The sequence below is a fragment of the Lampetra fluviatilis genome, chromosome 1 (assembly GCF_964198595.1).
Source record: "Lampetra fluviatilis chromosome 1, kcLamFluv1.1, whole genome shotgun sequence".
Taxonomy (NCBI): Eukaryota; Metazoa; Chordata; class Hyperoartia; order Petromyzontiformes; family Petromyzontidae; genus Lampetra; species Lampetra fluviatilis.
In genome coordinates this window covers 6,249,242-6,321,330 of record NC_136275.1, presented here as the reverse complement: position 1 = coordinate 6,321,330, position 72,089 = coordinate 6,249,242, and the positions used below count along the sequence as shown (strand labels likewise).

At 49.1% G+C, this 72,089-nt stretch overlaps 2 protein-coding genes across 2 annotated transcripts; one reads left to right on the top strand and one right to left on the bottom strand.

Moving 5' to 3' along the window:
- The first annotated feature begins 4,837 nt into the window (after positions 1–4,837).
- Positions 4,838–18,510, top strand: LOC144933178 (solute carrier family 23 member 3-like). The gene is given in 13 exon segments (XM_078857837.1): positions 4,838–4,984; positions 6,864–7,060; positions 8,992–9,104; positions 9,755–9,822; positions 10,920–11,101; positions 11,467–11,584; positions 12,049–12,172; positions 15,350–15,603; positions 16,637–16,742; positions 17,196–17,363; positions 18,023–18,238; positions 18,241–18,396; positions 18,399–18,510. Coding segments are annotated over 13 exon segments (1,878 nt in total). The 3' UTR covers positions 18,428–18,510.
- Positions 18,511–26,270: 7,760 nt separating this feature from the next.
- LOC144933112 (indian hedgehog protein-like) lies at positions 26,271–43,712 on the bottom strand. Its single transcript, XM_078857709.1, has 3 exons — positions 43,064–43,712; positions 30,958–31,219; positions 26,271–27,010 (listed from the first exon to the last, which is right to left on the bottom strand). The coding sequence occupies exons 1-3, from the start codon at positions 43,406–43,408 to the stop codon at positions 26,271–26,273; spliced, it is 1,347 nt and encodes a 448-aa protein (XP_078713835.1). The 5' UTR covers positions 43,409–43,712.
- Between the last annotated feature and the right edge of the window lie 28,377 nt (positions 43,713–72,089).

Genomic DNA, 72,089 nt, shown 5'->3' with positions numbered 1-72,089 from the left:
TTTTAGTTCTTATTCAGTGTTTACTCTGTGCTTCTTGGCTTGTCTCTTGTATTCATTAAACGGAGCATCTCTTGTCACTGTCCAGCAATAGTCTGCAAGCATTGATGGGCTCCATTTGTCCTGATAGCGTTTCTCCATTGTTGCAATGTCCTGGTGAAATCGCTCGCCATGCTCGTCGCTCACTGCTCCGCAGTTCGGTGGGGAAAAAATCGAGATGAGAGTGCAAAAAATGTGTCTTTCGTGACATGTTGTATGCCTTGAGAAGGTTTTCCACAAACTCCCTGTAGTTGTCTGCCTTGTTTCCGAGAAAATGTGTTGCCATGAACTGGAAGGCGTTCCATGCCGTCTTTTCCTTGCCACGCAGTGCACTGTCAAATGCATCATCTTGAAGAAGTTCACGAATCTGAGGATCAACAAAGACACCTTCCTTTATCTTAGCCTCACTTAACCTTGGAAATTTTCCACGGATGTACTTGAAAGCTGCTTGTGTTTTGTCCATGACTTTGACAAAGTTCTTCATCAGACCCAGCTTGATGTGGAAGGGTGGTAACAATCTTCCTTGATTGAACAAGTGGTGGATGCTGAACACTTTTCCTCCCAGGCTCCAATGACTGTTGGAGTGACAAATCTATTTTAATGTAGTGGGAATCTCTCGCACGACTATCCCATTCACAGATAAAACAGCAGTACTTTGTGTATACAGTCTGCAGACCAAGCAAAAGAGCAACAACCTTCAAATCGCCACAAAGCTGCCACTAATGTTGGTCATAGTTTCTGCACCTCACAAGTTGTTTTATGTTGTCATATGTTTCCTTCATGTGGCCTGCATGGCCAACTGGAATTGATGGAAAAATATTGTCATTATGCAGCAAAACAGCTTTAAGACTTCTATTCGATTAATCAATTAACAGTTTCCACTAATTTGGATCATGAACGATGTTGAGGGCTGCCATCACACCATCGATGTTGTTGCAGGCTACAAGATCAACTTCCATGAAGAAGAATGGGACAAGATCCTTTTGATGGTCATGGAACATGGAAACCCTAACATCACCTGCCAGGAGATTCCACTGCTGCAGTCTGGAGCCCAACAGCTCTACCTTAATCTTGGGTAGTTCTAAATCCCTGACAAGGTCTTTCAGTTCACTTGTGTTATGAGGTGTGGTTCAGAGGAGGAGGATGGGAGAACATCTGGGTCATGTGGCCTTGATGGTTCAGGACCAGAAGTTTCATCCTCATCCTCGTCTGACTCAAGTGAGAATGATCCTGGTGCACCAGAAACCAATAGTTCTTCTCCGTGGGGTACTGGGCGTATAGCTGATGGAATGTTTGGATAATTCACAGTCCACCTTTTCTTCTTTGACACGCCTTTTCCAACTGGAGGCGCCATGTAGAAGTAACAATTGCTGATATGATCTGTTGGCTTTTTTCCAAATAATTGGCACTGCAAAAGGCATGTAGTTCCTCTTTCCGTTCAACCACTGGTGAAGATTTGTTGCACAAGTGTTGCAGCATTTGTGTGGGGCCCACATCTTGTCCTGATCTTCAATTTTGCAGCGAAAATAAAGGTGATAGGCTTTCTTAACCATAATGGTTATACTGCACTGTTGCGATGCAAAAGTCACTTCAACACAAACATAGCAGAAGTTATCTGCTTTGTTCACACAAGTACGAGGCATCTCTGCTCACTTTGGCTAAACATAAATGTGACCCTTTGCAACATCAAACACTGACAAATAAGAGAGCACAACACTATGATTTTTCTAGAGCTGATGTAGGGCAATTTGTTCAGCAGATGGATGTCAGCCTAGTTATTGTTGCATCATCAATGATTTCTACGAATAACATGATGCAATTCATATCATGTATGATGCAATGCCAGGTTCAGATTGCATCATTCATTGTTTTGCTCAAAAAGCAAGTACTGTCCAAACCCAGTCATAGATTTATTCATAGATCCAGTCAAATATGTATTTTAGTCATTTCTGGTTTAAATTGTGGTCCCTTCCCTTTATAACTCACTTATCCTCTGCTATTCCCACGTCAATGGTCGTATATACTGACCCAGTAGCATATTTTGAAAACTAGAGCCAATCAACAATTTTAAGCATTATTTTCATTCTCAGTGACACAGCATTAGTAAAGTTGGACTACATTTATTTCGGAAACATTATGGCTGTAGACCAGTGTTATAGGCGTACTTCGTGTACCTTTCATTGATCCTGAAACATGCGGACAAGTGTCATCTATACAGGACCTTACGGCCACCTAATACTGGTAGGAACCTCCTGGTTACACCAGCCGACAGGGGATTATTGGGTCCGCCCGTCCGTCGTGCATCCAAAAATGGGAGGGGTGGGGCTGGGTGGAGAGCGGAGGGTGGGGAGGGGCTGAGTGGGGAGGGGCTGGGTGGGGAGGGTGGGGAGGGGCTGGGTGGGGAGGGTGGGGAGGGTGGGGAGGGGCTGGGTGGGGAGGGGCTGGGTGGGGAGGATGGGGTTGGGTGGGGAGGGGAGGGGCTGGGTGGGGTGGGGAGGGTGGGGTGGGGCTGGGTGGGGAGGGTGGGGCTGGGTGGGGGGTGGGAGGGGTGGGGCTGGGTGGGGAGAGGCTGGTCACCCCGTGGTGCCCTTATAAAACTCAACGTTTAACCTGCTCACGCCGGCTTGTGCCCACCCTCACAGTCGGCCATATTTGCGGAATACACCACGCCGCCGTTGACCCTGGCCATTGACAGAGCAACCCAACATTCCTACCAGCTCCCTCCGCAGGAATGTGTTTATCTCAACGTGTACACTCGCACTTTCTCCTTACAGTCCCCTACACATGTCCTGCAGATGTAGCCTGTGAAGTTTAGAAAAAGCTGCCCGCTTGTACTTTGGCTTAGGCTCCACACACGCACAGCTGCCCTACTGGAGTCCGCTGCCAGTTGGTGGCGCTTTCACGATGCCTCATCATTCAATATAAGCTTTGAAGCTATTTTATCAGGTAAGGCTCACTGAGCTATATAGCTGTTTTTCAGAAGCGACCTGGCCACAAATGATAGCTCGACGAAGTGGCTTATGTGTACATGTATAGCAGCCAAATACTCTTAAATGCAAATTGATTCTAAATGTGAAAGGAAAAACCAGAGGTGGCGGAGAAAAAGCCACGTGACCACGGGAAGAGAACATGCAAACTCCAAAATTTCAACATGCGTCCGAGTCGGGATCGGGATCGAACCCACACCCTCCTGTATACCAGGAACGAGGTATTTAACATCTCGCCACTGTGGCGCCTTTGAGTTCCAGTCAGTTTTCCTACCACAAGCAGGACCCCCGAAATAGAAGCGAAATGATTTACACTTCCAGGGTACAAAAAAAAACACCCCAATGCTGATTAAATGGTCAGGTACAATCTTGATTTGAAGTTTTCGTGACTGCAGGAATCCATAATCTTTGGTTCTTTCGGTAAAGTCACGTAGGTAGAAAAAGCACTAGATCACGACGTTTCGATCGCAACACAAGCAATCGTCATCAGGTGGGACAACCACAGCAAGAAAAAACTGCTGAAGTAGGCGAGAGATCTGCCGTGGTGTTCAGGTCCATCTAATTTTTAACACTTATGTCCAGGGTACATTGAAACATTTGGAAAGATTTCCACTTTTAGTTGTTACCTAAAATGAAATCCATGAGTCTGGTAACAATCTCACTTTCTGATGGCTAGAGCTGAACGTTTATAGTACAAGTATATCGGTGCAAAATTAATTGGCAGGAATATAGAGCACACATCAAGGCTGTAACGGATAAAAAAATCTGCACAATACTAAACACATGTTGCACTAACAATAGAAGAATATCCAGATTAAAAAAGAACATACGACTTAGTGGTTCCTGTTGATTAGGTTTGAACCAGCTGTTGCTCTGAGCCTTCTGATCAAATCAGAGTTTACCAATGTCTTTGTTGGATATGCAACCGTGCCACACACACACAAGACACGGGGCCTGGAGAAGGTCTAAATTAATTATTACCGAGCACGGAAAGGCTGTCAGCGATTATATGCTCCAGAGGATACACCTTTAGCAAAGCTGGGGCAATAGTGCAGGTTAATTATTGAGCTTGCAGATCAATTACCTCTCAAATGAATAACGCAGGCAAACAAAATTAGACAGCGGAGGCATCATCTAGCCATAGCTGTAAAAAAAGAGCTTAACATGTACAGTGCAATGTCTTAGTAACATGATCTAGCTGGTATTACTGACGGTCGTATAGTTTATATAACTAACTGCCTGCCTGGCTGTCATATCTCTGGAGGTTATGTTGGGTACTCTTTGGTTCTTTCGGTAAAGTCACGTAGGTATAAAATACATAAAATTTCCAATTGTTGATTAAATCCAAATTACGCAGGGAGCTTACGCTTAGTGTTCAGGAGTAGTAACACGTTACAAGCCAGCACATTACTGCCACAAGATTAGCCAAGGTAGGTACTGGTAAACTTGTTAGTGTAATTTGGTTACGGTTACTTAGCGCGATTACTTTTTTTATGATTACTTTCTCAAAGTTTGAAGATGATTACAAAAATAATTAAAAGGGGGAAATGATGGTGTCAGCTGCTTTGGTCGACGTGAGGAGAGCAGCACTCGACGCACAGAGATCGCCGTACCAAGCCCACGGTCACAGGAATGTGCTCTTACTTATGACGCGAAAACAATACTCGTTCATTTGAAGAACGCGACCTTTGCGTTTTAAAATACCAAATATTAGGTTACACTGCGTCATTTCTAAAACGCCGAGCAATCATTAATCGGACGGGACCCGATTACTTGCCAAAGAGTAACCTCCCAACGCTTCCCCGATCGCAAAGATGTCACCGTGGTGCTACAAAGGCACGGCCCTGTGCATTGGTGGCACTCGCGACACGAGGGACCGGGGCAGTGCCAGGGTTGCCAAGGGGTGGCGGCAAGGCACGGCCGAGCCCGCCTGGATGGTGGCCATCCTCTACGCCGTGCAGGTGAGTCGTATGTTCTGCTCCGCTCTGCGCGCACTGACATATTTTGCTGTCTTTTCTTGGATTTTCTGTTTGCACATAGTCACTTTAAGATGTTTTCTTGTTCATGTTTTTTTTGTTTGTTGCGGTTGCACCCGATTCAAGAGCCGAATGGCTCACAGGGCTATACCTAATAAATGAAACTTGAAACTTTAAACATTGGCCTGTGCAGGTCGTTTGTCGCGGTGTTAAACGAGCCAGAAGCAACGCAGCTGGAACGCGCCTGCCCTTCGGTGGCCTCAGGGCTGCCACAGGGCGATGCCTCTATCTCGTGGATGGATGTGTGTAGTGGATGTTGAACTCCTTTCGCACCGTACGTAGCCAACCGCGCTAATCGGAGGTGTCGGGGAAGGACGGCGAACTGAACACAAATAGTAGTTCTAAAGAAATGAGTTTTGAATCTAGATTTGCATCGCTCAAGCGGCTGTCTAATATCGTTACATCGCGCGAACCATCTGTGCTCGATGTTGTCTGGTCCCGTCGCTTTCACAGCTTTGGTGGTCAATAAGGTGGCCTCAAATTCAACTCTCGTGTAAGAGGATGAGAGCTGGGATGCGGCTGAGCACTTGGTTGCCTAAATAGGCTTCTCATTGCGACCGTTGGTGTTCTGGAGAGGCCCGTTGTCCACTGCATTGGCCATGCCATTTGAGTGGTCGGTGCCGGGAAGGCTTAGCCATCCCAAGGGTCCACAGCAGATTCCACTCTTCATGGCAGGAACGTGCGAACATGAGATACTCAGCGGTTTCTCGCCGGGCCGAGTCGAGATATCTTTGCATTGCCTTGTCCGCTTTGTGCTGCCCCCAGCAGTGCCTCCGTTTTAGGGAGCCAACACGGCTTATCGGCTTTTCGATGGCCGTGGGGATGTTATATCGGGCAGGGAGTTTGATGATTTGAAAGAAAATCTGTGGGTCAGTTTCGAGGCTCTTGATGCTGTCCTCGATTTTGGCTGTGGATCTCGGACCTCAGTGTGAATCACGGATGGGCGATGCTGGCTGTGCACGTAAATCAGGCAGGAATGTTTTGGGTCACTATTTTAAAACAATGTTTTATTTGACCAGGTAAGGCCCACTGAGCTATGTAGCTCTTTTTCAGAAGCGACCTGGCCACGAATGATAGCTCAAGCAAGTGGCTTATCACGTGGAACTTTATAGCAGCCAAATACTCTAAACGCGTGTTGATTCTTTGGGTCTTTCGGTAAAGTCACGTAGATAGGTTCAAAAAAGAATAAAAATAAACAAAAAACTCACAAGCGATCGTCATCAGGAGGGAAAAGGGAAGCCACTAAACGCAAGCTGTTTATATATTTATTCTAAATGTGGAGGGAAAAAGCGGAGGACCGCGATAAAATCCACGTGACCACGGAGAGAACATGCAAACTCCAAATACACAACATGCGTCAGGGTCGGGATCAAACCCACGACCTCCTGTATACCAGGCAAGGTAGTTAACATCTCGTCACCGTGGGTCGCGTACTCGCGTGCAGAGGTGCTGTCCGTTCCTATCCGCAGGTATGAAACAGAGATCGGAGTTGTAGTCTCTCGGCCACCTGCTGGACTGCAAGGAATAGCTTGTATGTACTGTATGTATGTAAAACTTCTTTTGCACCGTACGTAGACAACCGTGCTAATCGGAGGTGCTTCGGGTAGAACAGGAGGTCGGGCACTGGGTCTGCGGTGGACGGTCCCGATCGGCGAGTTTGTTTGCCTGCCTTGTTGTTTTTTTGGCGTAAGCCCCACACACCGGCTGTGGCGGCTGACCAAAAGTCGGTGTCGAAATTGGGCCCCTCCACAACTGCCCAGAGGGGCCCCTCCGACTCGTCTCGACCCCACTCGTCTCCCGCCAGCACGTGCTGCTGCTCGCCGCCTCCCTGCAGGCGAGCTACCTCCTGCTGCTGCTCTCCCCAGCTGCCGGCGTCGGTGGCCCCGGCTCGCGTCGCTCGGCTCTGCACGCGGACGGCCCGTGGCCCAGTCCCCAGCTGCTGGCCACGGGCTTCTTCTGCTCGGGCCTCTCCACGCTCGTGCAGCTCACGCTGGGCTCCAGGTAACCAGGGCGCCGCCGTGGTGAGATGTTAACTACCTCGCCTGGTATACAAGGAGGTAGTCGTGGGTTAGATCCCGAGCCTGACGCCTATATATTTGGAGTTTGTGGTGTGTCTCTCTCCCCGTGGACGCGCGGATTTTTCTACGGGTCCTCCAGGTTGTTCCTCCAAATTTAGGAACATGCGTTTAGAGTATGTGGCTGCGATTCCACGTGATAAGCCACTTTGATTAGCTATCCTTTGTGGCCAGATCACTTCTGAAACAAATAGCTGTATAGCTTAGTGCGCCTTACCTCGTAAACAAAAATAGTTTAGGTACAGACGCTCACCCTTGCTGAGCAACTAAAGTCTCGACCACATCCGCTCGGTACGAGATCACTGCTTCCTCTCTGCTGCTCACCAAGGCTGAAACTGTTCCCCCACTGGTCGTCTTCACTGCTGAGGTTTTATTTCTCATAAAAAATTTGTCAGGCGCACAGTTTTCGTTCATCCCGAGCGATAATGACCAGAGGCGCGATAAACCACAGACAAGCGGGAACGCAGCCAGAGTTGGCGCCTACAATTTCCAAAGTTACGTCAAGTATATGTATGTATTTTGAACTGTCCCGCGCTAATCGGAGGTACACGAGTACGGTTTGGTTGTCGGTGTTAACGAGTGCCTGTCGCCCTCCAACAACAACGGGAGAGCAAGTGGAGCGACGCTCACAACAACGAGCGGAGCGCCGGGCGACTAAAACGCAGCAAGTTTGCACTGATTATCTTAGTAGCAAAAGTAGCGACATATCCTACGGGCCCCGCACTTTCAAGGGGCCCGCGCTAAATGCTTTCAAGCTATCAATTCCGGTTCAGTGATTCTGCACTTGCTCTATTCCTATAGTACTATACTGCCTTCAACTTTTATGAACGACTGGGTGTTTAAGATTAGCGATTTGTCGTATTATCTGGCTGTATAGCAAATGAAAAAATACAATTACTTTACTATGCTAGTGTCGTGACTGTGATTGTCACTGTGTGGTGTCGGGCTTACGAAGCCACGGCGAATAATATGTTGGCATTATGTGCACCCCGCTTACTGGGCGTAGTACCACCAGCCCTAGTGGTGCTTGGGTGAGCGCTGGTCAGCGCGGAGGCACCACGTACAGTGTGCGGTGCGGGCTCCTGGTGAGGGAGCGAGAGAGAGCGTCAGCCAGACAGGGTTACGTTGGTTGACCTGCTGACATGTGACCGGATGATATTGGAGGGGGGCCACCGGTGGACGGAGGCTGCTGGGCGGTCATGTGGTCTAAAATAGCTCTCAGGAGCCTTCGAGAAAGAGCTCGAGAGATCTGGAAGGTGGGCGGGGTGTAGGGCGGAGCCAGCCCGGGGGCATATAACGGGGGCCCGGTGAGGAGCTCGATGTTCTTCGTGCGCTGGTGTGAAGAAGATCCACGTCGGGGAGAAGAAGCCTTTAGCCACGCGGTCCGAGACCCACCTTGTGGTCTGGGCCGGGATAGCGAACCGTGTCTAGTTCTGCCGTAGCGTGGTTAGATGGGAATTCGAGACGCGAGTGAAGATTGTGTGATGTTGTGTTAAGTTGCGGAATAAATAGTGTTGCTCCCAAGATAACGTCTGCGACTCAGTTGGACTCACTACACAAAAACTAAAATTTAGGGCCCCTTTATAATATATGCTACAGGCCCCGCACTAGCTTAATCCGGCACTACATCTACCAGTCATCCCGGTCAGTCAATCCATGACACCTGGGTCTGTCCCGTGACCCCCTGCGAGCAACGAGCCTTCGACACTTCACGTGAACTCGGAGTGCATCTAGCCTGGCACATGCGCCGTGGCGACGTCACAGCCACTTAGTGGCGAATAGCGGCTGTTGTTGTTGTCCGCCATGTCCCCGAGTTCAACTTCCACTGTCTAAGGGGAAGGGTCGCGCTGTGTGCAGGTTGCCCGTGCTGCAAGGGGCCTCCACAGGGGCCTCGGCTCCGCTGCTGCTGCTGCTGGGCCGCTACTCATCCTGCCCCCCCGGCGACGCGGCGTGTTCCGCGCAAGCCGCGGGTACGTGGCGGCGTGATCGAGGGTGGAAGGACAACGGCGGGGAGCGAGTGGGGGGGGCAGTCTCAGCGTTGACACGTGGGAGACGCACGCGGAGACAGCGAGACGCGGAGAGAGGGAGAAAGACTGGAAGACAGACGTGGTCGCAAAGAGAGACACGGATAGTGGACACGGTTGCAAACAGATGCGCTGACGCGGAGACAAACGCAGAGCTACCAAGAGACAGAGAAAGATACGAAGAGAGGCACAGAGACCGATAGAGGCGCGGATACATGCAGAGACATACTGGGGGACAAAAGACGATACGTCGATATTAATTATTGATGACAGTTTATTGCAATGGGTGGGGGTAAGTGCCCTGTTCCTACATTCGTCAATGTTGAATAACACAAACATTTGTCTGCTCATGTGAGCATGGGGCAATGCTCATCTCAACCACTGTTGACTATCCACTGTGGAAATCATACACCAACATAGAACAGATGATAGGCTTAGGCTACCCCTGGGCTGGGAATTGAATTTCGAACCTTCTGGTTGTGAATCCGGCACCATAAACACGGCACCTACCTTCTGGGATATCATTACCAATAAAAGTTACGCAGCAATTAGTAACGAATCTGTCTCTGTGTGTTACTTGTTCCTAACCACATTAGGTACCAATAACAGCAACTCCAGCATCAATGCCACAGCCAACTACGAGTGGCCAGAGCGTACCGGGGAGGTGAATGAAATGCACTCAATACCATAACCCCACAGCAGAAACTTAAGTAGTCACGTGGAGAACATGCACACCCCAAATATACAGCAGCAGGCGTCAGGGTCGGGATCTAACCCACGACCAGGCGAGGTAGTTAACATCTCACCACCGAGGTGTTATTTCTTTAGTACTGTATATTATTACAGGCAGTGCCGGATTATCCATGTAGCCAAAGTAGCACACAGCTACGGGCCCCGCACTTTCAAGGGCCCCGCGCTAAATTATTTCAAGCTGTCAATTCCGGTTCAGTGATTCTCCACTTTCTCTATTACTATAGTACTATACTGCCTTCAACGTTTATGAACGACTGTGTGTTTAAGGTTAGCGATTTGTCGTATTATCTGGCTGTATAGCAAATGAAAAAAATACAATTTACTATGCATGTAAAAAAAAGTGTCTTAATATGTATTTAGGGCCCCTTTATAACATATGCTACAGGCCCCGCACTAGCTTAATCCGGCACTGATTATAGGGTTAAATCTATCCCGGTTAATCGTTGGGCATAGCTTTCCTGGTGGATCGCAGAGCCCGTTGAGATTCACCAAAGTGGATTGCAGTGCTCGTTGTCAAGCTTACAAATTTGTTCTCAATGGGGTAGCTTATTCAAAAGTGGAAGCAGAATGTAATCATTAGGTGGCGCACAATACAGTGACATACATATGGGGTGGTGTCCAGATTGGCCAATGGAAGACAAGCTTCTTCACTTCTGACCAACTGGTGTTGAGACAATAGTTTAGTTGCGATCAGTGCTTGATTAGGCTTCTAGCCATTCGTCGAAAAGTAAATGTATAAGTCCCTGTCATGAAACCTCTTCATCCTGCAGCCCGTGTTCACTGACATGTCCCCTCTGCGGAAACATCATAGTACTGTAGAGGAATTGGAAATTGTTTTGAGAAGTGCCAGTATGGCATGTAGCAATTGCTCGGAGGGATTGTGGCCGATAGCCAGCACGACTGAGTGGCAGCCAAAGGAGGCGGTTCGTGTCGGAGCACACATCCACCGCGGAGAGATGGAGCAAAGGAGCAGCGATGAGATCCGCTCGTGTGTGCAATGTCGTGCAGCTGGGCGGGGCGCTGCTGCTGTCCGGCCTGGTGCAGGTGCTGCTCGGGGCCCTGGGGGCTCCGGCACGGCTGGCCGTGCTGTGTGGGCCCATGGTGCTGGCGCCCGTACTCTGCCTTCTCGGTTTGGCCGGATACCAGCACACGGGCGAACTTGGCGGCAGCCACTGGGGTCTTACTGCCGGGTAACTACAGCCACATCCCGTTCCGTCCGTCCGTTCGTCCGTCCATCTGTCCACTTGGGTTCAAGCAAATGTCCCGGTGGTCTGTCCGGGTTTCCTAAAGCATTTGTGAAAATCGGGATTATATATTCTGGTCTCGTGCTATGACATCGTGTCTCTGGAGTCGATAAAACGAGCACCGCGTTGTGGCAAGACATCAGTGGTTGATTCCGGTCGAGAGCGACCCCTTAAATGGTAATGTGGAATTTCCAGCGCTTGCTCAGCACCCTCCCGGAGAGGGTGAACGCCGCCGCCGCCCATTGTTCGTTTGCGCGCACGTGTGCTTTTACTCTCTGGACTCGGCGCCTTGACGGTGGTGTCGTCTGCAGGGGGACGCTGCTGCTGGTGCTCCTGTCCCAGCACATGGAGAGGCATCGCCCTGCACAAGGGAAGGCGGGACCTCTCCGTCTGCTGTGGGCAGTGCCGGCTGCTTGTAGGAAACTCTCGGTATGGCACGAAACGCACTGCCACTCCGCGTCCTCGGTCGCCTCGCCTTTCTTCGAGTACGCACAACGGTGCGGCACGGTGCTTGGCACGCTGCAATGTGAACCCGCCAACCTGCTCACGGCTAGCAGCAGCGTTGGCGAGTGAAATCTAAAACTGGTCCTGGGCCTTCATTCACCAACCTGCACGCACCAGCGTGATGAAGCATGGTCAAACAGCCCCCATGGCTGACATGGCATGGGGAGGCCTTCATGCAGCATTTTTAAAAATGTAAATTCTAATAAAATCATATATTAGTGTTACATTTAAGATAATATAATGGAAAATGTGACGTAATTTTCATAGTTCAAGCATTACACACAACCGATCAATGTCCGTGTTGCTGTGTGAATTGTGCTGTCCACTTGTCCAGGTTGTTATGTGTGCATTGTCCTGGTCACTGTGTGGGTCACTGTGCTCGCCGGCAGGTGCTGCTCACTGTTGTTCTGAGCTGGGCTCTCTGCTCTGCTCTGCCCTCACTCTCCTTGCCGCCCGGCCGCTTGCAAGACGACGGAGCGGCCACTGTGGCCTGGCTCAGCCTGCCCTACCCAGGTAAACTCCACTAAACTATTTTTTTTTACCAGGTCAGGCCCAGAAGCGATCTGGCCACAAATAATAGCTCAACAGAGTAGCTAATAACTTTGAAATTAATAGCAGCCAACACTCTAAACGCACATTTCTACACATGGAGGAAGAACCAGAGGACCTGGAGAAAATCCACGTGACCACGGGGAGAACATGCAAACTCCAAATATACAGGAGTCAGGGTCGGGATCAAACCCACGTCCTCCTGCATACCAGTCAAGGTAGTTAACATCTCCTAGTCACTGTGGCACCCCAGTGCACGGCCACCCACTGCCTCCGCCTCTGGAGCATGTGGCCTAGGGTTGCCACGTGCTCCACAGACCAAACTCGGACACGTGTCTCAGTGGGCCGAGGTCTATCAACACGATGCAGTGTATGGTAATTAAGTCGATTCCTGATACCCGGACTCTTCTGGTAGTATACCTGGACCAGTGGCAACACTAACGCAGCTTCATGTTACGTACTTATAATAAATTGAAGTATGATAAAGCAACCCCCATGACGGACACGACATGGCAAAGGAACTTTACATTTTATATGTTTTAATTACGATTCATGACGGGGCCGTATTTTAATCGTAAAACACTACCCCATCCAAGTTGACCCAACTTTGATCATTGTTTCGTTACATTTTTTCATTTAGACACTAAAGGACGTAATGTGTTTATGGGATGTAAAAAAAAAAAACCCTGTTAGAGTCGTATAATAATGATGAAATGGTGGTCACGGTGGTCGTTAAGTATTTCCAGCGTTCATTCACAGTGGGGTGCCGACTGGACTCGCTACTCGTGCTGGGTGAAATGGTCGTGACGATGAATACAGCCACGTCAAACATGGCCCATTACCTGCTGCACTGTTGCGAAGTCAAAAGAACATACCCTCCCCCACTGTGCTTGGTAAATCAGTCACTTCTGCGTGGTCAGAATTGATATCGATGAATAGGACAATCATTACACCACTCTCCTATCTAATTGTAAAAAAAAACTTTACTGTCAAATCTAGATATCTGTAGGCCTATTTAGCATTTCCATCATCGTCATCATCAGAAACGATCTGTCCACTGCTGGATGTAATCACCATTTGCTCGTATACTAGAGCTGATCTAATCTCTCCCTCTCCTTGGTAGTTGCTGACTTTGAACAAGTTCCATCATTTGGCTGACATTCTCTCACCAGCCTCATCCCTCAGCCATTTTCCAAATTCACTTTCTTAACAGTCAACAAGATATCTCTGAATTTGCAGTTGTTCTGTGATCGATGTTTTTCTGCCTTTCGGTGTAATTCCCAGCATGTATCTCCAAGTTTTTCTTGTACACTTTAAATAATCAAACATTTCCATGGCTCAGCGCTGTGAACAGGTGATGAGCATTGCCTCAATGCTTTGTTGAGCAGGGAATGACTTTGGACAGTTTGTATTTTGGTATTTTTTTTATATTGTTTTTACTCCCTACGCCGTTTGGGCTTTCGTTGTTGTGTCAATCATGGAACCATCAATATTCTATTCATAACCCTTGCAGCAAGCACTACATCACCTTTTGTCAGAGGACATACTATTTCTAAAATCGCTGAAATGGACGTTAAATTCAGTGAAAACCTAAGTTTTACGTGATGGGTGTGTTTGTGCAGTCCTTGGTAACTTGGCTGAGACCATCAACTCACTGCACTTGAGAACCTGATTTAATCACAGATGGCTGAAACCCAGAGGGGAATCCAGGATTTAAGTGGTGCTGGCTCAGTGCACTGACTTGGTATTTATTACCTGAGACACCTTGGCCATTTTGACGCGATATTTTAAAGTGCTGTGGTTAGAGCCTGCAGTCTCAAGTTCAAGTTCATTTATTAGGTATAGCCATGTGAGCCATTCGGCGCTTGAATCGGGTGCAACCGCAACAAACAAAAAACAAAAGCATGAACAAGAAAACATCTTAAAGTGAATATGTGACTAAGTGCAAACAGAAAATCCAAGAAAAGACAGAAAAATATTTCAGAAAAAACACCGTACACCAACGCTGTGTGCAAAAATCCCAGTGGGATGCAAGTCAAACAACAACAACAACAACCACAAGCCAACTTAGATTAAGGCCATCAGTCTTACTCCGTACTACAACAAACAAACATGGCTAAACCAATAAACTTTTCGAAATCACCAAAATAAAACCATGAAAGCAATGAAACAGTGATCATAGGAACTGTTACAGAGCCATACAGAGAGAGAGACGGCGGAGCCCCTTTGCACGCGCCCGTGGTGTTGCACGTGACACGGTGGTCATCAACGCGAGGCATCGTGACGCGATCGCCACCTGGTGGCTCTGTCTGCCATTGCTACTGACGATTGCACGGCACTTGCATAGCCATGTTGGAAATTCACTGCTGAATGAAGGCCGCTCCACTCGGATCGTGGGACTATTTGACCATAATTCATCATGAATAGGGGCGGGCGGCTAGGAACGGTTCAGATACCACTAGTCATTGATGTTTTAGCCGTGGCCATAAATTGCACAGAGGTTGTTTGCGCAGTGCACAAACTACGGTGGTGGTCATTACTTAATGGCAGTCATGAGCCAAGTGTAAAATCTCAATTTAGTTGACAGAGATCAGTGGGATTCATAGGACAATCATTGTTGACTTCTAACCAGGTGATAGCACCTCATCAGATGGGTGCTTATTTGACTGAACTCGGAGGAATGATGTTGATAATGTTGACGATAATGCCATTGATGGGGTGAAGTCAACCCTCGCCGGGATTTGAACTTGGGAAACCCCACGATTTGGAGTACGACTGCTTGACCAACTGAGATTTCCCTTACGAAGGTTGGGAATCGAAATCCTGGCCAGGGATTGCCTACGTCTATCATTCCTCTGGGGTAAATAGCATAATCAGCGTTTAGTGAGAAGTCAACAGTTTTGCTCTTGTAAATAAACGTATCTTTATTGTGGTAATGTCGAATTTTCACCGACGTTCCAGGACTGCCAAACAAACTAAACACCACCCAGTGCTCGTTTTGAACGACGCAAGACACTTCGGCTTCGAGATAAACAAGAAAACGATGATAACGGTGACTATGACGACAACGATTATGGGGGCAGCGGGCGTTGCTGACGGTCACGGTGATCACCCGGTCCGCACTGTGCTCATCGCGTGCAGGCCGCATGGGCTGGCCGGTGCTGAGTGCCGACGCAACGCTGGCGGGGCTGGTGCTGGCCGCGGCGAGCACGGCGGAGACGCTGGGCTGCTACGTGCTGGCGACGCGACTGCTCCGCTCACCGGCTCCGGGCGCGAGCGCCGCCTCGCGCGGCCTCGCCGCGCAGGGGCTCGGCTGCGCTGTCTCGGGGCTGCTGGGATCTCCGGCCGCGGCCGCCGCTAGCCTGCCCAACGCCTGTGCCCTGGGGCTCACCGCCGTGAGTGTGTGGACGCCCCTGACGAGGTCAAACGAAACCGCAAAACTATGTTTTTTTTTACTTCGCCAGGTAAGGCTCGCTGAGCTGTGCAGCTGGGTTTTTTTTCCCCAGAAGCGACCTGCCTATCAGAAATGATAGCTTATCGTCACGTGGAATTTTATAGCAGCCAAATACTCTAAAAACACGTGGATTCTAAATGTGGAGGGAAAAACCGGAGGACCCGGAGAGAAATTCACGCTACCACGGGGAGAACACGCGTATTCCAAATGTACAGGCGTCAGGGTCGCGATCGAATCCACGACCTCCTGCATACCAGGCGAGGGAGTTAACATCTCCTAGCCACCGTGACGAGGCCAGCGCCTGTTGCCCAGTTGTCTTTGGACTGGCTGAATGCGTGGGATAGGCCAAAAAGAAATGCCGCATGGGTTTTTATTTATTTATATAAAAAATGTTGTGGGTTTACTCTCCAACACACCAGTGTGCTGAAGCAGTATCTAATTGGGACATTTTGTTTACGTGACAAACCTTACTAATTGGCTGTGTTGGGTGGTGGTGGATTAACGACACATTTATATTCACACGATATAACCTATACAACCTTTATTATTAATGTTGTTTCTGCGCCGATTCGTTATTTTCATATAATTACACCGAATCAACATTTGTCAACCGGCAGAAGTCCTCCAACAAGCCAACCCCAACGCCAGATCAAACGCTCGCCTAAGGACATCCGATGCCCTTGAGGATCACTTTCTAGGAAGCCAGCAGTTGTTATGTTCTGGACAATCTGGCCCCCACCATATGAATGTGGGATCAACACCACTGCATCGGCAACATTGAGATGGGCACCGGACAATGTGTTTGAACCTGGCGACACGTTTACTCTTTTTTCTCGTAATGACCTTATTTATATTCTCTCAACCTCCCCGCCATAACCCTCACACCCCCCACACAACCCTTTCCCCGCACCCCCATCACCGCCGCACTCCAACTCATCCCTCCATTGGACGGGGGGGGGGGGGGTGTTCGGCAGGAGGGCAGCCGTCGGAGCGTTCTGCTGGCAGCCGTGCTCTGTCTGCTGCTGGGAATGAGTCCTCGTTTCTCAGCGTTGCTCGCCTCACTCCCCCTGCCCGTGCTGGGTGCGTGCGCATTGCCTTCAAACGCCCGACACCACTAGGCACAAACCAGCACTCCCGGCATGTAACGCTCGGCTAACAATTCCGACCCCCGGTTCGATGAATTGTCACGAATGACGGTTGGCATTCCATTCAAGAAATACTTTTTTCGTTTTACTCGTTCGTACTGCCTAGTTTATATCGTTTCTCTACAATGCTCGTCGACGTTTTTAAACAATATTGTGGGTTTTTTTTCGCTAATGCCCCATGGTGCAGACAGAGGGAACTTACCGATAACGTCTTGTAAACCCACAGTAGCTGATAACTATCAAGGGGCTGATGCTGCCCAGAAGAGCAACGCCGGTCCAGTTTGTGGATTTCGACAAGTGCCGCCGGATAACATGTCTGCAGTAACAGACTCCGGCAGAACTCGGTGCTCCACACACCGACTCGCGAGCGTGTGTGCGGCACTTGCAGGCGCGGTGCTCGGAGTGACGCACAGCGTGGCGGTCGGCGCTGGGATCTCCTACTTCCAGTACTTGGACATGGACTCGGGACGGTGCATCTTCATCGTGGGCTTCTCCCTCTTCATGGCACTGCTACTGCCCCGCTGGATGCAGGACCACGCGCAGAGCATTGCCAGTGGTACGGCCGCGCCGTCCGGGTTGTGTCCCGGACGGCATCCGCGTTGGCGCTCACCTGTGATCTCGGTCCGAGTGTGGATGTGGTTGGTCAAATAGAAATTGAACGTGATGGGTTGTTGTTTTTTTTCCCGCGTGGTCATTGGTGACCGGACTGAGACCATCAGCTCACTCGGCTTGAGAACTCACTTTAATCACGGGTGAGTGAGGCTCAAATTCAAACCCACGATCTTGGTCGTGTTATCTCAGTGCATTGTTTAAAACTACTTTGATTTATTTTTACCAGTTAAGGTCCACTTAGCTCTGTAGCCCTTTTTCAGAAGCTACCTCACCACAAATGATAGCGCAACCAAGTAGCTTATGTGGAATGTATAGCAGTCAAATACTCTAAACACGTGTTTTTAAATGTGGAGGGAAAGACCGGAGGACCCGGAGAAAAATCCACGTGACCAATGGGAGAACACGCAAACACGTGTTCGTGTTGGCGTGCCTGTCTCAGCGGGCATATGTTCGCGTCTACATTTTCGTGTGTGTGAATACAGTGCGCGTTTGTGCCTGCGTGTCCATGTGTATGTGGGCCCTTGGCTGCACGTGGGATCGCGGTTGTTGCCTCTGTGTGCTCACATCTGCGTGTCTATGCGCGCGTGGTGCACTCCTGCGCAGGGCGCGCGTGGTACAGCCCCCTCCAGTCGCTGCTGCGCACGCCCGTACTCCTGGGAGGCGCCATGTCCCTGTTGCTGGACACCACCGTGTCAGGTACACTGGGATCAATCGACGGGAGGAAAGGATTCGAACCCCAACGTGAAACGATCGACCACGGTTACACGTGCACGATAACTTCCCATGTAGGAAACTCACGCGAAAGGTGCCACCCGACGGAGATACGCGTCGAGTGTGGATGTGCACACACATTGAGGCGTGTGTGTGTGTATGTATGGCGAACTTCTTTCACACCGTACGTAGCCAACCCGTGCTAATCAGAGGTGCGGGAGGCATCGCGGGTGCAGAACGAGAGCAAAGAGCTATGACGAAGGTGTTGAGAAGATCAGGGGGAAGCTACTCAAGTAAAGGGAATAAAAGACAATAATGGTAAAATGCAGAACGGGAGGAAGCATCAGGGGACATGGATGGAGCACTTTCCAAGATTGATATGATCCCTGTAATACCACGGACCTGACGGTGTTCAGCACAATATTGGCTCAACCTGCCGTCAATGACCGCAGCCCAGACTTACTAAGAGAGGATTTGGTCACAGCAGGTGGCAGCGTTATCATGGAGGAAAGCTACTCTGCAGAGCGGGAACACAGTAGACGATCCTTCTCCCTTCACCATGCACAGGAGCTGCTTATAAAGGCACCAGTAGCCAATCCAATGGATCTTGCATAAATAACTTCGCCTTGATATCAGTTTCACATTCAGCGTTGGTAAACCTTGTTTTATGGGTTACCTTCCCCGTCTTTAAACTGAAATCGGGATCTACGTGATTGGCCACCAATGCCTTCAGAGCCCAATACCTGCTACGGCACAAGAACAATTCCACTGACGAAGGCTGCATTGCTGCAGCATGGAGCAGCCCGCGTCGACGCCGCGTCGGGCTAGAAGCTTGCCACACGCACGCATGGACCTGTCGTGGAAGCTGTCCCGCACGTTGTGACCACCAGGCACGCCCGAGGAGCGGGGTCTCTTCGCGATGCGCCTGGCCCAGGATCTTCAGGGCGAACCCGGGAGGCCGGCTACTCGCAGTGCCGCGCGCGGTCACTGGGCGGCGCTGCGCTGTTCGACCCTCCGTGCCTTTGTGACGTCACGAGCCGCCTCCGGGGCTGCCCGAGCCAACGGGCATCGCCCGGCGCCGGGAGACGCGGCCCCCGTTCACGAGATGCAGTCGCTGGCGCGGGGCGCGAACTCCAACTGCTGACCGTTGGAGCCACAGCGCAAGTGCCTGTTGATGACCTTCGTCTTGTTATGTAAGAGTACAGGCGACTATGGTGGATTTTTGTTTTTGGTTCGGAGCTCTGGCTCGAATATGAATGTAATGATTAATCAAATTATAATGAATTCAAACTAGATTCGAAGCTTTCGTGACTGCAGGAATGATTCTTTGGTTCTTTCGGTAAAGTCACGTAGAAAGAAATAAAATAAAATAATAATAGAATGCGACGTTTCGATTGCAACACAAGCAACCATCATCAGGTACAAATGAATGAGAAAACAAACATGGTAAGCTTGGAAATATAATGCAATACAACACAGAGAGTCGGTCAACACAACAGTCAACACCCCACCTGGTTGATTACGTTCCTCGAAAGATTGCTAAATTTGAGAGAGAGACAACACATAGACATACATACAGACAGACACACAAGCAGAGAGAGACTCACACAGAGACAAACAGAGAGAGACTCACACATGGGCAGAGGGGGGGGGGCAGAGGGGGAGTTGTGTGGAATCCCTGTCCATAGCGGCCAGAGGAGAGAATGGACCCATAAACAAGCACGGAACAAGCACGGTAGAAATCAGGAATTCCACACAACGCTCCGTGCTTGTTTATTTAAATGTCCAGTGCCCACCTCGTCCGTCCGCTTTGGGCAGGAATTCCACACAACTCCCCCTCTACCCCACCCCCCCCTCTCTATTGAAGGCCTCGACACAGAGACGTTGTCTTTCTGTGTGCCCATGTGTGTGACTCTCTCTGTTTGTCTCTGTGTGAGTCTCTCTCTGCTTGTGTGTCTGTCTGTGTCTATGTGTTGTCTCTCTCAAATTTAGCAATCTTTGGAGGAACGTAATCAACCGGGTGGGGAGTTGAATCTTGTGTTGGCCGACTCTCTGTGTTGTATTGCATTGTATTTCTAAGTTTACTATGTTTGTTTTCTCATTCATTTGTACCTGATGATGGTTGCTTGTGTTGCAAACGAAACGTCGTATTCTATTATCATTTAATTGTATTTCTTTCTACGTGACTTTACCGAAAGAACCAAATAATTATAATGAATTGTTATGCTTGGGTCAAGTCGCGTGCATACGCATTTGTTATTTATGAGAACTGCAAATTTTACGCAAATGCAACCTTCATGGGGGATGGAGTTGTATCACAGTGGTTAGCGTACTGCGCTGTGAACCCGGTCAGCTAAGTTAAGTTCCCGGCTGCAGGTAATATTACTGCCAAGTGAGATCTGAATCACTTCTGCCCCTGCCCCCACCCCTCCTCTCTTGACCAACAACCCACACTGTCCAGCGTCGTGAGGTATGGTCAATTCATCCCAATGACCAACAATGGTGTATAACACCTTCATCCACCAGTAGACAGATAAAGGGTTGTGACTTTAATGAATTATTATTTTAAATCTTGACTGAAAGCTTTCATGACTGCAGGAATTAATATTCTTGGGTCTTTCGGTAAAGTCACGTAGATAGGTTCAAAGAAAATAACAAAAACAACAAAAAAACTGCGACGTTTCGATCGCAACACAAGCAATCGTCATCAGGAGAAAAAAGAGCGGGAAAGCTGCTGAGGCAATGCTACGAGTGAGACAGAACAAAAGGGAGAGACAAATAACAAAAACTTCGTGATTTTTTAATGACATTTTTGAATGGCGATTTATGAAGAGTGGAGTTTTGGGAGCCTTCCCATACCGAGCATATTATGGGGTTTGAACACATTCCTGCGGAGGGAGCTGGTAGGAACGTTCGGTTGCTCGGTCAATGGCCAGGGTCAACGGCGGCGTGGTGTATTCCGCAAATATGCCCGACTGTGAGGGCGGGCACAAGCCGGTGTGAGTAGGAAAACGTTGAGCTTTATAAGGGCACCACGGGGTGACCAGCCCCTCCCTACCCTCCCCACCAGCCCCTCCCCACCCTCCCCACCCAGCCCCTCCCCACGAAGCCCCACCCCCCACCAGCCCCTCCCCACCCCCCCCACCCAGCCCCACCCCTCCCACCCCCCACCCAGCCCCACCCTCCCCACCCAGCCCCACCCCTCCCACCCCCCACCCAGCCCCACCCTCCCCACCCAGCCCCTCCCCACCCAGCCCCTCCCTCCCCACCCAGCCCCTCCCCACCCTCCCCTCCCCACCCTCCCCACCCTCCCCTCTCCACCCAGCCCCACCCCTCCCATTTTTGGATGCACGACGGACGGACACAATAATCCCCTGTGGGCTGGTGTAACCAGGAGGTTTCTACCAGTAACATACAACGTTGGTGCACTGTTGGGGCAACGTTGTATGTTTACTGGATTGCCAGTCGACATGTTGCTCGCCGACGTTGAATGTCATGACTGTCTACGGTAAATGTATTTATTATGATTTAGAGATCACGGTGATTTTATGGTAAAGCAGTTAGTCACGTGTAGGTTGGTGTGCATGTGTATGGTAATGTTTTCTCAGTATTTTAAAAACCTTTTTAACGTTTCAGGGGATGTAGCGTCAGTCTGACACTCTGCATGACAATAGTAAAATTGTGCATGCTATAGTCAATGATGTAGTAAGTACAGCACCATGAACTACAATTCGGCTGTAGCTTAACGATAAAGCGATGTTTTGCATAAGTGTCATTTGTGGTTATTTCATTAAATATTTTTTTGACATGTCCTGTGTGTATGCGGTCTATGGATAACTCTAAATGTATAATCTGTGTTGGGACATGGAGATGTTGGATGTGTATCACGCTGTGGTCGAATGAAAGCCCAATGGCTGCTGTCCAGGGTGCTGAATAAGCTGCATTGACCATCAATGCGTTCATAACTCGGGTCTTATCCCTCAAGGGCTTGCCTTGCAAATACTGTGTAGCAACCACGTGCTTACGTAATCGCTGTATGATGCTGCTGGTCCTGTATTCGACTAGCACGTTTGGCTACGTACGAAGTTCAACATACATGCGTTCATAACTCACAGTAACGTCTGTAATATCACCAAACAGCTTGTGGTATTGCACACCTGTAATACAATGCTTTGATGGTAATGTTGGTGGGTTATACTTGGATGTGAAACGAGGCTACGAGGTAGCCAGAATGAGGTAACACAGCATGTGGGTTGCAGACCTATCTCTATGGATTATTGAGCGTTCTCGGCTTATGTGTGAGAGCGTTTTCTTCCTACATTCTGGCTTTCGTCCACAAGTGGACCCAATAAAAACAATCAGGTAAAATGTTCCACGCCGACCCCCTCCTCGACATAGGTCTTAGAACGGAGTGAAGCTCTGCCGGATTAATAAATTACGCGATTATTGGACAGGAATTGAAACGTGACATTTCACGGTTCAGAAGCTCCACCGAGACTCCACATGCCTCTTCCTTGCATTCCTTTAACAAACATGTTACGTATTTCAACCCCCCCCCCCACCGGGCCTCCACACACATGACTTCTGAAAAATCCTTGAGCTGATTTTTTTAATTATTTTTCTACCACGTGTCACACTCCCGCGACGAGATTGTGACGTGGCAGTTAAAATGCATTTTTTATTCTCAGAGCAGTACATTTTAGCAACACTTTTAAGTGTTACGTCAAAGGTACTGTGGTGGGGATGTTTTTGTTTCAGGGATGAAACCGTCGTCTCGCTGCACTTGAGATCCAGGTGGCCGAAACCTGGATTCGAAACCGGAACTCTTGAGCCATCTGACTACGTTACTCTACCCGCCCCTTGTAAACGAACATCATCATGACAGTAGCATGGGGTGTTTTTTTCTCTCTCGTCTCGTGGCCCAAACAGACACCCCACTTCATTTCAAATAACCCCATGTCTGCCGAGGAATTCCATCAGATTATTTAAAAGGAGCAAAGTTATCTACCTATATTTGTATAACATCTTGATTAAGATAAACTATACTCTTTGGTTCTTTCGGTAAAGTCACGTAGGTATCAAATAAAATAGATCACGACGTTTCGGGCGCAACGCAGTCACGAAAGCGTCAAATCAAGATAAAATATGTTTTCAGTGTTATGTAACTACCATATCTTGTGTGCATTTCCTTTGGCATCGTATTGATAATGGTAACCTCATTTCAGATTATCAGAGGCAATTATGCAATATATGCATACACGCACACAACGATGTCACATTTAGTGACAGACTGTTGGGGGTTAGTGCTGTTCACAAGCACCTATTAAGGCTGGCAAAGCACAAGAGAGGGGGGGGGGTTGCTCAGAACTATGTGCTAATGCTTACACATTGCACCATAAATACACAAACACGACTGCCATCGCTCTACACTCCCAAGATCTTGTCCAATCTAAAAAGCAAAGCAATGTGGAGCCTGGTTTGCACTTTGACTAGCCACTGGTAGTTTTAGTTATTTCTTGATAAATGTAGACAAACAGTCCACAGTCCACAGCTCCAAGTCCTCCTTTAGCACATCAGCCAATCTATTCTCGAGACCGTGCCATGCCCATTTAGCCTGCTCCCCAGCAAGCATCTTACAGGTGGTCATCCATAGCGATTGTTTTCTGTTTATCGAAACTCTCGGGGAACTGCGAGTGTCATTGGTAATGACCGAGAGGCCGATATTTGAAGTTATTCTATCAGACCAAAGTGTCCAAAAATACTAGAATAGCTTTGCACTTGCTTGTTTAACCAACGACATGAAAATATTATGCTGAAGTCAAATGTAACATGACAATGTCTATATTTTTTTTCTCTCCAACCTTACAGTGCAATTGTGTTTGTTTATTTTGACAGTGATATTTAACTTCATATCGAGCACTTATAGGATTTACTTCTGGCTCCGAGCTCATGACCTGTTGATGTCCTGGGAACACACACCAAAATGTAACAAAAGCTGCAAAGTAAAGTGATAACAGATCAGATGAGCTAGAGGACACGGACGTCTATGGTCCATGCCTCCTGGTCATCCTCTATGGTATAGCTCTTCCTGGAATTTATATGTCACTCAAACCGTAAAAAGGGCCATCCTTCATAGCACATGTTCTATGAATAAGGGCCCGTTGCCTGAAACGTTGCCGATGACATTTGTTTTTTTAAACAGTGTTGTTGATGAATGTGTTGAGTTTTAACTGTGCTTGTGCACCAATGCCAACGCTGCAGCATCACAAAATAATGTATGGAAACGATGCAACACTCTAGTATATAAGGACATGCTAGAAATAGTCTTGTGCGTTTACTGTCCTGGTGATGTTTATAGGTTTACAGCTGGTGTAGGTTATAAAAGACCCATAGTTACAGCTGGGCTGCTATCTGTTTAAAATGTGAAACACTGTGATATTAGAAATTGTATCCAAGTCTAAAATAGGGTTCTTATGTGACTGATGCATTGCGTACCCTTACACACATTAGCTAACCAGGTGACGCTGCAGTTAGAATGCCCAGCTCACATGAATTTTAAAATAAAGTACCAAATGTCAGTCTGGGGTGAATTCAGCTCATCCTCATCATTGTATTTTATTAAAATGAGTACCATTTTCTGGTGGGTCATCAGATATCGTATACTGATGTCGATCTTAGTAATAGGAATGTGGAATTTCCAGCACTGGCCCAGGAAAATCGGTGGAAGTGAGCACCGCCCAATGCTCTCGAGCCACGGAGATGCTGTGACTTGGCTCGATCAGGAATTCGCTGAACATTGTGCACATCCATCCCGATATCACAATGCACTCACTCCGAATACATTGTGTTTGGGAAGTTGGGGTTGTGGTCTGGGATGTGACCTAATGGACTAATTTCCATGCTGTGATAACCTTTTTGTTATTTGTGCTTTTGTTTTGCTGCCATTTCTTAATTTGCTTATTTATTTTGATAGTAGGGTTTTCATTTGCTTGGTAGTAGCTGTATATGGGATTTGGTCCTTACATATAAATAAAGTACAGCGTTATGGGATGCTATTAGATTAGCATGAATGATGCGACATAAAAGGATTACAGCTCTCTGGTCCGTTCCATTTCGGGATGGGGGCCTTCCCATGCCTAGCATGTTATGGGGTTTAATTGACCATACTTCACCACACCGGTCAGTGCTGGTTGGTGAATGTGTGGGGCAACAGCACAACAATGGATTTATGCTGCACTGCCCTCTTCTGCCTGCCACGAAGCCCCACGGCAGCTTATAAAAACTATTTTAACGCATCAGTGTACACCCATTCAAGTACTATCCGGGCTCAGCTTGGCTTAGCTTCGGCGATATGATGAGATCATGCATGCCGGCGAGTGATTTGTTCGCGGGCGAATAGCATAAGCTGTAATACAATTTACTTGGCACACCTCGCAGATTAAATGTCCACTCGTGTTGCAATGTTTATAGGAATTAGTTTATGCGTAATTTCCACATATAAAAATAGACACATCTCCACATGCCATCACAGACCTGCCTGGCTGCTAAAAATGGAGCAGGGGGGATTTTCTGCCCCAGCATCGAATAAATATACCAGCAGACCAGTTCTCGTGATGACGGCAATCCGTGTTAACTTGTAAATACGCTACACAAATAAATACCACCTAGCAAACAAACGGACAAACAAAATCACTCTACGCATCTCCGCACATAAACTCTGGCCCACGTGTGGTGTTGTTATTTATGGAAGTTGTTATGAGAATCCAGTCAAGTGGCTCTTGTGGTTAGAGCACCAAGATGCGCAATTGGACATTTGCGAGTTCAAATCCTGGTTGGGGGGGTCGACTTGGCCCATTATCATCACCATCATCCCTCCGGAGTCGATACAATGGCTACCACTTTGTGGAAATTCAACAGTGGTTGTGCTATGGGAATGCAGAATTTCCACTACCGGCTCAGGGCAGCCAGCAGATTTGAGTGCTGCTCCACACTCGCAGGGAGATGATGCTCTGACTTGACTTTGACTATTATTATTATTATCACGAAGCGAGTCCGTTGCTGCGACGCTCACCGTTCCTTCACAGCTCCCCCCCCACATCTTCTTCCTCCACCCCCAACCCGCCCCCCACCCACCCGAGTCTCAGTCCGGCATTCCCAGTGGATGGAACATGGCTTTGTCCAGTACGAGCGAGCCGACGCGGTACAGCAGACGCGAGAACCAATGGACGCCCTCCTCCTCCGACGAGCGCTCGTCTGCCGGCTCACCGCTGCTGCACGTGCCGTTGGCGGGCCGGCCCGGGCCCAACCCTGCCGCCAGGCCATGCAGGAGACGCACAGGCCCCAGGGCCGCGTGGGCCAGCTCGTGCGAGCTGATGGCGGCGTAGCAGGATGCGAGCACGTCGTCCACGAGCACCGTGCCGCTCGACACGAGCGGCGCGTATGCCCCGAGCGCCTCCTCCGTGTAGACGGCAGCGACGCGCTCCGGCCGCATGCGCCCCGGGTGGCCCCCCGGCATCGCCGCCGTTTCACGCACGAACACAAAGTGGCCCGGGTGCACGCTGCTCGCGAAAATAGCGTCGACTCCGTCGCCGCGGGAAAAGTCCGTGTCGTTGGGTGCGACAAACAAGAGGTGCGCCGGCGTGAGCTTGAGGCGGCGGCGAGGGTTTTCCCCGGTCTCGATGACGTAGTAGAGCTGGCGGACGCGTGGCTGGCGGTCAAGGAAGAGCAGTATGGGGCTGTAGAGCAGCGCGCCCGAGCCATCGGCGCTGAGCACACGCTGGCCTGGCTGCACGTCTCGCAGTGGAGCGGCGACGCCGCCCTCCAGCCAGACGCTCGCCTCGCCCGGGAAGCAGCCGCCTGACTTGGCGGCCACAGAGTTCTCTGAGGGGGGGAGCGGTGGGGAGGGGGGGAGGGAGATGGGGCAGTGAGCGGACGTTAGACGTGCTTTGTACATACGCGTGTTGAACTTCTTTTGCACCGTGCGTAGTCAACCATGCTAATCGTGGGTGCGTCGCACCATGGGTAGTGCGTCGAGTTATGAGCCGGACAAGCGGTTGATTAACAAAGTTTGTGCCATTGTTACTTTTAGACTTCGTAGGGCTGATGTAGATGTGGTACGACAACTAGAATGTCACATTCAGGTGGTCAAGCCAGATAACCGTCTCAGGAGCAGACACCACGAGTCTAACATTTAGACTTGTGGAGAGGAATAGAACTGTGCAAAAAATATAAAATAAAATAAAACTATTTGAAACAATGGCAATGATGCGGTAAGAATTAGACAAAAACTATTTAATCAAGACTCCCTGAATCATGGACAATTTGTCGAATAGTCGAGGGTGAATAGTAATTCGTGTCGTGTCGAACGCCGTTTGTGTCAAGTCTGAGTCAAGATCATTAATAATCACTGCTGTGCCTTTGCAAAACAATAGGAGCATCAACAAAGGTGTAGATTACGATGGCTCTGATCCCAATAAAGCATATCTCTTTAAGAGACAGCTCTTATGACATTGTTTAAAGCAATGTTAATAGTTCAACTGTCTACTCTCTTTCATTGAATCAGATATGCAGATTTGTACGATTGGCATCACAAGAAGATGGAGCATCAAAGTTAGGTCGTGTTCAGGAGCTCGATGGACTCTTGCATTGCGAGACTATGATCTCTCATAGTCTGGGGAAGGTAATGGCTGGGGAAGGTCGTCATCCAGAAGTGTATAGATCGTGGCTGACGATGATGTTAGTGGAATAAAAGAAGGATACATTCTCCCTGCTCCCACAAAGCTTTGGGGTAGCCTCATCTCCACTTGTGCCTCTGATCCAGTGTTGGAAATAACTAATTTACATGCCATTTACAAGTATATCCATAGGATGATCACAGTTGACATTTTCTACAAAGTAGTACTTGGTTTAATTACCCCCAGAAGGACAGTGTACTTTTTGTTGTTGTAAAAGCATCTAAACACAATTATATCCCTAGAAACTGCGTCATTCAGAAGAAAGACAACACAGGATGTAGGTGTAGCAGTGATCAAGCATGAGACATCTCTATCTGAGATGTTACAAATTGATGTAAGCAACGATGTAGTCACTAATTTTACAACGTGGACAAATTAATGGCAATGCACCCAGAGCGTCACAAAACAGTATGGGGCACTAAATATAACAATGCTTTCAGGAAGGCCAGGAAAGTAATTCACACACAGAGGAAAAGAAGAAAATGCTCAGCCTGGACTTGAATTCGTGGAAGGGAGTCAGCAGTGTGGACAGCCATGAGGATGGAGCTCCAGACTGTGGGAGCAGCAGAGGGGAAGGAGTGACCTCCCACTCAGTGGTGGTTGACTCAGGCATTGATTTCTGGAGCAGAGGCCATGTGGATGAGAGAATGGGTAACCGGCACAGATAGAGAGATGAGGGAGGGTAGAGAGATATTGCATTGTTGAGATGAAAAGGCAAACGTGGAGCCACTATGGGCTGCCTGCATTGTGTAATGATTAGAGCCTCCCTCTCCAAGCGATAGTTTCCGCATGTGTCTAGAATCCGGCAGGGCAGCACTGTGGTTAGAACAACACTCGACTCAAGAGTCAAAAACACACGAGTTCTAATGATGTGGAAAGTCTGCAGTTGTCTTGCTATGGAGAGACTGGTCACTGTCATATAAATGTGGAGTTTCCTCCACCGGTGCAGGGTCACCAATTGAGAGAAGCACCTCCTTATACCCCATTGAGCAGGGAGATACTATTTGACTTTTAGATGCACACCTTACCACCATCACTACGATCAATATTATCCACAGCTAAAATTAATTCAGCACCAACTTCTGGAAGACCAGCGCTTCCACCTCTATGGAAATGTTTGGATCAAGTGAAGCATATTTGGACCAATTTGATCGCTGACAATCCGCGTTTTTCCATCACGCGATTCAAACCATGTATCCACGTTCAAACAATTGCTCAGCAATGCTTATCCCGACTGGTGATCCTGAGCCTGACAAAAATTCTACATTATCATGGCAAGGACCAGTCGTTTCATACTTCAACTGCTTTTGACGTTCCCCAAAGTAATGCAGTAATATTCCGGTTTACGTCGGGCATGCGTTCCTGAAAGGTGCGACGACGAATATCAAAACGACGCAAAATCAAAGCAATTTACAGGGCAGGTGGAGGCAGAGGCTGAGAGGCGACAGATACGAAAACGGACGGATTATGTTAGCGCCGTAAGTGGGTTGAGGCAATGCAAATCAGGTATTGGTATTAATAAAGTGACGACGTATTTGCGAAACGACGTCAAAGGGGGTGACGTAAGCAGGGGTATTACTGTACGTATATTGGTATTGTTATTGGCTGCAAAAGCACGAAAGTCAACCCCTTACCAAGCTTTGAACTCTTGAATTTCTCTGATCGTGAATTGAGCATTCTACCCACAGTGCCATGTGTCCTTAATGCAGTCCTTATTACATCCTGACTCCAGCATTTGAATACAAGACAGTTCAACAACTTTCACTCAGTTACGCATTACCAAGGGCACGCCAATGGCTATTGTGCACCCCTTACAAAACAAAGATCGCATCAACTGGATTTACATAAACAAAGCCAAATATTACGATTGTGATTACTATCTCAGCAAGACGCAGTTCTCTCGGCAAGCTTTTGTTTAAAAGAGTGTACAGTACGTCATTTTAATTAACTTTGAGCAGACGTTTAGAAACTTGGTAATAATTAAGTAACTCTGGTTCACTATTCTTAGTGCTACCTATTATTGGCATGTAAGGGAAGTTTTAAAAGGTAAAACATGTTTCCATACTCAAACGACCATTAAAATAGTTATCCTATCCATTGATGGCCACGAGCTCGTGCTGGGAATTCCAAATTCCCATGGTGGGGACTTTCAAATTCGTGCTTTTCAATTTAGAAACCACAGAGGGATGTATGTTGAACTTTTTTTGCACTGTACATCGCCAACCGTGCTTAATAGGAGGTGTGGGGGAAAGGTCAACAAATTAAACACGAAAAGCACTTCGAAAGAAATGAGTTTTCAATCTAGATTTAAAAGTGTGTAGCCCCAGTGCTTCCAAATATGGGAAGGAAGAGCGTTCCAGACGGCCGCAGAAGCACATCTGTTCGATGTCTAGCCAAAAGCCGCTGCGAGGATGACCGGAATTCGCATGATGGTTTATGCTCCTTGACGAGATCAGCAAGGCTGAATCTCTCGATTCGAGTCACTCGCTCTCGCCAGTCAACCTTACTAGTTCGCAAACAGATTGGAAAATTGAGTATCGAGAAGTGTAGAAGGATAAGCAGCTTGGGCGATGGAGGGATGTGAGCGGGCGTGGTGGCACACACCTGCAATCATGGAAGCGAGGGTGAGACTGACAAAGCGCTGTAAACAAATGTTCCCATGTCATTATGATCAGTGGCATAGCACAGTTGGCATGGGCCCTGGTTCAAGGACTTAAATGAGGCCCCCTGTCTAATCCCTCCTCCTAGTCTGGTGCCTGGGTCCCTCCAGCTAGGGTTGCCACCTTTTGTCCTCTGTCGACCAAGCCCACACACGTTTCTCAGTCAGCAATTGGTCACCTCTGGTTTGCACGGTTGGCCACGTACGGTGCGAAAGAAGTTCAACATACACACACATACGTACCATGCAGTAAACTCAAATACACATCAACACAATACCGGTACCAGATCTCGGTGCAAACCAATTCCTCGCTACCCAAAACGCAGTTGGCAAAAACCTATACAGGGGGCAACCCCTAACCCCACGGGGCGCAACGGGGCCCTGGTGCAGTTCAACCACTGGCACACTACTCGATCCCAGTCCAGTATTCGTACCGGCTTTGACGGAGCAGTGCACGTGCGCCTTGGACTCATAGTAGACCCAGTCGAAGCCCGCTTCGGCTGCCAGGCGCGCCAACATGCCGTACTTGGCGCGGTCGCGGTCCGACGTGGTGATGTCGAGCGCGCGCCCCTCGAAGTGCAGCGACTCCTCCGAGTGGTGGCCGTCCTCGTCCCAGCCCTCGGTGACGCGCAGTTTCACACCGGGCCACTGGTTCATCACGGAGATGGCGAGCGCGTTCAGCCGGTCCTTGCAGCGCTGCGGAGCGAAAGGAGGCAAGGGCGGGCAGGTGAGGGGGCAGCATGGTACGTGGATCAGATTGGGCCAGGGGAAGAGAAGCAACTCGTATGACATGGGGGCTGCACCTGTCTCCGCGACTTCGTATGTATGTTGAACTTCTTTCGTACCGTGCGTAGCCAACCGTGCTAATCGAAGGTGCATGTTATGTCCCGTATGTTGAACTTCTTTCACACTGTGCATAGCCAACCGTGCTAATCAAAGGTGCGCCTTCATTCACGTCACACGGCTCGCACAGCCACATTATGGCCTCTCGCTTCAAAACGACCCGCAAACGATGTCCATTCCTTGCTGTGGGTGAGCACAGTAGCCGCACTCACCGGGTACTGTCGGGAACTGTGCTTCACCAGGCAACGTTGTGTTTCTAATTGCAGCACGGTCAGTTACTTGTCACTGGCAACGGCCTCGTGTGATTATATATAATACTTAAATTTGTTGTCCTTCCTGCCCCCCACCTCCGATTAGCACGGTTGGCTACATACGGTGCGAAAGAAGTTCAACATACATATGGTACATACTTGCGGTGACAAGATAATTGAAAGTCCTCTTCGACCTGAGTGCTATAAATAAGGGCTGTTTTGCGAAACGTAGCATATTAAGTGTTTTATTTATCTTTTAAGGCCCCAGTGTTATTGACAAATGTGTTGAAAGAGTTCCCCACCCCTAACCCTGGACTATCGACGCATGTGTAGTGTCAGCAGAGCGGGAGAAAAGGTTTTTTCCAGGAGGCACCTTCTTTATTAACACCTTCACAGGTTCCCCCTCGCACTCTCCCTAGTCGTCTAGCCTAGCCTAAACACAACCCTGGCCGTGTAACACCAATGACGCTGACCGAGACAGCCAACAACTATCCGGTCACGCAATATCTAGTGAAGACAGCAGCGACGAAGGCGGTGAAGATGACAGCGATGACGAGACGAGTCCACTCCCAGAACCGGCAGCCCTGAGCTTCTGCTTTCAGCTGCTTTTATGCTACCTGGCGCGGCCTGGCTCCGCCCTGGTCACGGCTCCCTTTTCGAACCCACTAGCAGGTTCCAGGGGCTTCCAGATGGGGTCTTCCGTGACCCTTGCCCCAGTTCTCCACCCTACCGACACACCCGTGTATATGCTCACCGGCGTGTGTACTGTTTGTCCACCGCAGTTGCCGCTGCTAGACAGCAGTCGGCACTATTACACTACACGTCTATAACACGTATCGTGTTGTGCTCTGTGTGTGTGTGTTTGTGTGAGGAGTGGTGGTGGAGCGGTTAGCACCACCCGGTTACCTTAGTTAAGATTCTTGGTCATGACCAACATCGGTGGCGAATCGTATCCGAACCGGTTCTGGGACTCCTTTCTGAACTGGTTCTGGGACTCCCCGAGGAGGACTCGGCCTTACGTGGTAAGTGCCTGGCACGGTGTGTAAACCTCAGCCCTGGAGAAACAGATGTGGCTGGGCGTGATGCTGACCACACTAGCCCTCTCGTGCGCCACGCCAGCATGAATATGTGCTCGCTAACAACACTTTCCCCAGCACTCTTCGCAAGCCACAAGGGGCATCTATGCTTTTGTTTGTTGTGTGGTAGCAAAAGATGGCGCCACGGGGAGGTGGGTGACAGATTTGGGGGCGAAACTAAACTAGGAGCCAATTGGTTTAACTTAAACAACAAAACAAGAATGCTGGATTTTGCGCACACGTATTATTGTTGAAATAAAGCTATTTATAAAACATTACAAATGTGATGTATACACAGTGCTGTACACTAATTAAGTTGAGATACGTTGTAGCCGAGGAGGCATGTATACTGTCCCCTCCACTGAAACAGGGAGTCGAACCTGCATCCAAGAAGGACGCAAGCTGCCCAGCCACTATCGACGACAACGTAGCTGCCGTTCTTCGATGATAATTGTCGCCTGCACGGCATACGGGCTGCAAAACACGAGCGTCAAGTTCGCATCGCAACCCTAAACCCCGACCGCTCTGTTGTAGTTATTCAGATGCCGATATTGCCCACAATTTGAAGGCAAAAATTGGCGTCGTGTGTGGTGAGTTTCCGAGCGACTGGCTGGAGTGAGCGCTCAGGAGTTGCCGGGAAGGCACGACAACGGGAGGAGTCCACGAAACCTACAAAGACGGCGGCCACCGCATCGCGTGCTTTCAGACGCGCTTCCGCGGCCGTCTGGAATGCTCTTCCTTCCGATATTAGGAAGCCACTGGAGCTATGAAAGTTTGAATCGAGATTGAAACTCATTTCTTTATAACTGCTTTTGTTGCATAATTTGTTGTCTTTTCCGCACACCTTCAATTAGCACGATTGCCTACGTACGGTGCGAAAGAACCTAATGTTCTTGAGGCATAACAATAATGACGCGACGAATATCGGCTCCCTTTAAATAATATATCGTGTAAGTTAACTGAACATTTTACTTGAGAATGTTTTAAAAAATATATTTTATATCAATCTGCTTTGTTGAAGGGCCTTCCCAAGCCATGTCAGTTGTGAAGGTAGTTTAACCATACCTCACCACGCTGGTCAATGCAGGTTTGTGATTAGTGCCTAGGACCGGTTGGTTCAGATCCCACTCGCCACTGATGTTAGCCGTGCCGGATGCATGGCGCAGTGCGATAACCACTGCGTCACCGCTATCCATATTGCACATCCATGTGCGCTTATGTGTATACTTATACTGTATACACACCCATCGATATTCATCACAATTGCTCTATACATGAACGACACACACACGCAACATTCATTTACAGCCTTTCGTCAGTCCACTATTGGATTAATGGAAGTTGGATGAACCCACTGCTGGACTAGGATTCATAGCGCAGTGCGCTAACCACTGCGCCACCGCTACTCCATGAATATTATAAATGTATGTACTGTGTGTTGGACTTCTGTCGCACCGTACGTTGCAAACCGTGCTAATCAGAGGTGCGGGGGAAGGACAACACAAGTAAACCCGTAAAAACAAAGTTTTTCACTATAAATCCTTTATATGCGTGGCGGCTAGAGTCCTCTCGTCCTCTGGCTTGAGATGGCTGCCACCTATGGGTCAGATGATTGTCTGCCACCATTAAGCAATTGGTAATTAAATATTTAATTTGTTTTCCCTAAACAGTGTAAAATGTTGGATTTTTTTTCACGAAAATTAATCGTCACACACAACGAGTCTGTGTGGAAAATGTCAGCTCGATTGGATCACGGGAAGTGGGTTAAAACACGAGCGAAAGATTTGCACGGTCCTAAGCAAGCGAACTTAATATAAAGGATTTAAAAATATATTCGCCTGTGGAGGACGCGGGGATCGATCCCGCGACCTTTGGCATGGGAAGCGAGGGCGCTACCAACTGCGCTACTCCGCCACGGCCTGTGGAGGGGTTACGCTCTGGGCTCTTACACTCTGACGTTCAGCCAAAGCCATGAATAAGTTCTATTTGAATATATGTAAAATCAATTTTTTTTGCTTAAAAAGTGTAAAATTTTGGGAATTTTTTTCACGAACAATAATTGTCTGGCACAACGAGTCTGTGTGGAAAATGTCAGCTCGATTGGATCACGGGAAGTGGGTTAAAAAACGACCGAAAGATTTGCACGGTCCTAAGCAAGCAAGCAAGCACGCAAGCAAGCAAGCAAGCACGCGAACTTAATATAAAGGATTTAAAAATAAACACAAAAATCTGTCCTAAAGAAATGTGCATAGCTCCAGTAGCTTCCTAATATCGGAACGAAGAGCGTTCCAGACGGCCGCAGGAGTGCATCTGAAAGCGCGCGATGCGGTGACCATCGTCTTTGTTCGATGTTTCGCCAAAAGCCGCTGCTGCGAGGATGACCGGAGTTCGCGTGATGGTTTATGCTCCTTGACGATATCATCAAGGTATTGTGATTCGTTCATAAATTAGGAATAGCGTGAATGGTAACATTGCGGTTAAACTGGGCGATGCACTGTGCAGTTCTACGAGTTACTTATCTCGCTCCACTCTGGTGGGGGTGGTGGGGGGGTATGTTTATTTCATCATCAGTTGGAGAAGATAATGCCGTGGTTAATGGATTCGCGGCGGCAGCATCGGCATTGTTTGATTTGGCCGCAGAGCTCATATTGTTTCCGTTTGTGTTTGCGCTCCAGTTAATGGGTAGCGAGGCTGGAGAGAGGAGCCCTCCGATCGAACTCACACCCCCTGCCATTCTCTATCCACAAGTGGATGATGGCCTTCCTCCCCCACGCCATGGAACAACAACGCGTCTCAAGACATTCAGGCAATAAGACTGTGGCCGTCAAATGACTAATATATAAAAGCTGACGTTTCGGGCAATGGCCCTTCTTCATGGCATATAGACAGGCCAGAGAGATAGAGGGGATACTGTGCATTACACACTAAACTTGACACACACCAGTGGGTCTGATCATTACATTTTAAAATTGTTTCCTGATGAACAATTTTTTTTATTAGCCATATGGATATTAGTAGCTATTGAGTAACAGACAAACCCTTCAATAATAAAAATATGCATTGTTAAATAAACTCAGTTGTGTTAAAGGTAGTATGATGATGAAGTGTAGCTGGCGCATTCTGCACCACATTCTGCACGGTAGTTTTTGTGTGTGCCATATTTGACCACGTTTGCAAGTGCAGGTTGGTGAAGCAAGTGTGGGAGGATAGCACCCTGTTCTAATAACGCCACCTGCCATGCCGCTGATGTTGACCGTGAGCGGGAATCGAATTCGGGTCGCCGGGTTCATAGCGCAGCGCGCTAACCACTTCACCCCCAATCATTAACTTAAACCGGTGGCATCCTACCGTGGTCGATAAAGGCAGTTACACTTTGTTGATGCTCTAAAGTTTGAAATAAAGAAATAATCCATTATGTGGAATTGCATTTTAATAAAAATATGGGCCAGTTTCGCTAATCTGGAAGCTCATCAGGAATGTGTCACACTTGTTAAACAATCATTGCTATTCTAAGACCCCCCCCCCCCCCGAAGCGTTAGTTATATTGCAGTTCTGTCCATTTTATATTCTACAAAGACACATATCTCATGTATAGCATTAACAGACTATTGGGGCAAGTGCTGTTGTAGAGCACCTATGACCAGCATGACGCCAGGCCACCTTTGTCTCCCGAGTGGCGATGTTTACACACCGCACCAGATACTCATTTGATACCGAGTCGACCTAAGGGAGGCCCAGGACCGGTTCATACATTCGCCACTGTTATTGGTCGTGTGCGGGAATCGAACTGGGTTGCCGGGTTCGTGGCACACTAACCGCTGCACTACTGCTATGTTGTACGGTATATATGGGTGCTCAGCCAGTCGAGCCATACATAGCAAGGCCACTGTTGTTTTTTAGGGCACTGAACTGACTTTTTACGATGGTGGGCCGAGTCAACGACTGATCGGCTGGGATTTGAACTCTTTAAGGTCGCGAGTCGAGCTCGCGCATGAGGACTCACAAGTCTGTGCAGATTATGACAACCTACTTGCTGTACTGCCATCGATAGCACTGTGTTAAAACGTCGCCTATTTTTACGTCATTCAGTTTATACATTCACTGAAACAGCAACTTAGACGACTCCACTCTTGTAAAACAAAATTAACAATGTTCCGCCCTTTGTCGATCCACTGCTTGATGGGCGTTGATTGACCATACTTCACCACGCTAGTCAGTCGATTTTATGTGGATGTGTATATAGTGCATTGCGTTAACCATTGCACCACCGCTCCACCCCCCTTAAACAAAGTAATCCAACATTGCAACCATGGCCGCTCCCTCATCATTACATATATACATGTACAGCTATATATAAGCTATATATACGCGCAGTGTGTCGACATATGTAGCTCTGTGTTCCATTCGCGCAGTGGGCTATGAGCCGGGTAACCCGACCGCGTTCACGGCTAACGTGACATGGGCCTCTCCTAGGTCGACTCGACTCTAAATGAGTACCTGGCGCTCTGAGAAAATCCCAACACCAGCGGCGACACAAGCTTTGCCAACAACGTCTCCCGTTCAAGCCACAATAGTTGCTCGCTTACAGCATTTGCCCGACAGTCTGTGTGGATGGATGTTCGGGGAATCGTTTATGTTCGTTTGCGCTCTTAAGAATGTGTCGGTGAACGTGGTCTCATTCGTGCTCCAGCCTTATTTGAACTTTTTATAGTCGCAGGGACAACGTAGGCGGTCGCTCGATATTCATATGACAATTCGGATTAATGCACAATTCGCGCGGTTAACCAACATTAAAATTTCCAACTTTGTCAAATGATCGGCCGAGCAGCAAGCACGTGTTCGTCAGCGGTTTGGTTTCGTTCACAGCCAACCACCGCCGCCTTAGTGCAAGTAGAACGTGTCTAGCCTTTAGGCGCAGCTCTGCAATGACTTGCTCACGCCGCTGCTGGCGGATGAAGCGCCGTCCCGCTAGACGAAGTTCAAGAGAGCACCTCCCTGGAGGACATTTCTCCCGCTTTTCCATTGCGACGAGATGGGAGATGACCCACACTTGACACCACCACACGAACCTGCCGATCGGTTCATTAACCGTGGTTGTACCCCATGTGCGTACACTTCTGGGTGGGCAAAGTGGGTGTGTGGGTGGGGGGGTTAAGATAAAATAAAACTTCCGCGTCGGGAGATTGAATGGAACCGACGACCATTGAGCCTTTTTGCCGGTTCGCGAGGCCGTCTCTCTCAAAGGCCCAATTCTCAGAATTAAAATCGCACCTTGGCAAGAGAGTGGCCGAAACGCTGCGGCCATGGTGGTGAGTGAGACATCATCCACCGCTGGCTGCGTTTTTTTATTTTTATATATGTGTTAGGAGAAAGGAAAATAAATCGCCCGAACCAAAAGTAACATTCGCCGACACGTGAGCTCGGGCACAACACAGACCCGTGTACACCGACATTCGCGACATTTAAACCGCGGGGCGCAGGTTGGATTTACAAAGCGCACGCGAATGCAACAACACCTGTACTAACGACAGGTAAACACATACACGGCGGGTGGAGGGCGCGGTGGGGGTTCCGCAACGGCGAAGTTCTCGGAAAAAGGTGAGCAAAGTGCAATCACAGCTTTAAGAACACGTCCCCGCACCCCACCTACCCACCTGCCCACCCATTATATCCACATAGCCACTTATCCACCAATAAAGAAATAAAATATAGCCTTAAGAGACTTTTGGGGCACGTGTTGTGAGCGAGTCACCTATGAAGGCCGGCACGGCACACGACGGGGTAAGGTGGCCGACAACCACGCCCGGCCGCCTTTGTCTCTTTCGTGGCGATGGTTACACACCGAGGTTCTCGTTTTCAGACCGAGTCGACCTAGGGCAGACCCAGGACCACCTATGCCCACTTATCCACCTTGTTACCTGCCCACACCTACACGCCTGTCCACTCCCCCAATTGCCCACCTGGTCCACCTACCGTCCAATTTCAACCTGCCCATCCACACGACCCGGCGACCTCCGGGATCGCCTGCGAGTGAAGGCAGCGGGCGAGTTTCGTAAGACCACCGAGCCGGCCAATACACAGCGAAGCGAGGGTCCTATAAATACCGATGTCGTTAGAGGCACACGCTTTTTGTTTGGTACCATTGACCTCGCATTTACGTTCAAAGTACGGGTATGGTGGACACACTGTGTTTCTCATCCCCCCCCACACACATGCATGCGCATAAAGAAAAAGATCCCCCGTATAGCATTGAACAGACTGTTGGGGCAAGGTGCTGCTCGCGAACACCTATTACAGTACGGCACAGGTGGCCTACGCCACGCCCGAGACCGTCTTTGTCTCCCCAGTAGCGATGTTTACACAGCGCACCGGGTACTCGTTTCGAGGCCGAGTTGAGGTCGGAGGGAGGCCCGGAACCGGTTGAGAAATCACTCGCCACTAGCAAACCTCGGTCCCTCCGCGATCGTGGCACAGTGCGCTAACCGCTCCGCCACATATCCCCACGAATACAAAACAAAAGACGAAATTCTCCCACGGTGTGGGAGCAAGTCAAGTTCGTGAGCACCTCTTGAGGCCGAAACGGCGCTCCACGTACCTACACGCGAGACAATGGCAGAGATCACTCGTCACAAGGCACCGATGGAGTGCGTGCTGTTTGCGAGCACCTATTAAAGTCAGCGCTGTGACCGTGGTATGGCCGTCAACCGCGCCCGAGACCGCCTTTGTTTCCCCACGGGTGATGTTTACACACCGCACCAGGTGCTAGGGGAGATTTGGGACAAGTGTTGAAACCGCTGTCAATAAATATATCCGTGACGAGGTTCGTAGCGTAGTGCGCAAACCACTGCACCACCACTCCCTGCTATACACATATATATACAGCAATATCATCCACCTTCGCCACTGATGGTCGGCGGCGTCGCAACAGCGTTTGTGCCAGGCTAGGTGCACTTAAAAGCCACGCGACGTGTCGACGGTTCTTCGGCAGGTCACAGAATGGACCCACGTGTTTGTGGGTTAACTGGCAGATGCCACCACTTGTGCTCTCCACTGCGCCGCATCACTCGCTCTGCTTGTTGTTGTTTAGCGTCGCTCCTCCGCATTTCGCTGTTGCTTGAGGACAGTCGCCTTGCAATTTCCGAGCACCGGGACAGACCACGACAAGTCCATTCAGCCCCAAGTCCTCCTGTGCCACATCAAACGGTCTCATCGCTAACCTGTGCCGGCGTCCGTTCATCCGCCTCTATCGGGACAAAACAGAAGCTAATTGGGCACGAAGGCGACGTGGTTGGGCATCCGGGCTACATGGCGCGGCCAAACAACACATCATCGCCGACTGGAGGGTACCCGCTGATGGGTTTGTGTCCAGAAGTCTCAAGGATCGATAATCTCCCAACACAAATCAAGTCTGGTTAACCACAAGATGGACCAATCTAGATTTGAAGTTTTCGTGAATGCAGGGATCCATACTCTATAGTTCTTTCGGTAAAGTCACGTAGGTATAAAATAAAATAAATTAAATCACGACGTGTCGGGCGCAACACAAGCGTCCGCCATCAGGTGGGACAACCACAGCCTCTTGTTACAGCATCAGACCCTTTTGCCCACTTCAGCAATTGTTTCTTGCTGTGGTTGTCCCACCTGATGACGGAAGCTTGTGTTGCGCCCGAAACGTCGTGATTTAATTTATTTTATTCTATAACTACGTGACTTTACCGAAAGAACCAAAAAGACGAGCACACGATGGATCGTATTTGCAGGCCAGCGTGAACGTTTCAAGCCGGCGCCGGTGTTCCCATAAACGGTCCAAGTTACGCAAGCATAGATACCAGAGGGCATGCTTGTGACCGAGAAATCCCGCGTTTGCAAGATAGGCATACACGAACATGCACATACAATCTATCGCTGTAATGAAGTGGCCAGTCATGCTTACGTGATTTACTACTAACACTATTTGGTGCCCAATCGTACGAGGTATTTTCTGACCGGATTATTGACGTTACATTACGCGAGATGGCAGCTTAAACATGGCATCACCTGGAGCTGACTCACCCACCGTTGCTTGTCTAACGTTAGTGAACATTTCACACGACCTCGCTGCCCTGCTCTGCCCCTTATCATTACATTACCATTTAAGGACTGTACTTATCTAAACTAAACGATTTTTTTTTATTTTACCAGGTAAGGCCCACTGACTCATACAGCTCTTTTTCAGAAGCGACCTGGCCACAAATGATAGCTCAACGAAGTGATTTGCCAGATGGAAATGTAAAACAGCCAAATCCTCGAAACGAATGTTTCTAAATTATGGAGGGAAAAATCGGAGGACGCGGAGAAAAATCCACGCGACTACGGGGCCAAAAAAGACATGCAAACTCCAAATATACAGGCCTCAGGGACTGGATCGGACACACGACCCCTGCATACCAGGCGACGTAGTTAACATTTCGCCACCGTGGCATGTAGCATCGCAGGTCGAAAATGCGTAGAATTAAATAAATGGTGAACGTTATCGCTGAACAATGCACGTCAATTCAACTATTCGTGCTATTTACGAATACATGGCGTCCGCACCCAGTGTCAATGCTCATTTTCAGGAGATTCCTGCATTTGGGTATGTTTGCAAATGCCGTTTCAAGGAGTGTTTGACCTCGTGTGGGAGGAAGCTGCAGAGAGTACCCGCAGAAAACCCACCTCGAATGCGAGGAATAAAACTACACGAAGGTCCACAACGATTGTCGTTCATCACCAAGTGGCGGTGACGTCACCACGGAACTTGTGCCATGCTAGGTGCACTTTTAGGCCACGTGAAGTGTCGAAGGCGAGCAGGTCACGGGACAGACCCAGGCACCGCGGTTGGCAGAATGCACCAACTGTGCTCCCCTTCGTGCCAACTGTCTTGCGTTTTAGCCGCTCCGTTGTTGCTGGAGGGCGACTGCTTCTAAAGGTCCGTACGTACGGCTTTACGGACTCGTTTTCTGCACTGCCATCTCTCGGCGACCTCGCAGCCCGGCAAGGTTTAGAAGTTTACCAAATCTGAAGTATGATCCACCAACCCTTGCCTCCGAAAGCGCCGCATTACAGAGGCCTGCGCCACCGACTCAAGCAAGCTCACGTGCTGTGTGTAGTTCTTATGTTCTACTATAAGAGGAATTGTCCGAAACGTCTGCTTCTTATTTTTTTTCACAGCGACAACGCGGCGTCATGCTAACAAGAATAGTTTCAGTCTTAAACAAACAAAAAAAAACAATCACATCTCATAATAATAATATGAAATCAGCCGTCAGCTGTAACAGAAACCAAGTGTAGATAATTAATTAATTGGGCCACGTTAATCATCTGATTGACGTGAAGCTGTGACGCTAGGGGGCGGATAGAACCACCCCGGTGAAGTTGGTTAACTCCATGCAAGCTCGCACAAGTCATATATATACATCCTCGGAGGTCGACCGACCAATGTCCTTGTCCTACAAACTATTGACGCTCATGCTGGCACCAATCAGACCACATTTGTCAATATTACCATTTACATCGGAGTAAGGCTTGTACACACAGAGGCTAAGACAGACAAAGATCCCCCGTGTAGCCTTCACAGACTGTTGGGGCAAGTGCTGTGAACGAGCTCCGATGAAAGCCGGGACGGCACACGAGGGGGTGGGTGCCCAGTACCACCCCCGGCCGCCTTTATCTCCCTCGTGACGATGTTTACACATCGCACCAAGTATTCATTTGAGGCCGAGTCGATCTAGGGGAGGCTAAGAACCGGCTCAGATATAATCTTCACCGGTGTTTGGCCTTGAGCGGGATAGGAACTCAAGTCGCCGGGTCCGTCGCGCACCGCACTCACTGCTCCACTGCCGTGAATTGACACAGTGCGTCATCATCGTGAAACGAATCCGGAATGTTGCTAATTCGACTCCCACCTCACAGTTCGTTGGAGCCCATCATCCATACGCGGTGAATTAAAATGAATACTAGTTTGTGAAATATCACGAGCGGTCATCCTATGTTCCGAACATGCCTAATGTGGAATTCCTACCGCATACTCTGAGCCCCCAAACCAACACGAGCACTCACAGCATCAGAGGGGGGCTTCGTTCGGAAATTACCCTCGACTACATTTCAAGTGCGCTTTAAAGACGCGTCACCTTAATCTGATAGCACCTATTCAACTACTTTAACCCACGGGCACCGCCAAGCGCGTACAAGCACCCAGTGTTGAGGGACACACTCGGCTCGTCCCGTCACACTCCACGGCGGGTATCCAATGGGCCAAACCGCGGGGCCACGGCGATCAGTCGCGACGTGAACGCCTCGCAAAAGAAAGCCGCGCAGCCCGCTGAGAGGAAACTCTCTGCGGTCTCCCTCACCTGCGTCATGAGGCGGTCCGCGCCCGTGTTCTCCTCGTCCTTGAAGATGATGTCGGGGTTGTAGTTGGGCGTCAGGTCCTTGAACCTCTCGGAGCCGCGCGCGATCTTCCCCTCGTAGCGACCGCTGGCTCCCAGGGTCTTCTCGGCCACGTTGGGCACAAACTGCTTGTAGGCGAGCGGGGTCAGCTTGCGCGGCAGCCTCCGCCGGCTGCCGTAGCCCCGGCCCGGGCCGCAGCCGCGCGCCGGCGCCGGGCAGCTCACGAGCACCAGCAGCGCCACGAGCAGCACGAGCAGGGCGAGCACCGTGACGCGCTGCCTCGCTCGCCGCATCCACCCCACGGCCATGGCAGGGGCGTCTTCACCACGTCCCGCGAGGAGGGAGATTTCAAGGTGTGCGCACGCACGCACGCACGGACGCGCGCGCGCCTCTTTCTCTCGCTCTCTTTGATTTCGTCCGCACGCGTCAAGGTGTTGGGACGGCCGCTATTCCGCCACTCTCCTCTCTCGAGCTCCTCTCTCCCGCGTAGTGCGAGGGTGCGCGTGTCCGTGTCGCACCTGCCCGCCCGCCCGCCGCGGAAGAACTGCGCCGCGCGTGACTATCTGTGTTCGAGTTGTGCACGTTTATAAAGTACCTCGGACCCAAACCCACTCAATCACCTCCCACCGCCCCCACCCTCCCCGGCCCGTTCCTCCCACCCCCTTCTAAAGGAACTAGGTGGCTGGGTGTCGGAGTTGCAACACAATGGGATGGGCGGGCAACGCCGCCCCAATTTGTGTGCGAGCGTTTATGAGCCGTACGATGCCCGCCAATGCCGAAACGCGCGGCGGCTGCGGCGGCCGCCAGCGGCTTCTATCGAGGCAGCGCACGGGACCACCACGCATGCGCTCAGCATCACAATCAATAGCTGAGATCAGAATCTCATCAGCTGCATTCACATCGGCGGCATCAATAGCTGAGATCATCGTCAATAGCAGCAGCAATAGCTGAGCAGCTCGCAATCGAACTCTGACCGCCGGGTTCATAGCGCAATGCGCCAATCACAACCTGCACGACAAACACTAATACAAAGCCTTTGTCTCTTCAGTGGTGATGTTTACACATTGTGACTAGGTACTTATTTGTGGCCGAGTCGACCTAGTGGAGGCCCATAACCGATTCGGACAATCGTCACTGGTGTTGGTCGTGAGGAGGAATCGAGCTCGGGTCGCTGGGTTCGTAGCGCAAGCGCGCTAACCACTACACTACCGTACAACAACATTATCACCACAACCAGTACGAGCAGCATCAATCACTGTTTATCGACTTCTAGATGCGGTTCATCCCTGATGGCCCTGCGATGCCAAATCAAGCGGCGTTCACTCAACGCGTCCTCTGCGCCGGTGGTCGTCCTTCCCTGCTGACATCGTCAAGGTGTATAAACCATCATCACGCGAACTCGGATCATCCTCACGGCGGCTTTTGGCTATACATCGAACAAAGACGGCCATTGCATCGCGCGCTTTAAAATGCGCTTCTGCGGCCGTCTAGAGCGCTCTTCCTTCTGATATTCGGACGCCACTGGAGCCATGCACTTTTAAATATGAATTGAAAACTCACGATTGGCTGCGTACGGTGCGAAAGAAGTTCAACACACATACACGCAGCCTCGACCATCGACAATCATCCATGCTGGCAAAGCGTCCTCCTCAGTGCTTGTGTGCATGATGTCTCCGATTTACGCTTACACGTCTGTAATCAAACACGAAAAATAACACGGCATATCCATCATTTCTCCTACTTTGTATGTATGTTGAACTTCTTTCGCACCCTACGTAGCCAGCCGTGCTAATCGTGGGTGCGGAAACATACATACAAACAGCAGGCCAACGTTACGGGCAATTGCCCTCTTTTAGAGGAGAATGTTTGGCTAACCTCTAACTCGTTTCGTAATGACGGTAGAATATGAACAAAGGTGATGCAGGAGAGGCTGTGCGCGAAGAGAGCGAATGGACATTGCTCTACTACTTTACGTCTTTGTTTGTCTGTGATGTTTACCTCCCATGATGCAATTCCGCAATCTCAAATTGATCATTTAAAAACACGTGAACTCGTTTGTGGATGCCGTGCGCTCGGGTTTAAATGTATCCGCGACTCAAACGTCCCGTGGAAAAACCCTTCATACGCCCATGAAAAGTGGTTCGTGTCAACTCATTTGAGTTGTTGGACATTTTGCAAAAGACCGCACACTTTAAATGAGACATCCATTCCGCACAAGCCTTCTCTCCTCGCAAAAGAAGAATCACTTACCCCGAAACGTTCCCCGGTGTAATATGGAACCTTTATCGATCCACTGCTGGATGAAAGCCTCAACAAGCAGCCACCGTCTCTCACAAATCCTGCTGTCAAACAATCAACCGCTAGCACCTGCACGCAATCTGATGTAATTGCTACATCTAAACGAAACTTTTTTTTTTTACCAGGTAAGGTCCACTTTAACTATATAGCTCTTTTTTCGGAAGCGACCTGGCCACAATTATAGCTCAACGAAGTGGCTTATCACGTGGAAATGTAGAGCAGCCAATTACATTCAACGGACGTTGATTCTGAATGTGGAGTAAAAAACCAAAAGTCACGGAGAAAAAAATCCACGCGACCACGGGGAGAGAGACATGGCAAACTCCAAAAATACAGCAGCAGGCGTCAGGGTCGGTATCGAATCCACGACCTCATGCATACTCGGCGAGGTAGTTAACATCTCCTAGTTATCGTGATGATGATGAGAGAGAGACACGCAAACTCGAAATATACAGGCGTCAGGGTCTGGATCGAATCCCACGACCTCCTGTATACCAGGCGAGGTAGTTAACATCTCCTAGTTATCGTGATGGTAATGAGAGAGAGAGAGACACGCAAACTACAAATATACAGCAGGCGTCAGGGTCGGGTACGAACCCACGAACCTCCTGTACACCAGGCGAGGTCGTTAACATCTCGCCACCGTGGCGCCCGTTACAGATTTGTTCAGTATAAATAAAACATTCTTCCGAATATTCTGAAAGTAGTTCCTGGAGGACACGTTTAATTCCTTGGCTGCCACTCTGTTATTATTCTTGACTATCGATCATCATCCCTTATTTCGCGGGTTGTTTGACCATACTTCGCTACGCTGGGGGTGGATGGGGGGGGGGCAGGACCGGTTCGTATAGAACTGGCCACTGATGTTAGCCGTGGTCGCGAATCGAAGTCAGTTGTCCGGGTTCGCAAGCGCGGTGCACTAACTTTTGACGTTAATCCAGAGCCAATTATTGAAGTGGAGAGTGAGGCTTTCATATATATAAAAAAACAACTTGTTTGTGTGTCTGAACCATCATCAACAAGACGTTGCCTTGATATTTGTTTTTCATCCGTGATGCCGAATATCCATTACCCCACGCGAGAAGGCCACGTGCATCCCACTCCAAATCCAGCAGAGCTGGACTCTGCCCAACTTCATATCCGACCATTATAATTAGTACGACCAGAGTGACGGTAGTGTTGCACTTGGCAGAGAAGCGCATTGGTTGGGTGTGTGATGAGCCAAACCTGCTACACAACTCTGAGCATGTCGGAGTAGGCGAACTCACACAAACACGCATACAACACCCCACCCCCCCGCTATAGACGTAACAGACTGATGGTGCAAGTGCTGTGAGAAGGCGCCTCTTTAAGATTGGTAGGGTCACGGTGGGGTGGGTTGTGCAGCCCTAGAAGCACGCCCGACCGCCTTTGTATCTTCTGTGTTGATGTTCACACACCGCGACGGGCACTCTCACTCAATTAATGCCGAGTCGAACTAGGAGATGCCCAGGATAACACGCCCGCGCGTTGCTCCGACTCTTACACATATACTCTGTATCAAGTGATACAGACATTTGATACAGAAATGTAGCTGTGACGGTTTTACCTGAAGACGGAAGCTTGTGTTGCCTCCGAAACGTCGTGATTTAATGTATTTGTTCTCTTTTAAACTACGTGACTTTACCGAAAAAACCAACGAGTATGAATCCTTGCAGTCACGAAAGCTTCAAATCTAGAATTCTTACACAGATGTCTCCGCGTTCGGAAAGCATCCCAAGGCATAGAGAACCCAGGAGATTCCGCACGCAACGACTGCGTACCGCAGAGTCGCAGTCCCAACTCAAATACTGCATCGATATTTTTTTTTTAAGCCAATGCGTTGAATGCAGCGGTCGCTCGCGGCTGCAGGTCACGTGCATCCTAGAGGGGCAGACGAATCAAAGCGTCGTCGTTCGCTCGTCACGCGCGTGATTCGATGCACGCAGCGTGAGGCTGAAACATTGATTACAACGGATGAATCGATGCATCGTTACCGATTCATCGGTTGGAATCGAATACGAGGCTTCGGGAAGTGACCTCCAACGCCGGGTGATGCACTGCTTTCTGCGAGCGTTCCAAATGAAAACGTGTTCACCTCGTGCGCGACATGACGCCGATAACACGAATATATGTGTCGGCTCGGTAAAGGCTTTCCTGGAGGAAATAGTTACAGTGATCAGTATGAAATGATGCGAAACAAAAGATGTAGATTATGAAATGTGTTAAAAAATTAAGACTTAAAATAATACAATTAAAGATTATCAAAATAGTGGTTTAAACGATAAAAAAAAAATACTTCGAAATATTTACGTTGAGTTCGACTCGGCATCTGACGATGGCGGTTTGCGCATTGCGCTCCGATCCCAACCACGCGTAAGAGCTCCCCGGCTCGCGTCGTGCGAACCATGTATCGAGCCTCCAGTAGGTCGACGCAGACTTACTGGAGGACCTGTGTGTACACGTCAGTTCGGGAGAGACAAAGACGACCGGACGTGGTGCTGACCACCCACTTCCTCGTGTGATGTGCTGGTCTTCATCGGTGCTCGCTAACAGCACTTGTCCCAATAGACTGTTAATGCTATAGGGGGAATCTCTGCATGTGTACACGTGCGCGCGCGTGTCCACGTGCGCGTGTGATCAGATGATGAAGGCGCTCCGGCCGATCCCCATCCCGACCACACGCGGAGCTGCGCAGCCTCACGTTTGTCTGCCCCGGACTCACGTCAATTACCCCATCGGCTCCGCTTACCCCCCACCCCACCCCCCCCCCATATGGAAATGAAGACGGTGTTTATTTTATAGCAGCTGTCCCCGCAAAAATTAGTCCTCTTCGCCCGACTGCATTCCACAGAGACAATGTCACGTGCATAAGAGGCACCGGGGGAAATGTGTAGCCAGGCGCCCGGGTTACTCCTCCGCCGAACGCGGCGGGGCGGCGGGGGGGCGGGGGGGCTGTTTGCGTCATTCCGCTTCCCAGGCACGCACGCACGTGGAGTGCTTTGTTGATTTGTGTCTGCGGGCAACACGTGAGCGCATCAACACGGTCAGAAGCAGGGCCGAATTAAGCGTTTGTAGGCCCCCGGGGCTACAAGTGTAATGAAGGACTCTCTCTCAGATGTCGATCTCCGTTGTCCTTTATTGGGTTCGTAGAATCTCGATACCACGGCGTCTCGCTCAGGCCCGCATCCCGCTCGACGACCTCTCCACAGCCCTCGGCTGCTCCGTTATGCAGTCTCCCTGCTGCTCCAATATGCAGTCTCCCTGCTGCTCCATCAGGCAATCCTTGCAGCCACACCGCTGCCCCGCTGTCTAGCGTCACTTCTGCCCCTTTCACAGCTAGCCTCTCACTGCCCCGTTAGCTATCTTCATCTGACACCGATGGCTGTCGGTGTCGACGTCTCCCACCGTGTGGCGACCGCGCCACTCTCTCCGTCTTGCCCAGCGTGGCCTCCTCGTGTTTCACTCCGTCTCAACTCCCTCTTCCCCTTCCGGTTCTCTCCCTAAATCCTCTCCCCCACGTGACCCTAACTCCACCCACTCCCCACGTGACCCAGACTCCGCCCCCCCTCAATCCTTGCTCGCATTACACGACCCCCCCCCTAATGAAAACCCAGCCGTCCTCGGCTGCAATAATTACAAGAAAATAATGCGAGCAATATTGGAACCATCTGGCATCACTGGACAACGGAGAATATAAGAACGATAACAAGAACAACAAGAACAATAACAATCAACGAAAAGAAAGGGATTTGGAACGCGTGCGGGTCGCCGGACCGTCCCGAACGGGCGGCGGTCCCCCCACGGACCGAGAACGCGACGGGGTCTTAAGATCGACGGGAGTAGAACCGCCCGCCGCTGTTGGAGGCCCGTCAACACCAAGGTCCCGTTCCCCAGGGAGACCCAAGTCCGGGGTCTCTGGCAACCGTGTCTGTGGTGGGGTTGGAAGGGCAGCGGGGCCAAGTGGCCCCGTCGCCATGGTAGGCCCACCCAGAGCAGGATTCGCCACATCCACCTGCGTCACGGCTGGTTCATCTGTAGAAGGCACGACAGGCGCGCTTGCAGAGTCAACAGGCAAGGACAGAGGTGCGTCGGGCGCAACAGACACCGGCAAGGCAACATCAGGGGATGACGCATCCGTCCGCGGGGCCACGTAGGGCTTCAGCCTAGACGTATGAACGTTCCAGTGCCGCGATCCGAACCGAATCCGTGCGGATTGCGGGTAAGGGACTTCAATAAGCTTAACCGGCCCCTGCCATGGTTTGTGAAGCTTAGGGGAGGTCCCCGGCCGCACCTGCGGGCAGTGCAGCCATGCCATGTCCCCCACTCGCCAGGGGTATGTACCGGTCGAGCGCCGGGCGCAACGCTCGTTTCGCGCCTGAGTCTTGGCAGTAGCCAACTGGGCCCCCTCCCGTGCCTCGGCGACGCATCGAACCGTGTCCTGAATGTATTCGGGGAGAGGTTTAACAGGACCCTTCGCCCCCGTACTCAGCTGTACTTCCACCGGCGGCACATTCTCGCGGCCGTACATGAGAAAAAATGGAGAATACCCAGTGGACGCATGAGGCGTCATCTGATACGCGGAGAGTACCCCAGGTATATGCAAGTCCCAATCAGCTTGTTTCTCGTCAACCGTGTGACATAGCATGGCCGACAGCGTCCGATTAAGGCGTTCCACCATGCCATTCGTCTGCGGGTGGTAAGGAGACGTACGAACCTTCTTGGTTCCCAGAGCAGCGCACACTTCCGCCAACAATTTGGAAGAAAAATGTCGCCCCTGATCCGTGAGTAGCCTCTCCGGCGCCCCTTTGTCCATCACATATCCAAATAGGAAGGCGTCCGTGATAGACGCCACCGACTGGTCGGGCAAGGGCCAAGCCATCGGCCAGCGGGAAAGATATTCCACCCCGACCAGCAAATATTTATTACCCCTAGCGGATGGCAATAAAGGTCCCAAAATATCCAGCGCCACCAACTCGTTGATTCGAGACACTTGTATAGACTGCACCGGCGGCACGTAAGGGTTTTTAGGCGGCTTCCGCCGGGCACACTCGGGACACGCCCGAATGTGTCCGACGACATCGGTCGTCATGCCGTGCCAGAAGTAGTCTCGCTGCAATGTTAACAAAGTCTTCTGCACCCCGAGATGTAATAAAGTGTCGCCGTGCAGAGTCCGAATCAATTCGTACCGAAGCGACGACGATACTACCAGACGCCAGCGGTCATGCAATCCCTCTCTCCATCCCGGAGAGTGGCCCCCGGCGTCCCACCGGACAGCAATCTCCCCGCTCCCTTCGCAGCCTGACTCCGTAAAGCCCCCAACGAGTCGTCAAGCAATTGTTCGCGAATCCATACCGAGGGCGGCAGGTTCAGAACTCCATCGGCCGGTCCTGGGCACACCGGAGCCCCAGGCACCTCGACAGCTGACACGACAGGCCGAGGGGATAGCTGAACCGGCGTACACCTATTCGTACCCAACGCGCAAGCGCAAGGGGACCCCTGCGGTAATCTGGAGAGTGCGTCCGCATTCGCGTGACGCGACCCCTTCCGATATTGTATGTCGAAGGAAAATTCCTGCAGGGTCTCCAACCATCTGGCCAACTGGCACGATCAACCCTCAGGGCATATTGCAGAGCCGCATGATCCATGCGCACAATAAATGACCGGCCGTAAAGATACGGCCGATATTGGCGGAGAAAATAGACAATAGCCAATAATTCGCGGCAGGTGACGCAGTAGCGGGTTTCTGTCGGGGACAGTACACGGCTACCGTAGGCTACCACACTTCCACCCCGCCCTTGGACTGTGACAGAACGGCCCCAATCCCAGTGTCACTAGCGTCCGTATCCAGAATAAAAGGTCGATCAAAATCCGGATAGTCCAATGTCGGCGCTGTCGCCAACCGATCGCGTAGGCCCTGAAACGCCGCTTCCTCCGGCGGACCCCAACTGAACCTCCGACCTTTACCCATAAGGAGGTGCAAGGGCCTAGCGATCATAGCAAAGTTCGGGACGAACCTGCGATAGTATGAGGCGAACCCCAAGAAGCGACGTACGTCCCCAACCGAGGCCGGGGTTGGCCAGTTGCGGACGCACGCCGTCTTCTCCGGGTCCGTGGCCACCCCGTCCGCACTGACTATGTGTCCCAAATAACGCACAGATCGTTGCAGTAGGTGACACTTTTTCGGTTAGAATTTTTAATTTGCGGAGCGCATCCTAGCAAAAACCGTCTCCAATCTCTGCAAATGTTCGTCAAATGTGCGGCTAAAGACGATGACATTGTCTAAATAAATCAAACATGTCTCTCACTGCAGACCCGTTAACACCAGCTCCATCAACCGCTGAAAAGTGGCGGGAGCCGCATTCAAGCCCATCGGAAGGCAATTAAACTGAAACAGTCCCTGCGGCGTGCGAAAACCCGTCTTTTCCCTCGAGGACTCATCAAGGGGAAGCTGCCAGAATCCCGAAGAGAGATCCAATGTTGAAAAAAACTTCGCCCCAGACAAGGCATCGAGGGAATCATCCATACGCGGAAGTGGGTACGCGTCTGCGACGGACACCTTATTCAATTTCCGAAAATCGACGCAAAATCGCAGTTTCCCATCCTTCTTCTTCACAAGTGTAGTAACATAAGAAGGGAGGGGCCGCTTAAGCGTCTGGACCCGCCCGGGAACCCAGAGCCCCCAGCAGCCCCTCCCTTCTTATGTCACTACACAAGGACTACCGGCGCGCCCCATGGACTGTTAGACAGGGATATAATGTCAGCGGCTAGCATGTCCTCCACTGCCCCACGAACCTGATCCCGCTCCGTCGGGCTCAACCGATGCGAGTTCAACCGAATCGGAGCGGCATCCCCCGTATCAATGTGGTGGGAAAGCAGGGAGGTGCGTCCCAAGTCAAAATCATCCGAGCTGAACACGTCGGAATAACTTAGCAACAGCGCGCGAAGCGCGGACCGTTGCTCTCTGGTCAGGCATGAATTCTCCCCGCATAACTCGGCAACCCAACGGTCATCCTGCCCCGTTGGCCCCAAAACCCCCCCTACCATGTCCCGGCGGACCCAGTTGTCATGGGTCGTGAACGCGGTCGTGGCGTGAGCCACAACCGTTCTGGCCGGGACACTGACATTCTCTGCACTCCTATTTAGCACCTGTAAGAACGGGGGCTGGCCCGGCCGGACAATTGTTTGTGCCCCAACCAGCGCTGAGCCGCCTGTTATAGCCGTGGACGGTGATAACAGAACCCCCGCCGCTCCCTCAACGCCAGGTACTGGCTTCCGATATCTCAACGGGATAAGCATCTGCGAACCAGGTGGAATGTCAACAGATACCTTGGACAGCGCCTGCACCTGGCAAACAGGGGCAGGCCGGCCCCATGGCGACGGTAGGAACGAAATTTTGCGCCCCCCTGGTAATTCAATGCAGTTTTGATCAATCCTTATTTGAATGGGCATTTTTGCCAGGAAATCAGTCCCCAACAAACAGGGTACCGTGAGGGACCTAGAGATCAACACGGTCCCTGAAGCCGACACCCCCCCAATGGATATGTTGGCGTCCACCTGGCCCACAATGCCCATACTTCCCCCGTTCGCCGCTATGCATGAATCATAAACCGCTCGCATTCTCCCTGGCGGAATGCCCAAAAGATGGAAAATGACATCCGAAATAATGGTCACGGACGCACCGGAGTCCACCAAAATCCGCACCTCGACCCCTTGAATGGAACCCGGTACCGTGGACGACCCCGTAACGGCCGCAACTACCCTCCGTGCCAATCGGCGCCATTGCGTCAGCGAGCGACATGGGTCAACCGGAGGCACCTTGTTGTTAACGACACACGGACCGCGCGGCGATGGTGATGCATGAGGTGACAGGCCTTGCCAGGTGTCTGGTGCGCACCGACTTGCCTGTCCTGGTGGGTCTTTTCGCGCGACGTCCGTGGTCGAGGCCTCCTGCTGGGGCGGCCCCGGGATGCGAGCCCAACAGTCCCTGGCGAAGTGGCCCTTACGGCCGCAGCGGAAACACTCCATGTCGTTCCGACGCGCGGCACCCCCCCTGTCCCGACGCTCCCGCGCCGGCGGCCCAGACCTCGGCCCCGTCCCCCCCCGAGCAGGCCACTGGGCGGAGGCGGCCGTCAACTCCTGCGGACCCTTGTCGTCAAGAACGTAGATCGCCTTCGTAGGATCCCACCCCGTAGCACCGCCTTCAACGACGGGCCCCCCCGTCCAAGCTGACACCTGCTTCCAGCGTCGGTAGATTAAATTGAGCGTCCAAGCACTTAGCCACAGCACGGGACGTCAATTTATCATGGCTGCACACCGGCATGGGGATCTCCAGGTCTCTAGATAATTGGAGCATTTTGCCCAACACGAGGGGCTCGGGGTATGCCGCCATCGCCAGTTCCAGAACTGCGCCTCTGAAGGCCACCGGCGATTCATCAGGCGCCCATTGGCGCTGAACAAATCTCCGATGGGCGTCGTCCGGAGGCTCGTACGCATCCGCCATCTCCTCGAAGACACCCTGCAGCGTCTTCTTCTTGTCGGCCTTGATGGAGCGGAAGAACCGGACGGACTCGTCGTCGAGAAGTGTTGGTAAGACTTCCAGGGCCTCCGCGTCCGTCCATTTGGCGGAGCGTACGGCCGCTTGAAAACGGCAGGCGAATGCGCTCCAATCGCCGCCGATTGAGAATTCTTTGACCGTTGTTAAATGACGGCTGCGGGTTCTTGCTCCTCCGTCCTCCTCCGATGGTGACACGCGCGGCAGCGACAAGATGGCGTCGCTCCACAACGTGTGCAAGATGGCGGCTTCCCGCGGCGGAAGGCGCGAGATGGCGGCTTCCCGCCGTTCTTCCTCGGCCACGCCCAAGATGGCATCTTCGTGCCGCGTGGTCGAGAGGGCTGATAACGACGGCAAGGCCCCGGCCCGTTGTTCCTCACCGGGCCTCCCCAAAGTCGTCGCCGGCGTCACGAGGACGCACAATTGCGCCAACACCGTCTTCAGCGCCTCCAGTTGCGCCGCCACCTGTCGCCATCCGTCCTCAGCGTCCAGTCGCGTGGGTGGGCCCACCAAGGCGGCCACGTCCTGCACAGCTGGAACCCCGCTCGTCCCCGCTCCGCTTTCCTCCTCCATCGTGGGTAGCGCCACCGCTGGAGGGAGGTCGTCGTCGGAAGATGTTGCCGAAGATGGTGCAGGGACGGTGTTCCTCCTGAGCTGTTTTGACATGCCGTTTCACTTCTGACACCAATGTAATAAAGGACTCTCTCTCAGATGTCGATCTCCGTTGTCCTTTATTGAGTTCATAGAATCTCGATACCACGGCGTCTCGCTCAGGCCCGCGTCCCGCTCGACGACCTCTCCACAGCCCTCGGCTGCTCCGTTATGCAGTCTCCCTGCTGCTCCAATATGCAATCTCCCTGCTGCTCCGTCAGGCAATTCTTGCAGCCACACCGCTGCCCCGCTGTCTAGCGTCACTGCTGCCCCTTTCACAGCTAGCCTCTCACTGCCCCGTTAGCTCTCTTCGTCTGACACCGATGGCTGTCGGGCCTCCTCGTGTTTCACTCCGTCTCAACTCCCTCTTCCCCTTCCGGTTCTCTCCCTAAATCCTCTCCCCCACGTGACCCTAACTCCACCCACTCCCCACGTGACCCAGACTCCGCCCACCCTCAATCCTTGCTCGCATTACACAAGTACAGCGAGGCCCCCCAGTAATATATTGAAAAGGAAAACAAAGTTAAAGAAAAATAACAATTTATTTTTTACAAGGCTAACAGCAAATAAAATTGAGCATTCACAAGTGAAATAACCTTTTCACTTAATCTCTGGAGGCGCTCCAGCTGGTGGATGCCCCTGGGCAGAAGTAGTTATATTAAATACTCTTCTGAAATATGCTGCCGCAGCAGCAATAGTCAATTTCTAGATTTGAAGTTTTCGTGACTGCAAGGATCCATACTCTTTGGTTTTTTTGGTAAAGTCACGTAGGTATAAAAAATAATAGATCACGACGTTTCGATCGCCACACAAGCAATCGTCATCAGGTGGGACAACCACAGCAAGAACAAACTGCTGAAGTAGGCAGAATGACGCGCTAAGAAACTATTTCGGTTTCATCCTTTGTGTTATATTTTACTCTACTCTGATTTGGAATTGGAATTGTTATTGTTATTAGCCGAGGGGTTTATTGTTCACCCTGGATAGCTCTTCAAAAAAAAGGAGACATTTAATCTCAAAGATCTGATTATATAAATGACTGACATTAGTCTGTGTTGCAGTCACATTGGCAGCCGTGCACAAACACAAACAACATAAATAATGAATAGGGGCTCAGAGAGGATTATATCTGGTAATATGTAGCCAGTGGCAACATTCAAGCACTGAAAACAATATTTTCTAGCTCCACACACACACACTTGGCGTAGGTTTTAGCAATGACAACTTTCATCTGCATCAAGGTGTCATAAACTAAGAGGATAATAAATCACGTTTCCGTCGTCCAGCAGAGTCCAACTGAGGATGTTCGGCGAAATCTATCTCGAGTATTTTTTTGTGACCATTCTGACGAGGAGAAATTCTAGAGATTATCGCTTACGGGTCAGTAACCTATTTGCTCTACTGCCTGACTCTGGCCACTCGCAGCCCTGTAGGTGAGTATCTCTTACACACGATGAGATTTCACCGTCCTGCCGACTCCACGTATCGATGACTGTCGTGTGCGACAGTGCCTGACAATAACAACCGAGGAAAGCAATTTTTAACAATCCTGGGCCAATTTGTGCTGGACACAGGGTTCACTGTGGCGAGCTTTTGGCGTGTTAGTTCAGAAGACGGCGATGAGGGAAATTTATGAACTGGCACATTATTGGGAAGAATAGAATTGTGCAATTTCACACAAGACGCGTGGACTTGCATCCCACTGGGATTTTTGCACCCAGCATTGATATGCGGTGCTTTTTCTGGAAGACTTTGCTGTTTTTTGCTGGATTTTTCTGTTGCGTGTAGTCACTTTAAGATGTTTTCTTGTTCATGTTTTTGTTTGTTACGGTTGCACCCGATTCAAGAGCCGAATGGCTCACAGGGCTATACCTAATAAATGAACTGAAATGATATGAATGAACGGGTGTAATGAGACGCACTCACGCGTTAATCACGAACAAAATGGGACCTTTTTCAATCCATTGCTGGATGAAGGCCTCCCCACGCCGTCTCGGTCATTGTTTTTTTATGTTGACCGTACTTCACTACGCTGCCTAGTGCGGGTTGGTGAACAGGGGGGCGGGGGGGCGGGGGGACGGACCCAGGACCCGTTCTGATTTCACTCGCCGTTGTTGATATTAGCCGCGACCGGGTATCGAACCTAGAGGATCAGGTTCACCGTGCGCTAACTGCTGCCGCCACTGCTGTACTCCCGGGCGTGGCAGTTCAAAGCAGCACCTAACAATGGGATGTGATGAGTACTCGCTGGGGATTTTAGGCGCGTGTTAATCATCCACTCATCTGGAATCCCGAGAGGTCTTCGCTGTGGAATGCAGTGCCCGTTTATTGACTCTGGCAATGTCTGCGTTTGTAACTCACAAACACACATTTTTTTTGACTGATTATTTAGACACATTCTGTTGTTTTTCCCCTACAGATCTACTGTTTTACTCACTGCTGATGAGACTCAACTGGTCCTGGGTACTTCCCTTCATCAACCCGGACTGACCAGTGTAGTTGAAGAATGTTCAATCAACCCTCATTACACTGTGTAACAAAATGTGTTTTGTTCCTGGGTAGTAAGTGTTATTTCCTAATTGTTTATGCCTCAAAAGTACAGAAAATGGCTATTATTCACAACAAACTTTACTTTTGTAAAAGTGATATTTTGAAATGTACCTATTTTCAATGAGAAAACGTGCGAATTTGTGTCTTTTCGTTCACATAAAAGCAGAAAAAACAACATGTTAATCAAAATTAACAAGTATTTATACTAAAGTAATACACTAATGATTACAAAAGATTTAGACACCAAGGCGCACTACCACAGGCGGGACTGGCCACAGCGGACCGAGTTCTCTGTGGGGAGGAACAACGTCAAGTGGGAGCCACTGGTGGACCCCCGGAAGGTGCTGATGCCACCACTGCACATCAAATTGAGCCTTATGAAACAATTTGTCAGAGCTGTAGATAAGGAGTCAGCAGCCTTCAAGTACCTTCAAGACTTCTTCCCTAAGCTGTCTGAGGCAAAGGACAAAGCCGGTGTCTTCGTCGGACCACAGATAAAGAAGATCATGGAGTGCAATGAATTCCCCAAGAAGCTCACCAATAAGGATAAACGGCTTGGAACAGCTTTGTCGCAGTGGTTCGTGGCTTCCTGGGCAATCACAAGGTCAAACACTATGTGGAGCTGGTTAAGACTCTGGTGAAGAACGACGGCACAATGAGCTATAGGATATCCCTCAAAGTCCATATCCTTGATGCTCATCTTGATAAATTCAAGGAGAACATGGGAGCGTACTCGGAGGAGCAAGGCGAGCGCTTCCACCAGGATATACTGGACTTTGAACGCCGCTACCAAGGACAGTATAACGAGAACATGATGGGAAACTACATTTGGGGGCTGATTCGTGAAAGTGTTTTACAGTAAACTACTCACTTCTAAATCTTTTGTCCTAATTTTTGTATTACTTTAGTATAAATACATGTTAATTTTGATTCATATGTTGTTTTTTCTGACTTTATGTGAACGAAAAGACACAAATTCGCCCGTTTTCTCATTGAAAATAGGTAAATTTCAAAATATCACTTTCGTGGTCACAAAAGCAAAGTTTTATGGGGAATAATAGCCATTTTCTATACTTTTTAGGCATGAGCAATTACGAAACAACACTTGCTACCCTGGATCAATAATTGTGTTACATAGTGTTATCGATACAGCATGGCCTTCAAACAGCGGTGGATTGACATAGGGCTGCAATTGATAATTGCTGAAGAGACTCAAATCAAGTTTACACCAGAGAGAATGGGGTTTCCCCCCAGTATATTATAAAAACTGCTTCCCTACAATGATCTGGAAGTGCCATTGTTTCTTGAATACATTTTATTTTCCTTTTCCAATTATAGAAACTTAATTTCTGTGCGTGAATATATTTCCCTACAATTTGTTCAGACAACATTGTTTCGTACAAAACAAATGTGTTATTAACCCTGCCCTAATACAGAACGTAATACTAGTCTGACGTTCCAGGCAAAGGCCTTCTTGAGAGCAGAGGGAGACCACTTTACGTTGTTGGGCTACATATGAACATAATAAACGTGTTTGGGTTAGATCGCGGTATTTATAAATGTGTCATAACCCTCCACCACCCGACACGGCCAATCAGCAAAAAAAGTGTCACGTTGACAAAAGACTAAATAGTTCACGTGACACTTTTTTTGCTGATTTGCCGTGTCGGGTGGTGGAGGGTTACGACACATTTATAAATAACGCGATCTAACCCAAAAACGTTTATTATGACTAATATTGGTCGCGAAAGCCTACGTGTTATACATATGAACAGCCTACGTGTTATACATATGAACAGTTCCAAATGCCCATGGGCATAATTATTTGATTATGTTTTTAATAGATAGTAGTGTTGATGAATTCCTTTTTCCTCTAACATTAGGTTACTCGGTGGCAATGGATTAGCTGGCCACACCCTGCTGATGACCCTCAAATAAATGGAAACCGGTGTGGGTTTGCGATGTTAAAACTTACGCTCTTGGGAAACGCCTGTGACCAAAATCACTCTAAAATGTTCACATCGGATCTCGGAAGCTGCGTCGGGTTTGAGCCTCGATAGTGATGGACTATCAAGCGCAAAAAATGGCTGTAGTAAGCATTGTGGACAGGAGAGAGCGCAGTGCAGCAAAAATCAATTGTTCTGTGCTCCCCACCTTCAACCAGCATTGACCGGCGTCGTGAAGTATGGTCAACTAACCCTCCCTGCATGTACGGCGCGGGGAAGGCCTCGTTCAGCAGTGGAGGGACAAATGGGATTCACGTGTACATTAGGCAACATTGGTACAAGACAAGTTTACTGAATATTATATAGTTTTGCCATTTTTCTATCTTGCACTAAGTTAATACATTTCATAAAGGGAAACGTTGCAGCTGTTTTAAATATCACCGTCTAAACAGTAGTGGCAATTTTCAAAACATGTCAAGGGTCATAAATGCGTGAGTCATTAATAATTCAACAATTATCACGAGTCATCAATATTTAATTGAATAAGTGAGCATAAATATACCCCACATAAATACTGGCCCTACATTACCCTATTATGTGCAACACAAACGCACATCAAAAGCATTCGGCACACAGAGAACTGCAAAATACGGAAGTTGAAACGTCAACGTGTATGGTTTATTAATGGTGTAACAATATATCAGTAGGAGGCAGGACAGCAACTCGGTTTTTTGTTTCTGACAATTGTGCAGAACGTAAGTGCTCTCCCCTCTTATATGCGTGGATTCGATAGGCACTCTAATATATCCCAATGCAGAATACTCAACACGAGTATTAAACTAACGAGTGCATTCCCCTCCTTTGCCTGCTATTCTGTCACCCGTCTTGTCCATCGAGCATCGTCCCTTATTGCGATGTGTCCTACCCATGCGCTCCTTTCTTCAAGTGGATGTCACGTCTCCAATGTGCAGTGATGGAGCAATAGCAATGCAATCGGTTCGTGCGCAGGGGTGAGGTGGATCGCGTTCTTGCAGGATATGTTGAGGAATGATGACGGCATGGGGAGGCCTTCATCCAGCAGTAGATAGAATGCCTCGAAATGTCGATGAGCAGTATGATCGAGTAATCCAAGGCTATGCCACAATTGCAAATATGTATCTCCAAGTTTCTATCGGCCACGAACAAAAAAAACATCACAATTATAAGGATGTCCAGCGTATTCTTCGAGTATGTGACATTTAGCGGATTAATTTCCATCTGTATGGGGGATTGAGTGATACCCCCCCCCAACCTCGCGCGCGGGAGTTTTCACCGGCTACTTCAGTTTCCTTCCACGTGTGCGAAACACGCATTGATGGAGTTGGCCAGATATCCAGGTATAGGGCCATAGAGCTTGGGAAATTGTTGGCGCCGGTTCCGGTTTGCCTTTAACCGCTTGCCCGTGGTTCCCCGCGCCTCTGAATCTCATGGTAATTGTGCGGTGCGCGAGTAACGCGTGTATTTACTAACAGTGAACTTAATCCTAAAAGGTCCTTCGTGCAAGTTGCCTCCGTATCGACCTGTTCACTCGAAACAACGTTGTGACTGCCTTGGCTTGAGCTCACAACTCCTTAGGGGCCGTCCATAAATGACGTCACGCACCTAGGGGGGGGGAGGGGTCAAACATTTGTGACGATGGGGGGGTTGAGAAATGTGACGTCACATCAAAATGCGTAACTTTAAATAAATATAGACAACACGTTCTACTTAATTAAATAGACTTTTTGATAAATGTTTTTTCCTACAACATCACAGTGCAGCGCCACATTAAATACGCACTACAATGACAATAGTTCAAAGCGATTTGAAGCATGTTTTATTTTTTGGGGGGAGGGGGGGGCAGAGCTTTGTGACGTCATATTTGAGGGGGGGTCTCACTTTTTGTGACGCCGTGTGACGAAGGGGGGTGGGGTCAAAAATCGTCCAAAATCGCGTGACGTCATTTATGGACGGCCCCTTACAAAAAAGTAACATGACAACTAAGTACGCACGTGTGCATTGTTTGTCGCGAGCCAATCTTGCGTCAGCGTATCCTTTGTTTCTTAATCGGGAGAGACAATGTTGAACTTCTTTCGCACCGTGCGTAGTCAACCGTGCTAATGACATGACAAAGAGCAGACACTTTGACTCGTATAAAAGGGTGTGTAGAGTACAGCATGCAATATTCTTGGTTATTTCGGTAAAGTCACGTAGAAGGGAAATAATAAAATAATGAAAAATAAAACATTATAAGATAAAATTATCACGACGTTTCGGCCACAACGCAAGCAGCCGTCCTCAGGTGAAGAACAGGGCTGTGTTGCGTTGCGCGAGTAATGCCGAAACGTCGTGATAAATTTTATTTCATTATATTTTTATTTTTATTCTTTTATTATTTCCCTTCTACGTGACTTTACCGAAAGAACCACGAATATGAATCCATGCAGTCACGAAAGCTTTAAATCGAAATATAAAGCATGCAATATTCAGCCCTTGGTCAATCGTCTGTGCGGGTCCAAGGGTGGTGGGGAGAGGGGTCCGCCCAGGTGCGGTTCAGATATTGCTCAAGATCCGAAAGGTGTCCTCACAAGAGGAGAACCTGAAATGTGTCAATGTCTTCCCCGATATGACGCCAGCCGATTAAGGCTACAGGGGGGATCTTTGTCCTCGTATATATGTGTACAAAGACAAAGTTCCCCCGTATAGCCTGTAACACACTGTAGGGGCAAGTGCTGTTAGCAAGCACCTATAAAGGCCAGCACGGCACACGAGTAGGTGGCCAGCACCACACCTGACCGCCTTTGTCTCCCCAGTTGCAATATTTACACACCGCACCAGGTACTCATTTGAGGCTGAGTCGACCTTGGGGAGGCCCAGGACCGGTTCAGATAATCGTCACCGGTGTTGGCCGTGAGCGGGAATCGAACGCAGGTCACCGGGTTCATAGCGCAGCGCGCTAACTGCTACATTTCCGCTCCCCATATATATGTACACATATGTACACACACACATTGTTATACACAAGCACAACAACTAACACCACTGCCATTCACCACCAAGTGACGGTGACGTTACCACGGCACGTGCCAGGCTAGGTGCACTTTGAGGACGTGAGAAATGTGGAAGGGGTCGCTTGCAGATCACGAAACGAATCCAGGTGCTATGGATTTGACCGAGATGGCTGTTGGATGCTCCGCCTGTGTCAACTGTGTTTTACCTGCCTGGCGGTCTGCTCGTTGTTCTGAGCGTTGCCCCTGGCCGTGCGCTGTTAGAGAGGGCGACTGCCTCCAACTGCCCAGTAGCGTCCTGTACAGAGGCTGATCATCTTGACAACTTTTCCGAGTTAGCAGCCATTGCCAGTAAATTAGCATACACAACATGGTTGACGAGTAGAGAGATCCATCCATCCCTTGGCCACACGTGGACATCGATCAGGTGTGGTCAACAGTGCGCCACGGTGGCGAGATGTTAACTAGCTCGCTCGGTATACAGGGGGTCGTGGATTTTTCTCCGGGTCCTGCGGTTTATCCCTCCACATTTAGAATCAACATTACGCGTTTAGAGCATTTGGCTGCTATGAATTTCGACGTGATAAGCCACTTCGTTTGGGCTATCGGGTCGCTTCTAAAAAATAACTGTATATCTCAGTGGGCATTACCTGATAAGATGAAAAGAGAACACCTCTGCCGTGCCACGACGTGGGCATGAATTCGCTCTGACTCCTGGCTACGCAGCTTTGCCCACCACCCTAAAGGTCTTTAAGGGGTGAGAGGGTCAGAAACCGTCCACTGGGATTCTCACAGTAAGCATCGTCCGCTTCACCCAGTGCTTCCCCACGCTTATATCTATGTGTGCTGGACTTCTTTCGCACCGTACGTAGCCAACCGTGCTAATCGAGCCGGCCTTCACCGCAGAGCGACCCGTGCCGTAAACTGTACTTAACCCCAGCCACTCGAGCAGTACACGGCCTGTCGCCACGCTATCACGATCACTCGCATGCACACACACACATTGTCTTAAACAAAGACAAAGATCCCGGCCTCCCTCGAGTCTTAACAGACTATTGGGGAAAGTGCCGTTAACTAAAGGGATCTGTGGCCAGCGCCGAGCCCGACCATCTTTGTTTCCCCAAGTGGAGATGTTTACACACCACATCAGGTACTCATTTGAGGCTGAGTCACCTAGGGGAAGCCCAGGACCCGGTTCAGATAATCGTCACCGGTGTTGGCCGTGAGCGGGAATCGAACTCGTTCGGCCGCGTTCGTAGTGCAGCGCGTCAACACACACAAAAACACATGATGACGACACAATCTCTTTCTCGCATTCACACACAAAACTAATAATAAAGATCCCCTCTCTAACCTACATAGACCAGAGGCGATTTCTGTTAGAAATCACCTATCAAGGCTGGCTTGACACAAGCGTGGGTAATGTAGCTTATACCACACCCAGTCATCTTTGTCTTTTCGAGCGCTGATGATGTTATTCGAGTGCAATGCGTCGGCTTCGAAGAGGCACAGGACAGGTTCAGATATCGCGTGTCGGTGACGGTGATGATGCGCATGGCCAGGGAATCCAACGCAGCTCAGTGGCCACGATTTTAGACCACTCAACCACTGTGGACATCATTATTATTATTTGTTTCTTTCGGTTAAGTCACGTCTAAAGATAAAATAATAAATTAAATTAAATAATAGAATACGACGTTTCGATTGCAACACAAGCAATCATCATCAGGTATAATGAAATAGCGACATAAAATCTAACCAGAAAACTATAGACAGACATATTAGCAGACAGATATCACCAAGATACATAGCGAGAGCAACACAGGTAACAGAGAGGGGTGATCGTCTTTGTGTGGTGGTCTTAAATAGACAGAGGGGGGAGGAGGCAGAGAGAGGGAGGAGGGTTAGAAAAAAAATTAGCATATCAATGAGTGGTCAACAGACGTGGTGCTGCGAATGCGATGGCACGGCAAGCAAGCCTGAAAATCAGGAGGACACACTAAAATTAAATAACCTAGTAAAATATCGAAATGTAATGTAATACAACACAGAGGGTCGGTCAACACACAATTAACGCATAGCCTGGTTGATTACGTATTTCAAAGATTGCTAAGTTAGAATTTAAGTGTGAACAATCTAAAGAGAGGACACAGGCAGAGAAAACAAGTCGCCAGAGAGAGAGAAAAAAGATAAGCTTAAAACTTCCCCGTAGAAGTGGTTCAATCTTAATTTTAGAACTTTCGTGACTGCAGAAATTATTATTTGTTTCTTTCGGTTAAGTCACGTCTAAAGATAAAATAATAAATTAAATTAAATAATAGAATACGACGTTTCGATTGCAACACAAGCAATCATCATCAGGTATAATGAAATAGCGACATAAAATCTAACCAGAAAACTATAGACAGACATATTAGCATACAGATATCACCAAGATACATAGCGAGAGCAACACAGGTAACAGAGAGGGGTGATCGTCTTTGTGTGGTGGTCTTAAATAGACAGAGGGGGGCGGAGGCAGAGAGAGGGAGGAGGGTTAGAGAAAAAATTAGCATATCAATGAGTGGTCAACAGACGTGGTGCTGCGAATGCGATGGCACGGCAAGCAAGCCTGAAAATCAGGAGAAGGACACACTAAAATTAAATAACCTAGTAAAATATCGAAATGTAATGTAATACAACACAGAGGGTCGGTCAACACACAATTAACGCATAGCCTGGTTGATTACGTATTTCAAAGATTGCTAAGTTAGAATTTAAGTGTGAACAATCTAAAGAGAGGACACAGGCAGAGAAAACAAGTCGCCAGAGAGAGAGAAAAAAGATAAGCTTAAAACTTCCCCGTAGAAGTGGTTCAATCTTAATTTTAGAACTTTCGTGACTGCAGGAATTATTATTTGTTTCTTTCGGTTAAGTCACGTCTAAAGATAAAATAATAAATTAAATTAAATAATAGAATACGACGTTTCGATTGCAACACAAGCAATCATCATCAGGTATAATGAAATAGCGACATAAAATCTAACCAGAAAACTATAGACAGACATATTAGCAGACAGATATCACCAAGATACATAGCGAGAGCAACACAGGTAACAGAGAGGGGTGATCGTCTCTGTGTGGTGGTCTTAAATAGACAGAGGGGGCGGAGGCAGAGAGAGGGAGGAGGGTTAGAGAAAAAATTAGCATATCAATGAGTGGTCAACAGACGTGGTGCTGCGAATGCGATGGCACGGCAAGCAAGCCTGAAAATCAGGAGAAGGACACACTAAAATTAAATAACCTAGTAAAATATCGAAATGTAATGTAATACAACACAGAGGGTCGGTCAACACACAATTAACGCATAGCCTGGTTGATTACGTATTTCAAAGATTGCTAAGTTAGAATTTAAGTGTGAACAATCTAAAGAGAGGACACAGGCAGAGAAAACAAGTCGCCAGAGAGAGAGAAAAAAGATAAGCTTAAAACTTCCCCGTAGAAGTGGTTCAATCTTAATTTTAGAACTTTCGTGACTGCAGGAATTATTATTTGTTTCTTTCGGTTAAGTCACGTCTAAAGATAAAATAATAAATTAAATTAAATAATAGAATACGACGTTTCGATTGCAACACAAGCAATCATCATCAGGTATAATGAAATAGCGACATAAAATCTAACCAGAAAACTATAGACAGACATATTAGCAGACAGATATCACCAAGATACATAGCGAGAGCAACACAGGTAACAGAGAGGGGTGATCGTCTCTGTGTGGTGGTCTTAAATAGACAGAGGGGGCGGAGGCAGAGAGAGGGAGGAGGGTTAGAGAAAAAATTAGCATATCAATGAGTGGTCAACAGACGTGGTGCTGCGAATGCGATGGCACGGCAAGCAAGCCTGAAAATCAGGAGAAGGACACACTAAAATTAAATAACCTAGTAAAATATCGAAATGTAATGTAATACAACACAGAGGGTCGGTCAACACACAATTAACGCATAGCCTGGCTATTAGTGTGTCCTCCTGATTTTCAGGCACCAACATCCTCATGGGCAGACTCGCACACGATAGTACATGGACAAACAAACAAAACATTGACAGCACGTACTAAACACCAACATAGTCGTGCATGCACGGCAAATTAGTTGTACAAAGTGTAATAGGTGCTCGCCAACAGCACTTGCTCCGACATTCTGTAACAGGCTATAATATATTGCACATACATACATACACATCAACAGGCATGCAGATGGGACAGACACACGTTGAACTCACTAAGTCCACACATGCAACAGCGGCAACCTCCTATACCTGAGCATTTCAGGGACAACCTAGGAAATGTTTAATGGTGTGTGCATCTGTGCGTGCACGCGTGAGTATGTGTGTGTCTGTGCGTGCAAGAAAATGTGTCTCGCTTTGCAAGTCAACTCACATTGTGTCCGTGTGTATCAGATCGTCTCCCTGTGTATGTTTCCCTCTTCCTTAATGACTGCTCGCTAACAGCAATTTCGAGCACGGCGTAATTCTGTCGCTATTGGAGGTTGTTTGCTTTCGTTACCGCTGCGTGTTGCGTGCGTGAGACCGCCGTGCAGACAGACGCACTATGAACCCAGCAATCGGATGCGTGCGATGTCTGAAACAGGTCCTGGGCCTCCCCTAGATCAACTCGGCATTAAATCGAGTTCCTGGTTACGGAGTTTCCACATCCCCACTGGAAAGACAAAGGCGGCCGAGGTGCTTCTGGCCAATTTTATAATCGTTTGTGCTTGCTGTCAGCGCTTGCCCCAGCAGTCTATAAGGCTACACGGGATATATTGGCCGCGTTAACTGTATTAGCAAAGTAATTCAGGTTCAATTGTTGGTCATGCACAACACCAGCATAATTGTTTTAAATTAAATTCATTACATATAATCGGCTGCGAAACATTGCTATTTAAGGCCCATAGGCTGAAGGACAAAAATGTATGTTTTACAGAGACACGGAGAGACTAAAATCTGTAAACATACGTGCAATATTACCACTGATTAATTGGTATCCGAACCCGTCCCGATCCTCCGAGTTCTTGCGTCTAAAATCGAACTTGAATGTTATCAACATCAGCACTGGGAAGACAAAGATGGCCGAGCGTGCACGAGGTGTCGTCGGGGCAACATCAAGAGGAGCTCGCTAAAAGTCCTGGCCCCAGACAGTCTGAGAAGCTGAAGGGAGGATCTCTGTCAGTGTCTCGTTTTTTTTTTGCGTGTCACAATATGTGCAGCTACCTGTGCCAACATTTCACAGTCGCTCTCATGCCTGTAATTCAGGATGTAAAAAAAAATGGTAGAACTGAAAAGGAAAATAAATTGAGGAAATACATAGGTGTCGGCTAAGACTCCTTACTACACAGAGAGGCCTTTGTATTGTCCTGTACCAGTCACAATCTGCGGGCGTTGCCAGACTGTTCAAATATGTCTCTAAGCACAGGGAATGAGAGGACACGCATCGAGAAATGGGCACTCTCCTCCTCCGCAGGGGAATCTGCCAGCAGTTATGTTAGCCCATGAGAGCAATATTGTCGTTCCAATTGGTATCTTATTTGGATGTTTCGTTGTCTGGGGCATGGTTGAATAATGACAGTAGCCAATTGAAAAAAAATTCGTTTGAAGTGTCGCATACAACGGAATGTACGTAAGTATGTTGAACTTCTTTCGCACCGTACGTAGCCAACCGTACTAATCGGAGATGCGGGGAAAGTACAACAAATTAAACACAAAAAGCAGTTCTAAATAACTCAGTTTTAATCTAAATGTGAAAGTGCATCGGTGCAGTGGCTCCTAATATCGAAGGAGGAGCGTTCCAGACGGCCACAGAAGCGCATCCTAAAGTGCACGATGCAGTGTAAGCGTAGACGGTTGAACACACTGGTAATCCACACACACACACACGGGAACATCACTTTGATGTAAGCAAATAATTTCTTTAATAAAAACCCAGAATAGCAGTCATTCATATGCAACCGGTGTTCGGTACAACTTAATACTGTTATGCCGGTATTGAAATGAATAATAAAAAAAACACAATCCAATATCAAAAGTAGTGAATGTATATGCAATAAGTATCACAACCACGCGAAGTAGTTATGATACTGATCGATGATTGGGAGTTCAGCACAGTCTGGAATCCTCAAGTCAACAGTCGACGAGCAGGCGTCTTCTGTCGCCTCTAGAAGTCGTCGCGCACGATGGCCCCCATCGATGCTCACAGCGCGATGCCGCAGCGAAAGAGCCACAAGCTAGCAGTGGCATCTGGGCAGCTTGACTAACGACGGCCCCCCTTGACGCTGACGACAACGCAGCAGCGTCGGTGCTGTCGGTGCTCAACTCTGACGACACACGCGATCTCCTCGTGGACCTAGACAGCATGGCACTCTCTCTCTCTCTCTCCGCCCATCATGCGACAGCTGGACAGATACCGTGACGATCGTCCACGGACTTGGAGCTCTGGTCACTCTTTAGCTCGTGCTAAGTACGGCTCAGTGACTTTGTTGGCACAGTTCAGTGCGGTAGGTGTTTGCTCCTTGCGGATCTTCTCCATGAGTCGCACTTATCTCCACTCACCGCCGACTGTTTACAAAATCAAACTTCAACCACAGCGGCACATCTTCAGAATCGGCTTTAAACCAGCTCCACGGCGGTATTACTTCAACGACAACTCCTGCTGCAGCTCCTCTGCAGTTAATTGCCGTGAACTTATTGCGGCTTTTCCTCTACTGCTTCTCCGCTGCCCTGCGCGACTGACGCGTTCAGCGGCGGCTCTTCGTCTCGCCGGCGTACTGCTCGGGTCTCGTGATGATGATGATGGAGGGCGGCTTTCCAAGGGCCACGGAGCTATCGCAGTCGGGCCGACGCGAGCCACACGGTGACCGAGCCACCGCCGGTCTGCCCGCAGTTCGGCGGTGGCATGCGTGGATATACTAAAACGGCGTAAATTGACCAGTGTGCACGAGTTGTATATTTCATTGCTCATCCGATCATTCCAATCGGAAGGAGAAGTTCCATTTGTTTGTTGCGAGACAATGGAGACCTTTTGCGAATTAATGACAACTTTGGCCTCGTGTTCCACGCCTAGTGAGTCCCCTTTTTCGGACGGTTGATGATGATGATAATAATGATGATGGTCATTTGTAACGCGATCAATTTAACGTCCCTTCATTTCGACAGCTGCGAGCCGTTCACTTCGTGGCCGGCATAAATGCGAAATACGTCTCAACCTTTTCTCTGTGCCCTGATCAGCTCTCAAATGCTGTGCCGTGTTGTGACTCGAAGGTCCGTTTGATTCCGGTTTGCAGCCTAAAGTGCTCTCAATAAAAACAAAACGCTTATATAAAAAAAAGGTTACGCAACCCCAGCGACTCATGCATCATTGTACTCAACAAGTTTTGTTCACTGGTATACCCACAACAATATCATTGCAATCGCTATTCGTGTCCGGAGGGTGACTTTGGAAGCCTTTAACATACTCTGGTTACGGATATCGCGAGCTTTCTAAAGTAATGTCACGTAATGCCATATTGGAACGTTACATCAGGTGAACGGATTTACTCTTTGGTTCTTTCGGTAAAGTCACGTAGAAAGAAAATAAATGAAATAATAGAATACGACGTTTCGATTGCAACACAAGCAACCGTCATCAGGTAAGAATGAATGAGAAAACAAACCGAGTAAAATTTGAAATATAATGCAATACAACACAGAGAGTCGGCTAACACAACAGTCAACACCCTTCTTCCAAAGATTGCTAACTTTGAGAGAGAGACGAAACACAGACACGGAGACACGTAGACAGACACACAAGCAGAGAGAGACAAACAGAGACACACAGAGATACAACGCCTCTGTGTCGAGGCCTTAAATAGAGAGAGGGGGGGGGCAGAGAGAGAGGTGGGTGGGGTAGAGAAATTAGCATGTCAATTGGAGCGGCCGGAGGAGAGAAAATTGATACTCTTAGTTCTTTCGGTAAAGTCACGTAGGTAAAAAATTAAATAAAAATGTATAAAAATAAAACAATAAAATCACGACGTTTCGGAGGCAACACAAGTCTCCGTCATCAGGTGGGACCGTCACAGCCAGATTTGCTGCATAAAGTGAGGGAGGGATTCAAGATGCAAGCTCTTAAATACCAGTTAAGGGGGGAGGAGAGGGGGAGGAGCTTATCAGAATGTGGTAGCCAATGAATGGAACGTATCGGGAGGGGGGGGCGGGGCTAAAAGAGGGCACGGGTACTCGTGGGCATGGGCGTGGACGTGTTTGTGCGCAAGTCACTGTGGATGCACATGATAGAGAAGATACGAAAATGCCCATGTTTATACCAGTGTTGGCTGACAATAAAGAGAGTACTGTTAAATGCTAGGGATGTTAACACTCGGTAAAGTAAAATAGTGCCTGTCAGATAAGATGGTCCAACAATGTGTAGTTAAATCTTTTTTGCATGGTTGATAACATCTTTCCAATGATTACTAAGTTTGTACCCATCATCACGGTTGAAATGATGTCTGTGTTTGTATATCTGAATGGCTTCGTGTACAAACCTGTGATGGTAGCCAGAGGGTTTGCAGAGCACCTTAGTCTCGGAAAAAACAATATCACGAGAGCCCACCGCGTTGTAGCAATGATCGGCAACGGTGGAAGACTCAATTTTGCCGTGTTTCAAATCTGACTTGTGCTCGCGGACACGATCAGAGACATGACGTTTCGTTTCCCCAATGTAACAGTCACCACAGCTGCAACTCAGTTTATAGACTCCAGGGTATTGCAAGTCAGGGATGACATCCTTCACAGATGGAATTAGATCACGGATTTTATGTACTGTACTGAATCGGACTTGGATCTTATGTTTGTTTAGAATTTTGGAGATCTTTTTGGTCACGCCTGCTATGTATAGTAACGTGACAGTTTTGATCGGAGTTTCAAGTGGCTGTTTCTGTATGGTGGGAGAAACAGCTTGGCGGATGGTGCGTTCAGAGTATCCGTTCATCCTGAGGGCCCGATGCACATGTCTTAATTCACTGGCCAGGCGGTGTTGGTCAGAAATGCCATGAGCTCTGTGGTATAGCGTTTTGATGAGAGAATTATTTTGAGATGGGTGGCGGTGGGAATCCGGTTTCAAGTAGGAATCTGTGTGGGTGGCTTTCCTGTAGACAGAATGTCCCAAGGATCTGTCAGGTCTCCTCTCAAACAGAATATCTAAGAATGGTAGTTTGCCATCTTCCTCCACTTCCATGGTGAATCTGATGGATGGATGTCTGGAATTTATGTGGTCCAAGAAGTGGTTCAATGCTGGAAGGCCATGTGGCCAAATGACGAAAGCGTCATCCACATACCTCTTCCACAGGGAAGAACGCAGGGTGGATGTCTGGATGGCGTCTGATTCAAACTTTTCCATGGACATGTTGGCTATCACTGGTGACAAGGGGGAGCCCATAGGGGTTCCCTCATTCTGTTTGTAGAAGGTGCCATTCCAGGTGAAATAAGTGTTGTTGAGGCAATGCCTAACCAGCACAGGTACATCCGAATTCAATCCATGTTGGACCAAGTCCTCAATTATTGTTAGGGTGTCAGGCACTGGAACTTTGGTAAACAGATATACTACATCAAAACTGACGAGGATATCATCAGGAGATAGTACCATGTCCTTGACCATAATTGGATTGAGTTGAGTACTGCCGAAGAGGTCTTGCCTGTGAAGGGAAGTAGAGTATCTGATAGAAAACGGCTAGTTTGTAGGTAGGGGAGTTAATCGTCGACACGATGGGTCGTAGCGGGGTGCCTTCTTTATGGATCTTGGGAAGACCATAGAGTCTGGGAGGTCTAGCAGCCGAGGGTTTTAGAGAGGGACGTTTGGTTGGTTCGATTAGGGAAGTCGAACTCGTGATGATCTTGTTGGTTTTTGTCGTTAGGCTGTTAGTAGGATCGCTTTTAATTTTGG

What these genes read in the sequence shown, in the direction of transcription:
- LOC144933112 (XM_078857709.1), bottom strand. Translation starts at nt 43,408, where the DNA reads ATGGCCGTGGGGTGGATGCGGCGAGCGAGGCAGCGCGTCACGGTGCTC. An exon ending in CGGACCGCCTCATGACGCAG is followed by an intron (nt 31,220 to 43,063) that starts GTGAGGGAGACC and finishes TTCGCTCCGCAG; the next exon opens with CGCTGCAAGGACCGGCTGAA. An exon ending in GCACTGCTCCGTCAAAGCCG is followed by an intron (nt 27,011 to 30,957) that starts GTACGAATACTG and finishes TCCCCCCCTCAG; the next exon opens with AGAACTCTGTGGCCGCCAAG.